Source organism: Takifugu flavidus, chromosome 13, assembly GCF_003711565.1.
Source record: "Takifugu flavidus isolate HTHZ2018 chromosome 13, ASM371156v2, whole genome shotgun sequence".
Taxonomy (NCBI): Eukaryota; Metazoa; Chordata; class Actinopteri; order Tetraodontiformes; family Tetraodontidae; genus Takifugu; species Takifugu flavidus.
Window position 1 is genome coordinate 11,907,470 of NC_079532.1, and position 72,089 is coordinate 11,979,558.

Here is a 72,089-nt window from a genome sequence, read left to right on the forward strand (position 1 = left end):
GCACGGACAATGTTTGTGCGTCCAGGCCTTCATGAGACGTGACTCTGTCTCCACTTTGTCTCCACTTTGTCTCCTCGTGCTTCAATTTCTCCCCCTCTGATCTCCGGCGCTGCAACAATGAGAATTAATTAACCCGCTGCTTTATTTTATCTCCGCTCTGGTGAGACTCTCCACCTGGAGGAGGGACGGGGCCCCCCGGTGCCACGCTGTCTGGTCCGGGTCACATGGTCCAAAAGGTAGAGAGAGAGAGAGAGAGAGTCGTGGACCCATGATACAGACTGTATCAAAGGGGGGGTTTGGACCCGACGCCCTTCGGGTGGGAAAGGATCTGGCTCTAGGATTCTAGCTGTTTACTTCAAAGACCAGAAAAAAACATGGGAAAAAAACCCATCTTTTTAATCATTTAAGTGATATTTCTGCAGATTTCGTCGCTAATTATCGATCGGCCCCTTTAAAATTCAGGATCTTGGGAAAGTTTCTAGTCTCAGAGAGTTCCTGGGTTAATTTTGGTGGAAACGGTAAATTAAAAAAGCAAAGTTCTCTCCCACAAACTCGTCTCTGAGGTCAGGTGTTTGTACACAAAGCAATAAAACTGGAAGACATCAGCTGTCACCCTCCCCCGGATCCGGTAATCCAGCAAACTGGAGCAAAGACAGAAGGGAGAAATCCAGGAAAAAAATATGATCGGCGAGATAAAGAAAGAGCCACGTTTGGACCCTCCGGGTCCGCATCACGCCACACTCTTATCTCAGCACGGAGCTTTTCCAAAGATTTATCAGGTGTGTGACCCCGGGGCTAGCGTTAGCCGCGGACACAACATAGCGGACGGACGGACGGACGGTCTCTGAACAGAGACACTTGAGTCCATTACGGCCCAGTTTTCCCCTCATTAACCTTTGGATCAGAGTTAATGTGTCCGAGGCCAGAGGCCATTGTCATCTCCCTCAATAGACACGCGATCCTTGATCAATACGCCGCCTCGCATTGTTTGGTTTTCCGGCCCGAGTTCCAGAGCGAGGTGTGAAAGCATCGTTCCAGGTCCCGGAGGAGACGCTCCTCCCGGTGTCCTCAAAGCGCTCCGTCCCACCCACCCGATTGTTCTCGGCATAATCATATAAAAAGATCCAGGAAGAGTCGGGGCTTTTTTTTAAATTTTTTTTTGTGTTTTTCCTCGGCTGAACAATGAACTTCCGCCGCAGGCTCCCACAACAGCCCAGCGGCTCACCTCCGCCCCCCATCCCGCCCTCGCTATCTCGTCTTCCTCATCTGGCCGGGGCGCGCTTCCACGGCCGCGTCCCATTGTCTGAGCGAAGGCAGCACGCGTGGGGGCCGCCGCCAGTCCAAACACGCTCTGGATCCGCGCCAGGAACCTCCACCACCGGCTCCGCTCTCGTAGAACCCCAAGGTGTTCGGCGCCCCCACGCGCTTCCAGGTGTCCCTCGCGGTGTGTCCCCCCCCGCCTCCCCCGTCAGGAAGGAGGGCCGGAGCGTGTTCTCCGGACGAAGCCCCACCGGGGGAGGAAGCGCTCCTCCGTATTGGCCTCTTTGTGGCTCGCTAATCGAGCTTTCCTGTCGGCGGCCGCGCGGTCCCAGCGCAGGGCGCTCTACGTGATACGGACCCACTCCGGCGCTCCAGGGGAAGTTCTGGCATCGGCAGATAACAGCACGGCGCCCTCGTCCAACACGCAGGGAGAGAAATGTCCGAAATTCCATTCTTTCCCAGTTGGGGAGCCGCTGGGGAAACCCGCCGTCATCTTTCAGGAACGGAATTTTACCCAAGACGTCGTCACGCCGTCCACCTCTGGACCGGGAGCTCCCGTTCCAGCACCTGGGTTTTGTTCTCCGTGGGGGGGTGGGGGTGGGGGGGGTCGCCGTCCACTGGTTGTGGCTCCGCCCATTTCATCACCTGGCGTCCCAGAATGCATTGCAAAGCGTAAAACTAAGTAAAAGACACGTTTGGAAAGAAGGTGACCAAAGAAATCATCGGTTAGCAAAAAGCTTCCTTCACGTGTGTGTGATGGGACACACACACACACAACACACACACACACACAACACACACACACACAACACACACACACACACACGAGCGCACGCGTTCCGCATTTTTCAAATTAAAAAAAGACCAAAGCCCGAAATTAATTATCCATCTAAAGGAAATGTAGTGGAAAACATAATTTATGGAACAATTACGAAAATGGCACGCTTAAGTGAAAACCTCACAATAATTTCATTAATATTTCATTGGATTACGCTTTTAATTCGCCGCCGCCCGGATTGGACGCCGGGTGGGTTCGAACGTCTCGCGCTGCTTTCAGGGAGATTGGAGTTCTGAAAGGTCGTCGTGGCGACGGTAAATTTGGGGGGGTAAATGTTGGGTGGGTGATTAAATCGTTTACCGGGCGAGACCTTGACTCCTGGTGCTCAGATATGTTATACGATGAAGCAAATTATTAGCATATTTTCAGGGTTTGATGCTCCCGCTTCCCTAGCGTTAGCATGCTAAAGCTACTTTTGTTTCACTGTTAATGGGAACAACGCTGTCACTAAAGGTTCACTATATCTTTTCCCACCAGTTTTATTAGATATCGAAGTTCTTTTATGATGATAAAATCGGAATAAGATCAATGGAACGACTATAGAGTCAGTTTAGCATGTTTATTAGCATCATTCATCCTTTATTAATTACATGGGAAACTTACGAGTTGTTACCTTTTACTGTACCAGGTAGCTAAAAAAAAGCTTCTAGCTAACATTTAGCGTGCTAAACATTGTCAGTTAATTCAATCTTGCATGATATGAATGATGCCAAATGAAAATAAATGGGAGTAATTTACATATTGTTTATACAAAGGAATTGATATGACAGCATTTAAAAGGGAAAGTTACTGTCTGTAGCAGGAAGCTACCGTGTCATTGGTGAATATTGCTTAGCAACATCCTGTGAAGTCTTGTCCTCATCATTGTCTGTGTCCCAAAACGCATCGTTCTTTGGGGACGACGCTAGCACATCTGACACCGACGTGAGCTAAACAAAGTTTTTTTGTTAGCTTGTTCGTTGGAACTTTAGCACGTGTCGATTTCCTTTAGCTCTCAGTGAAAAGATAAATAAAGTGAGTCGCTGGCAGCACTCTGATAAATGTAGAGTGAAGAATGGAGAGCTCTTCCTGCTTTCTGGTAGATTTAGCCGGTGACATATTAACCGCGGCCTATAAGGCAAACACTCTCGATGGAGTCCCTGAAGTATCAAAGCGATTACAGAATAAGAGCCCTGGTCCGCAACTGGAAACAAACCCACTGACACGCTGATAAAATCCCTGCCCCGTGTTTATGTGCCATCTTGCAACGAAATCAGAAAAGGTAATCATGTATGGAAGCCGGGGTTAAGAAGCAATGTAACAGTCTATTAAGTTTAATATAGATGTGTAGAATAAGCATATGCAGGCAGACATTAGCATAAATCTTGGTTACACACCAGCGGCGCTGCGCGCTGGCGTCGGCTAACGACGGACGCTCTGAATGAGCCGTGCCAGCTTGCCAATTACCCACTTAAGGTCTCAATTAGCTGCTATAACAGTGAGGTGGAGATCCCTTCCAGAATCTTATTCACATTTTTCTGATGACTAAAAGGCAGTTTTGAATTGTTTTGACTTTTTGTAATTTACATAATTAAGGCTAGAGTTAAGAAGCTAGTTCAGCCTAGCTTCTGTTGGCTCTGATTAGCTTCCACTGACACCAGCGTTCACACCGTTGCTTGAATGAGCCACTCAGCAGTCAACGGATGATGTTGTGCACGTTTATTAACCCCCAAATTGCTTCTTTTTAGGCGTGTTTGTGACGTTTTAATGACGACCGCGTCACATTTGCTGGCTCGTTTGGTCCATCAGCAGAGTTTAACACAAAGTAAATGTGAATATTTCTTCAAAATATCTAAAGATTCTGCATTAATTCACTACAGAATTGTGAAAATCATGAGAAAAATCTTCATTTCTTTAGTAAAATCAGCGGCTAGTTTTTAAAATAATCCGTAAATGGAAGTATTTTACTATATAACTCATTATTTCCACAGGTTGTGCTCAGAATAATCAGATATCAGATTGTGTCCAGACTCAATGTGGATTCACTCAGATTTTAACGGATTTTTTGCTTCGGAATGAACCGAACAAGAAATTCTTACTTTTGGATTCACGCTCAGATGGTTTTTACCCAAAAAAGTCCTGCTAGAACCCTTTTGTGGGCCAATAACAGCAACAATCAACAGCAGACTGTAATAAACTGAACCAATACTGAGTCGTCGGGGGCTAATTGGATCGGTGTTTAGCGAGACCCGTAGATGCTACCAAGATTAGCGCCGTGCATAAAATTGTCTTTTCCTTGTGCTGGCGGCGGCTTTTCCCGCCTCCCCCGTCTGCCCGGGCCATCGTAGGAGTCGTGTGAGCGTACCTCCGTCCCTGCATGGGAGGAGGAAGAAATGATCTGGTATTAAATTTCAATAACACGTTTTCCCAGGTCCTCCAGAGTACAAGCAATCAAGGGTTAAATTGGATCTGTAACGTATGCTCTGTGACCCACAAATCGCTAACCCATCAAACAGACTCATTACGAGCCAGCAAGCAGATGAGTGTTTGTGAGCGGCGCCTCTGAGCGCCGGGGATCGCGCGTATTACCGCTAACACGGCCGAGGTATTTAAATTTTGATTTTTTCGTAATGGGTTTTGACATGTTTCATTTCCTCTGGGGGAAGTGCTCGAGACCTCCGAAAGTAAATGTTGCTAAAAAGTCATCAAGGCAGAATATTAAAATGCCATCAAATAAGGATTTCGCTAATGCGATGGGGCTGGGGCTTCAGGTACGCGGCGCCGGGGTCAGGAGGGCTTGGTTCTGGGAGAAACACTATTTGTTCCCCTTGGCTGCCTTCTTTCCCTCTTAAATAAATTATTAAACTACTTCACCCCCCCTCCCCCTTCCTCCTCAGCACATCCGACTCTTGTGCAGCCAAGTTTAAAAACGAAAGGCCGGCCGGAGGAAGAGCCGCCGGGGAGCTACGACAACACGCCGTTGGCTGGATGGGGGTTAGCTACGTCTGGATGGGGGTTAGCTACGTCTGGAGGGGCGTTAGCTACGTTTGGAGGGGCGTTAGCTACGTCTGGATGGGGGTTAGCTACGTCTGGAGGGGCGTTAGCTACGTTTGGATGGGCGTTAGCTACGTCTGGATGGGCGTTAGCTACGTTTGCTAGCCTCCAGAGTTCGACCGCACGCTTGAAATCAACACTAAAAATACCGTGTTTGGGAGCCGCAATCTCACTGTAAATCGTTGACGATCCGATTCCGTCTATCGGAAAAGGGCCGATCAATGAGCGCTAGCTTCAGCGCGTAAATCTGTCTGACCCTCCTCGCCCGGGTGTGAGCCGCAGCGCCGCTGATGGTTTATGTATTCAGCGGCTCCTCCTTCTGAGGCCATTACCAGGCTGACAACCCACCAGCTGTCACTAATTGCCCGCTAATGGGGTTTGGTGGTCTGACGGTTCGTCTGCGCCAGGCGCTCCGGCGCGACACCGGGGGTCCTTCTGGCTCGGCGAAATCAAAGCGGACACGTTTTTATAAAAGCTTGTCAAGGTCTCCCACAATAACCCCAGATTAATGCGGGAATATCTGCCCCCACCCCTTTACGTGATCAATCACAGATTACGGAACTGCTACCTGATGCTAGCTCCTTTTTTTTTTGGTTTAAAAGAAGCTGATTGCTTTGTTGGGGGGGGGGGGGGCATTATCATGCATGATATTTTCTAGTGCCTGTCATTGAAATCTTCGCCGGAGACAAGAGGGGCTTGTGTCTGCCCCCCCCACCCCCACCCCGCGCGTCAGCCGGCCCGCTAATAGATGTGAGAAGGTCATCTGGCATTAGCGGCAGAAGCACGTTAGCATTTGCGGCGAGCGCCTCTCGCCGGGGCCGCGCGCACGTTGGAAGGCGCTCGGACAAGCGGCCCCTTTCACGGTGATGAATGGCTTTTTTCAAGCGTTCTGCTCCCTAGTTATGAGAAGGGTGACCTGGTCATCGGGCGACTTTATGAAGCTATAAAAAATGTATGTCAGTCTGCGGCCTCTAATGCCATCCCTAAATGGGGGGGCGGGGGGGGGGGGGGTGGCTGGGATGGTAAAAAGGCCATTTACCCTCCCTCTAAATAGCTCCCTAACTGCCCTTCTCCACTTATCTGACAATGTCCTTGTCGTCGGGACCATTTTTTACTCTTCCACACTTTGGATCAAGGGGAGGCGAGCCGGCGTTTCCACGGCGACGCAGCGGATTTTTTAGATTTACCGACTAGAGGCTGTTTGGACCCAACGTGGCCCGTGCGAACGGTCGTATTTACACATGGAAACGCGGCGTAACGCCACGCGGGGGCTTCAGCGTCGCTCTTTGAGGCCAGAGTAGCGACCCACCCCCCCCCCCCCCCCACACACACACACACACACACACATGTGACATGGACGCCATTAATCACACGTGTCGCCGTTTTAATAAATATGCAAATTTTGATCAGCTAAATGGTGTTACAGCCTTTGTGGCGTTAATAAATAATGAGCGCCTTTGTTTGACGGCGGCGGTATTTATGCACAAACTGTTCGAGCTAGCAAACAATAACGGCGAGAGGGCGCGTCGGATTCGGTTTTATCGTACGTCGCGCGACTGTTTGTGTGGTTAAACGGCAAAAAGTACCCCCCCCCCACAGGTGCAATCAGGTTGTTGCGTCATATTTCTACAGTAGCCTGGAGTGAACAAACAAGGGTTGTGTCTTTCTTTCTAGCTAACGTGGGACATTTTGGAAGGAGCGCTCAGGTGCTCGATTGTTCCAGCATTTTATAAACATAAAATGGGGGGGGGGGGGTAGTTTATCTGGACATTCAGACCCGCCCACCCAGACCCGGGGAGCAGATCAGTCTCTTGATCCCTCGATGCTAACCGCCTGTCGCATCCTCGCCCTCCTGCATCTCCATGTTGGTGCCTTCTGGCTCATTTTGGACCCGTTTTTTTTTACCTGTTCAGGGGATTTGATCCATTCCAGAACGGAGACCCGATTCCGCCTTGGGATCGACCGATCCTCAGTCCGACTAAAAGATCGTACGAGATATTTTGACCGTAAGTTCTGCGCGAGCGAACAGGTTTAGCCTCTGTATCGGCGGTTTGTTGCATCTGGCTAAAGTCTTCTGCGGGTTCCAGACCCGTCCAGGGGGATCTGATCCTATAAACCCGATTACTCGCCTTTTTGATCAAAATAATAATAATAAACAAAAACCTCGTTGGGCTCCGTTATCCTGAGAATTCCCAGATGGAGCGACTCTAAAGGAATTTTTCCATTATTAGCGCAGAGACGCAGAAGTGAGACGTTAGGCGTGTGTGTGTGTGTGTGTGTGTGTGTGTGTGTGGGGGGGGGGGGGGTGAACTGCTTGACTCTGTCTCTCGGTGAGCCATCAATCATGGGCCTCCCCGCAGTTCCTCTGATCTGAGAACAGCTGTAATCGCCCGGCGTTGTTGCCCGGGTAGATTGTTTGCCAAACGATTAGCATAACCGTCGGCCCAAATCAGAGAAACGAGCCGTCGGCCCCGGACAGATGCGGTTCCTCTGCATTATTGATACGGTCGTCCCGGAGAGGGGGGGGGGTTCTAAAATAGAGGTCTATTTACAAAGGGAGATTGGTTCTGTGGCTGAGAGTGAGCGAGGGGGGACGGGAACCTGCAGGAAGTGGGATTTAACCGAGTTCTGGGGGGGTGTGGGGGGGGGGTTCCGGGCTGGGTCGCCCCCCTGGGTTTACGTCCTGTGAAAACAAGTGTTGCCCATGCAGATTGGCCTCCGCGCACGCGGCCGACCTTTGACCTCCGCCCAGGCTCGCTACCTGCAATTCAGGAGGGCGGCCGAGAAGGGAGGGGCCGCGGGGAGGTGACGGGCAGCACATTAAATGTTTCCATTACGGCGGGCGGCGCTGCCTCGCCGAGAGGTCGTGAACCCGAGCCACCGCGGCATGTTTATTTAGGAGCCCCCCCCCCCCACACACACACACCCCAGCCCAGTTTCTGCAGAATAAAGAAAAACATGAAAACGTTGATCCCGAGGAGAACGGCTGCACTCGCTCACGCCGGCACAGGTTTGCAAAGCCCCCGTTTCCTTTTAGTGCTGCAGGTATTTGGGGGGGGCGGGGGGTGGCGTTAGTGTCCAGACTGACAGAAGCATCCCTGGACCGTCTGCCAGCCCCCCCTTTAGAGGAAACATGTGGCCCTCGTTGGCAAAGGCCAATATTTGGCAGCATCCTGAGGAAGCCATTACAAGCTCAGGCATATGGAACAACCCCCCCCCCAAAAAAAGGCCCATGATGGATGTGCAGAAGTTCTCACTGGGCTGAGTCACACCGCCAGAGTCCGGAGTGACCCGTCTGCTCAGTAACCCCCCCCCCATAGCATCAATATGAACGCAGAGAAAAACCGTGTTAGCATGGCTGATTATTGTGGCTAAAACGGGGGGTGGGGGGGTGGGGGGGGTACTGACATCAGCTAAACCTGCTCTGATTTACACCCCCCCCCTTTTTTCCCATCTTAATCCAACTATTATATCACTATTCAGCCTCTCCGTCTCTTTAAAACAGATCATTTAATCCTGTGGAATTAGCTTACAGGCTAACTGTTTAGCATAAGCGCCATCAAAGCCACAAAGGAAGGGTTCTAAAGACTAAAAGGTGTCCTGAAATCATGTTTTCTTGTCCTGACACAGACCTCGCCCCCCCCGACTGACACACACGATCAATTATTTACTGACTTAAATCAGCTGAGGAAGGAAATCGGAAGCCTCAGGTGGAGCCTGAAGGTTCAGTCTTCTCCCGGTTCTCCAGGTGTCCCTGCGCACCCTGGACGCTCCTGAGATGATACAGCAGCAGCCAGTAAAGAAACCTGGAACAGATTGGACTCCACTCCGCGGTTTTCCTTCTGCCTCTAATTGACATCGGTGGGCAGAAAACGGCTAAAGTGAAAATCGATGGCGATTTCATTTATTGCCGATTCAGCGCGTCTCAGAAACCAGGTGATTTAATCCGGAATCGCGCGCATTAGCCGCCGCTTCCTCACATTTCCATCGGTCGGAACCGGACGAATCTCTCGCTATCGATCCCTCCCCGATTAGCTTTCCCAACGGTTTCCCCCCCCCCCCCCCCCGGAAACACTCCGGTATTCCCATCATCATAATTATTTACTTTCCTTTTCTTACTGGAACAAATCCGGAGTTTTACGGGCTGGAAAAAATAAAAAACTAGCTAAGTGAAACAGGGCCTGCAGGTTTAAAAAGAAGAAGAGAAGAAGAAGAAGTTCTCTGTGGTCCAGGGTCAGTGACCTCCTCTGTAGCCGTCTCTCTTCCACCTCAGGGCACCTGCTAATGTCAGGCCTCTTTTAGACTCCCCAAACCGCCGCTCGCCATTGGTTCTTTCCTGCCGTGCTAAGTGATCCCGTGACCCCGCCGCTCTGACGCGCCGCTTCCCTTTTTTTTTTTCTTCCTAAGCTGAAGTCAAATGCCACAGCGTTGCCTCCGGATCAAAGCTTCCCGAGTCGAACTCTACTTAGGCTCCCGTTGAAATAAAAGCTCCGAGATCGTTGCTACGCTAACGTGCGGCGCTCGCACTTCCAAAGAAGCCGCAGAGGGTCAATTTAGTCCCTTTAATTGTTTCACAACCCAGCCCGGTTGACTCGTTTTGGACAGATACGAGTATCCGTCAACCTTTAACCGCGCTAATGCTAACTCTGACGACGGCTTTGAAAGCACGACAGCGTTGTTTAGAAGTTAGCGGAGAGAGATGGAGGACAGATATTGTGCTGGGTTCCTTCCATTCTATCACCTAACCCTGGCTGTGTCCACTTCCTTTTCCTGTTCCCGACATTGCTGCGCAGCCCCTCCCCCCCCCACCCCATCCCGACAGGATGCAACGTCTGGCCTCTCAGCAGATAATGTGACGCACACGTGTGCTAGCGGAAGACGGGGCCATGAGCCACAAAGGTCCGCTCTGGGTCCCAGAATATGATAACATCAGGAAGCGCAGAGAGGAAGAGGTGTCAGCAGGAAGTTGGCTGCCTCACGACGGCCTTTGGAGAAAAATCGCACTTGTCTTCGCGAGGGGCAGCAGGATGCTAACGTTGCGTTAGCCGCCAGGCCTAGTCGCTAGTAGACAGCAGGCCCCTAGTGGACCTGCTGTCTGTCTCGGCAGTAGAGATTTGTGGACATTGGGAAGCTAACGGGCAGAAAATTCCGGGCTAACGTGGCTAACTGATGATCGTTGCTGTGAACGTACCCTCTTACGCGTTGTTTTTAGCGTCACAATGCCGTTAAACCCGTCTCCAAGGAAACACAGGAGTGACCCGGGGCAGGGATGACGAGCTGGACCGAGAGGAGGAGGAAGGCAAATCCCGGTATTCCGGGACGTTTAAAGTGTTCACGCAAACAGCGACAAAAACAGGGAAAGTCCAGCTGGTTTTTAAAAGCCTCTCCTCCCGCAGATTTACGAGGCGCGCTAACGCTATCGCTGTCCTGATCTGGCGTTCTTTCCCCCGCCGCTCATCCGAGGCCTTAAACTCATCAGGTCCTCTCAGGCCTGTCATCAATCCTCAAGTACAAAGAGAACCGCGGGGGGATGGGGGGAGTTTTCCTCTTCCTTCTGTCAGCTCCCACAGCCGGATGAATGATAAATAAACCGGCTTTCTTCATCGGAACTCCTCAAACACGTGGCGTGCTCTGAATCCGACGCCGCTCTGGCCGCCGAGGACTTTGTCAGCTCGCGCGGCAACGTTTCCACTTCAAAAGGCCGTTTGTCATCCGGCGGCGGCGGTTTATCACCACATCGGACAGTTAGAGTGCAGATCCAGCACGCTGACCTTAAGTTTCGCATCAAACCCGGAGCAGGGCTCCAGTTTATGGAGGAAAACGCTGAACGTCCGTGTATTTATGACCGTAACGCCGTTGTTTTTAGTTTGGGGAACAAGACGGCCTCTACTGTGGACGGACCCATCAAAAAAAACCTGGAAATTTGAGTTTTGCTCCGGTTTAAGAGACTTTTATAATGTTAAAACTATTGATTGCTGATTAGCTGGAGAGGCTGACGGAGCTAGGTTAGCATTTGCTCTTAGGATGCTAGTTAGCGCTGGCTAAAACCAGCTAGCATTCACGTGACGTTTTCCCGGGAAATGTACGTTTTGTTGACGGATAGCTGAGTTTTCCTCGTCACCGAAGCCGTGATCACAGATGTTAGCCGGGTTTAGCAGCCGAGGCGTTCGTGGACGCTCCGTTTTTCCCAATTTTCTCTTCTCCAACAGGGCGGAGCCCCGCGTCCGTGGCTGAAGCCCAGTTTTATTTAGCGTGGGGGGGCTGCCTCCGTCACCTCCCGCCCTCTGCCGCGTCTCACGTCCTCTGGGATTCAGCTCACCTCTCCGACGCCGCCGTCATTGTCCTGATATTCCTGTCAGCCGAAGCCCGGAGGGCACCGGAGCAGCAGGACCGTCCTCAGATCCTCGTCTCGGGGTGTTTCATTATGAGCGTGTCTGACTTACTGTTTCAGGCTGGGGGGGGGGGGGCTGTGTGGAGGTAGAGAGCTGTAAAAGTCATGAGTGGTAACCTTGTCCACCCGCGGTCACGGGTCACTTGGCAAGTGTGCGCTGAAATTCGCCTCACTAGGAAAACCCTTCCTGGGGGGGGCGGGGGGAAGGGGGGGCGGGGGGTTGAGACAAAGCAGACAGGCAGGGAGCTGCACACACTGTCCCCGTGTCCCCCGACCAGATTAAATACGGTTTTAATCCAGCATTTGTCCTAAAATAATTGCAGTTTTCTTGGTATTTTTCTTAATAACACGAAGGCAGCGCGAGTTCCCGCCTCCGCCGCCACTGTTTCGCCACCAGCGTGACCCCTCAAGGTCGCGGCTCTGTGGACCAAACCGGTCTGACATCAGCAATCTCCGGGCAGTAAAAGCCCAGTCGGTGCCGCTCCGCACCCTGCGGCGACCCAGCGGGCCCGGTGGCCCCGCCCCCATCCCTCTTCCGTGTGTAGACGTTCGGGACCCTCGAACGTCTACATACCCCCCCAGATTGACCTTAAGGGGCTTTTAAGATGCAGCGACCCTGATTCTGTCAACATGCTGAGTGATGACGCAGCCGCAGGTTTGACTCATCATGACGCTCCGCTCCCACGTGCGCTCCCACGTGCGCTCCTCCCGCAGCCCAGAACCACTCGACCCCAAATACTTTCTAATGTAGCTAAAGGAGCTCAAGCTAGGTGCACCCGCACCGGGCGCTAAACCACCCACAGAGCCGCCGTGCACGTGGATCTCTCGTGCACAGCGACGCAGAAACGCGCACGTGCTCCACGGTCAGAGTAAAATAACAGCGATATTCCGACATTTAAGTTGTTGTTGCTGCTCCGATGTGGCCCGACAGCAGTAACTCTGCAGCGCCTGACGTGTCCTTGAAATTCCAGGCTTGACCTTGACCCCCCCCCCCGACTCCCTCCAGGCGTCCTGTATCGCAGCAACGTGCACGTCATGATCCATGTTAAGGGCTTGATGTAAGATCTTCAGCAATAGCTGTTGGATTTACTCTCGTTTCCTTCCCTAATTGAGTCACAGGTGAAAGTAAAGCGGAACAAAAGCCCTTTTTTCGGGAGGTTACCATAGCAACGCCGACCCAGACCGGCCGGCCCCCCCTTCAGGAGCTGCTCATCTGAGCCCGGTCTGGTTAAACCCCCACCACACCGCTGCATCCCGACGCTACGTCACGGCGGTTCGGAGGGAACGCTCCATCTTTAGGGATCTTTTCCCAATCGGACCTTCAGGAGAACGACTCCGGGTTTCTCCGTTATGGGCTGGAATAAGCAGAGCAGCCATTATGTTACATTAACCTCGTCACCATTAAATCTAATCCTTCCAACCCCCCCGGCGTCGCCGTCTAATGTAAGTGGAGGAAGAATCCCGCTCAGTTCCCGTCCCACACCGGCACACTTAAAGACTTCTCCCCCTCTGACGTCTTCCTGAGATATTGCGATCCCGCTGGCAGGAAGCGTGATTAACCGCCGCCGCCCCGGACGCGTTAGCGAGCCATCGGCTCCCCCTTCCCCTGCGGACGATCCGTAGGTGTTAGTTATTCCTTTATGTTGTGCGCCGCTCTGGCCCATTAACACGTGACACCCGGGAGATCGGCGGGTAAATGATCGAGCGGCGTGACAGTTATGGGTCTCCGGCTGCGGATGACGGGCGGCTTTAAAGCTGCCGTAAATTATCGGGAAAGTAAAAGCAAAGGCGGGCGGCGGCGTGGAGCGGGCGCCATTAACATTCCCTCTATTAGGGCGCACGCACGCTGCACTTTTCATACCTTTTGGCGTGCGTGCGGGCCGCAGATGCTATTTTTTTTTTCCGAAGAGGGGGGAGGTTAAAAGGCCTAATTTTATCGGAGGAGCTCTTTTGGTGCGTGCCCTGCTCACCCTTTGACCCCCAGGCGTACACCTGGTCCTGGGTCAGGTTACAGCCAGGCTCCAGCACTCACAGGTCAGGACCTCCTGCTTCACAGAGCCCTAACCCCCCCGCGCGGCTACATATTCGCCTGGAGCGACTTGAGCCTCGATCCCAAGACCTCATGCTTTAAAAATGTAGCTTTGCTGCCTGTTTTTCCGTCTTTTTCTGCCTCCCTCTGCTCAGGCCCGATTAGCCGCGCGTTAGCCTGCTAATCAGCATCGTCCCGTCTCTCTGGTCCTGTCTGGACTTTCATTCCTGACAATCACAACGGGCCCAGAAAGTGGGAAGTTCTGGTGCCGCCTGAGCAGAATCAAAGAGCCTCTGAGCTGGAACATCACGTCAGGAGGAACTCCGACCCTCTGGTCCTCTGACCTCAGGGTTCAGGCTAATTAATGATCCTCTCAGGCAATGTGGTGATGAGCACACCAGGGGGAGCAGTTATACTGCTGTCTGACTGGGGAGGGCTCCCAGTTCTGGTCCAAGATGATTTCACAGGCGCTAGAGGAGCTTTTTACATAAATAGGCAGTTTTGACTCCTTCTTTCTTATAGTCGGGATCTTCCAGCTCCCAGGATCCAGTGTGAAAAGCGGAGGTCCGTGTTTCTGGAGGATTTTCCCACTTCTCCCACTTTCCCCTAATCTGGCTCCTTCGCCGTCCACCTGAATATTTCTGGAATATTTCAGGAATGTTTCTGCTTTAAACGAATCCTCCAGGTAGCTGAAGCTGTCGTACCTTTGGTTTTAAACACACACCCATGGTTGAATGCTTTCCTGGTCCTGGCTCCTGTGGGGGGGGGGGGGGGGGGGGCTCATTCTTCAGCGCCTGGTAAATGGCTCTATTACCACACTTCTCTAAGTTGGTTATTGCTCCATATAACTGACGTACGGCACAGCCTCCATTTTGGTGCCGGACAGTTATGGGCCTGCGGTGATCATGTGAGGAATCTCTCCGCCGCCCTTGGTTTTATAGGGTGTGTGTCTCCCCACCTCTGATAAATACACCTATTTGAGCAAAGTATCTGACAACACTCCGGCCGCCGCCGCTTCATCCTCCTCCTTTTATTGAGCCGTATAAAAAAGAGGGAGAGAAAGAGGGAGAGAGGTGTTTGAGGACGGTTGAAGGCTTTTTTTTTTTTTTTGCTTTGAGAGTTGTTATCAGTGAAAAGATTTAAATCAGAATCGCTGAAAGGCTTTCCACACGGATCTCCTGACACTCTCTGGGTCCGTCTGCCCGCCCCTGACCTCCTGTCCTCGCTCCCCTGTCGCCGCCCTCGCTCTCAGCGCCATCCTTGTGCTCTCGGCCTTCCTCTTCCTGCTGGAATTAGCCGCGAAAGGACTGTTTATTAAGTTTCCACGCTCTTAATTTTCAATTTCGCTGTACCTCTCGGTGCTCCCTGGCTCCGTGTCAGGTGTGTAAAACTCCTCCAAACTTTTTTCCAACTTCATTCTCTCCTTTTTCAACTATATTCGTAAACCATTTGTTGCATTATGCTAACGCGGCTAAAGGGTCTGATAGGTCGAACACACTCTGTGTTTAATCAGGCTTAATTATTGACTGCTTATTTGTGTTTGGAGACCAGTTGTTCTTCAGGATGGACCGACAAACCAAACACGAGGTACCAACTCTGCTTGTTTATGATTTTTGGAGCATCTCCAGCATTTCTTTTTTTTTTTTTTGCATCGCAATTTGTCTTCCCAGGACTTCCAGCTGCTTGGAAAATGTTAATTCTGCTGAAGAGAAGGTCCTTCCCATGAAGACGCTACAGACACGCGTGAAACTGCTGCTGTTATTCACCATCGTAGCGATAATAAACCTGTAAGCTGGGCGCCGCAATTAGCATTCATCAACAGCAGATGTTCGGTCACGTTAGCACTGTCGTTAGCACGCCTGCGAGCTAGAACCAGGGTTTATTTATATCTCGCTGCACTTTCATGCAAACTTATGAGGATTTTTTAATATTTTGAGTGACATCCAATAAGCAGCAGCAGGAGTCTGGAAGCGAGAACGCACCAGTAGGGGGCGCAGTTTATCACCACAGTTTATTACCGCGTCACGCCAGCATTTTATGGGGAACCCGTTAAAATTTCGGTTTGTCTGCGTTTGCGGACGCTCGTCCAAACCTTTTCGGAGCTTTATGAAGTTGCCTGGAGGTTGATTTTGCCCCCACTTCTATTTATTTTTCACGTACCAACAAAGTAAATAAATACATGACAAAGCTTGTGAGCCTGTCTGAAAAGAAGGGGGCGTCGCCAGGAGCCATTTACACTTCTGATTTAGAGCTTTTTATTCCCAATTGTTAAATACTAATCATCGGCCCCATTTTGAGCTGGGCCCCCACCGGAGGCCCGTTCAGGATCTCCACTGGGGCATTAGCGTGTGCCTGCCCGGCTTCTTTCTTCTTCTCTCAACCACACAGGCTCAAGTTCACGGGACAGTCAACAGCCCATGAAAAACCAAGGCAGCCTCTCCTCTGCCTGCTAAGTCCTCGGCTAATTAGCAAAACGGTGTCGCTTCTATCCTTTCTAAGCATTCTCTCCCCCAAGGGAGGGTTGGGGGGGGGGAGCAAAGGAGAAAGGGGAATGGGCTAAAAAGATGAGGGCCGAGCCTGAGTGAGCAGGAGCCAGGAGGAGGAATGAGGAGGAAGGAGGAGAGGAAGGAGGAGGAGAGGAAGGAGGAGGAGGAAGGAGGAGAGGAAGGAGGAGGAGGAAGGAAGGAGGAAGGAGGAAGGAGGAAGGAAGGAGGAGGAGGAGAAGGAGGAAGGAGGAAGAGGAGGAGGAGATGGAAGGAGGAGGAGGAAGGAGGAAGGAGGAATAGGAAGGAGGAAGGAGGAGGAAGGGGAAGGAGGAGGAAGGAGGAAGGAGGAGGAGGAAGGAGGAGGAGGAGGAAGGAGGAGGAAGGAGGAGGAGGAAGGAGGAGGAGGAGGAGGAGGAAGAGGAAAGAGGAAGGAGGAAGGAGGAAGGAGGAAGGAGCTCAGATGGGCTGAAAGCCTTCAGTTAATTTGCGGCTTTTGTTTCTTCTGCTCATCTTTTGTGTTTGTCAGTTTGACCGTGTAACATCATACATCTGGTCTGGGGGGGGGCGGGGGTTCTATCTCAGGGACACCCCCCCTTCCCCCCCCCCCCCCCCCCTTCCCCCCAATGCAGGCTAAAATGAGAGCATTTGTGTGACATAGACTCACTCCGGGTAGAGTCCGCCTGGGTCAACGCCAGAACCACAGAAGGTTCTGAGCTCTAGTTAACTGAGATTATTTCTGTTACTGTTTCCATTGACTGTTTTGGTTGTTTTGACTTTGCTGGATACATCCAGTAATTATCTATCAACTGAAATGAGGACATAGAGCAACAAAAGGGTCGTTAATTAGTGACAACTCTGGATTAGACCCAATTTTAAAATACCAGATAGAAATCTTGATCTTTTTCTCCTTGTTTCTCTTCCCGTGGACCTCCGGCTACATTTATGAGCGCGGCCATTTTTCCCCCCTACCTATTCTATTTGTTAAAGAATTCCCAACAACCTGTGTTGGGAACGACTGGAAACAGATGAGCATTCATCAAGACGCTGGAAGCCCAGCAGAGGTGACGTCAAGCCTGGAGCTGCCCCGTCCCAGCATGCTCAGTCTGGCTAAAAAAAGCACAAGACAGGGGGAAGAAAAACGGGCAAAATAAGCAGAAGTGAGAGCAGAAATGCCCAGGAGGGCGGCGCTGTTCAGCGTTGCTCAGATTACAGGTTCCTCCTCCAGCGAGGGGCTCTGAGGGTGGGCGGAGCTACCTTCAGGGCCGGTGATCGGGTCTTTGCGTGGAAGCTCGTAAAGAACCTGTAAAATTAGGACTCGTGTTCCCTCCTGTGGAGGCGGGTCGTCGACGTAGGTGGAACCGTTGGTTCCTCGGGGCTCAGCTTCCTCTCGCACGAACGCGAAAACGCGCTAGCAAGACATTCGAAACGGGCGAATCATCGTCGAAAGGGGCAGAATCAGAGAATCAACCTGGTTTTCCTGCCCCTCCCCCAGCCTTCCTTTCCTCTCTAATAGCTAAACTAAGATTGAAAACTCCGCCATCCCATCAGCGCTTCCCTAAACCCGAAACCTGGTGAACAATAGTGAGCTGAAACTTCACGCTTCTGTCTATAAGTCAGAACATGAGGGTCAAGAAACGACGCCCGATAAATCAAGATGAAATCTAATAAGAGAACACCGAAAAAAAAAGGGGCCTTTGAAAAATGGCGCCTGTATTTACACGGCACACGTGCGACGTAGACACAAACGAGGACGCGTGCACGTGCGAGGACGGGGGGGGGGAGTACCCTCGGTCCGACACGGAGACCCAGCGAAAGAAGGAACCCCAAACGCACGGCCGGGTTATAAATTAGGAGCTGTCGGCGTTACAATGTGTATTAATCGTCACACCTCTTTTTAATGAGTTTGGCATTGGCAGCTGAGAGGAAATACACGTCGTCACGGCGCCGCTCGCACACACCCGGATGAAAGAGGCCCTAATAAATCTTGTGAGGACGGGCCGCGCCATAAATATGTATCGCATAAGGCATCTGTTTTACATTCTGCATATAAATCAGCTGTAGTGCTGAATAGCAATGAATCAGATTCCCGACGCTTGATTTGATAACAAATCGACTCAGCGCCGGCGGGGGGGGGGGGGGGGGGGGTTTAGAGCCCTCGACAAAGGTGCGGAGTGGCGGGCTCGCTTAAAACCGGCTTTTGGAGGTGAGGTAATTAAACTATTTTAATCACGATTTATCTGCAACGGTTGTAAAATGGTCAGCGAAGGGGTCATCGGCGGGGGAGGGGAGCCCGAAACAGACCGCGCTAGCATGCTAGCTAACTCAGAAACATGCCCAAACGTCCAAATGACCTCATGATGGGAATCGTTGGGGTGACATCTGGCTGGGAAATCGTGCACCGACGGAGCAGATGTTCGCACAACCAGCAGCGGTACTTCCTGAGAGGCGTCACATGCTTCACCACGACCAGGAAGTTGCCAGGTTCAGGTCCCCGTTTGACACGGGTCGGCGATGCGCTTTCTCCGAAGACGCCAGGAGGAACGTTAAAGGCGACAAAAACAAACAACAAAACTCGGAAAACACGGGAAGCCGGCGGGAGCCGCGGGAGCCTGCGTTTATCCCACGTTGTTAAGAACCAGCAGATGGTTTTCACCGAAATCCCACAATCGTTTCTTGCTCCAGGGGTTGGAAAACAAACGGGATAAACGAGCCGCCTTGATTTTCCGGCACGGACACCTGTGAGACGCAGGTATTTAAAAGAAGCAGAAGCTCTCTGAGTGGATTTAGAAGATCTCCAACATTAGCCAACAGGGACACACATTAGACGTTTGTTTTTAAGGGGGGGTTGGAGTGACAAACAGAAGGACGGAGCAGGAATTTCACAGCGACCGGATGCACCTGCGCACCCTCAGCAAGTGCGGCGTGTTGCGCGGCGGGGGCGTTTGGGGATGATTAATTGCTCTGTCTCGTCAGTGCTTCGCCCAAAGCAGCGGGATCCGCTGCATATGTAAATACAGGCCGCCTCAGCACAGCAATGGAGAGCGGGATTAGCAGGGAGGGGCGTCGGGACGGGACCGTCACACCGGAAAATCAATTGTCACCTCAGAAATCTACTGCTTCTTCTGCTCCAAACACACATTATCAGAGTTCTCACGATGGCCAAACCAAAGAAACCGGCATATTTTACTTAGCTACAGCTTAGCTATAGCTCCATTAGCGCATGCTAACCTAGCGTTGTGGACGTAAAGATAAAGACAGTTTCTCAACTTTAGCGGGAATTTCCCCACCTGTTCTAGCTAGCTGACTGAATAGTGGAGGGTCATAAGAATTCATCCAGAAAAGGCGCTCTTCTGTCCCCCCATCTCGATTTGATCACCTAGCATCAAGGCTAACAGCTGTCCTCCACAGCGACGTGTCTCTGCATATGTTTCAGGGCATCATCAGTCGGAGGAGGTTGTTTTGTGGTTTCCTTTTGCACAAAGGCCAGTGTGTTGTGGTGATTAGCGCTACTGCTAACAGAAGCTAAGTTCGCCGCCCAAATCGAATGGACGTCTCATTGTTCGTCCAATAAATGTCTCACTGTAGGAGACGACGGACAATCTGAACGTGATGTCACAGAAATTTACCCTAATTCTGACATCTTGGATAATTAAACGTAAAATATGAGACAAGTAAGGAGGAAGAAACCTCCAGGATAAAATGGACGATATTAGAAACACACACATAGATTTTGTGTGAATCATAAAATCTCTATTTTTTAACCGTGTCTGTTCATCTGCGCCCTATTTACGGCGTTTCCCAGGAAACAGGCGGGTGTTTGGGGGGCGGGGGGGGGGGGGGGCGCTTTTGTGTTTTGAGCTGCACGGGAGGAGAAAATCTTCTGTAACCCCGAGCAGGGGAATTTAGGCAATTGAGGAAATTCCTATTTTTCTGAGAGCCGCAAGCGTTACACGGCAAAGAAAGGTTGTATATTTAGTTAGCATGGACAGGGTGGTTGAAACAAACGATTATTGCCCAAAGAGCGTCGCTCACATTCAGCCGCGGACAAAAGCTGGAAATGAAATAACTTCCTTTCCAAGGGAAAACACGGCGGCTCTTGACAGAATAATAGCGGCGGAGTCGATGGAGAAGGACGCGCGGCGTTAGCTCTGAAACACAGGAAACGATTGTGCCGAACGGACACACTCCTGCGGCCAGCGCCGCCTCCGTGCACACACGCAGTCGTTCTCAGGCTAATTTGGAAGGATCCCAGTTTGGGATTGATTCATCAGGAAAGTGAGAGTGGTTAAATCCCGTCTGTTGGGGTGTTTTTCCGCCTGTTTTAACTGGGAAAACCTCCCTCCTGCCCGGTGTTTTTCTTCCCTGGATGAGGAGGCCACGAGGGCCCAGCCTGGCCTCTGCCACGGGGACGTCGGAATTCCGACGTAAAGGTCGGAATATGGCGAAACTCTGCGCGGAACTTCGCTGCTTCTCATGTTACTGTGGGAAGTTGGATGGAAACACGGACGCAGACAATGTTATCGCGCTTTGTGGAGGGCCTCGACGCCTGGGGGTCAAAGGTCGCGCCGTTTGTTACAGCCTGTTTTGTTTTAGTGTAAACAGCCCGTTCTGAGCGCTCCTCGCTCATTCTTTCCCACTTGGCATGGAATTCTACCAGCGCCGACTGGATTCGTCCCCCACGGTGCTGCTTGACCCGCGCAGGTTATCGTGGCTCCGTACCTGGCTTCCCCTCCTTTAATTGTCTTTTAATCTCTTCGCTTTCAATGGTGAGAAAGTGGAACCCGTCCTGACCCGGGTTTGACCCCCGCTGTCGCCGTTCCTCCTACAAATAAGGGCAGTTGAGGCGGTTTAGAATGTTGCTGCTCAGACAGGTGACCCCGGGCACAGGCTAACCCTGCTAACCTGGTACCCCCCTCCCTCCTCCAGGCTAACCCCGCTACCATGGTACAGCCCTCCCTCCTCCAGGGTAACCCCGCTACCATGGTACGGCCCTCCTCCTCCAGGCTAACCCCGCTACCATGGTACAGCCCTCCCTCCTCCAGGCTAACCCCGCTAACATGGTACGGCCCTCCCTCCTCCAGGCTAAGCCCGCTACCATGGTACGGCCCTCCCTCCTCCAGGCTAACCCCGCTACCCTGGTACGGCCCTCCCACCTCCAGGCTAACCCTGCTACCCTGGTACGGCCCTCCCTCCTCCAGGCTAACCCCGCTACCCTGGTACGGCCCTCCGTCCTCCAGGCTAACCCTGCTACCCTGGTACGGCCCTCCCTCCTCCAGGCTAACCCTGCTACCCTGGTATGGCCCTCCCTCCTCCAGGCTAACCTGCTACCCTGGTACGGCCCTCGTCCTCCAGGCTAACCTGCTACCCTGGTACCCCCCTCCCTCCTCCAGGCTAACCCCGCTACCCTGGTACGGCCCTCCGTCCTCCAGGCTAACCCCGCTACCCTGGTACGGCCCTCAGTCCTCCAGGCTAACCCCGCTACCCTGGTACCCCCCTCCCTCCTCCAGGCTAACCCTGCTACCCTGGTACCCCCCTCCCTCCTCCAGGCTAACCCTGCCGCCATGTTCTGTCCCGCCCAGAGGCGCTTTTAGATTCCAGGTTTGGAATAACTGAATTCCATGTCTGATGCAGGGAATCCTTCACCACGAGCGCCGACGGCTCGGAATGAGAGGTCAGGCTGGCCCAGACCAATGAGCCGTGCTCCCATTGAGCCAGAGATCTTTCACATTAAGAGCCTGTCAGACCCGGAACAAACTCCATCAGAGTCTGGAGCGGTCCTGAGCCGTGGGTCTGACCCGCTCCCGTCCACCATGTTTATGATTAAAGTCGTGCTAATTCTGAGGGGAGGTTTAAAGCTTGAGGATGACCAGAGCCGCCGTGGCTAAACGGACCTTCAGTACTTCCAGATTTCTTCAGTATCTGTCTTACATGCTGCCAGTTGAACCCTTCAAAATAAAAGCACGCAGGTCTGAGGACACAAACGCAAGTAGTAAATATCAAAGTTGGGTTTATTTGAAAGAATGACTGAAAACAAGGCAACAATTGTGATGGAGGAGTCACTTCCTCCAATATTGATCCACGGGGGACCGTTGAGGAGGCTTCTGGACAGAAATCCGCTGGATTAAACGAGGTCGAGCTTCATTTCGGTGGGTTCTCTGGTCTTGATGTCATATGTGAACCAGGGAGACGGAGGTGGTCAAAAGTCTGTGACATTGACATGAGCACTTGTAACGAACCTGAACATGGAGCTACGACCTGAACATGAAGCTATTATATGAATATGAAGCTATTATTGCCTCGTGTTTCTGTTTTTGCTCTGAGCTACAGATTAAACTCTGTTCTCCAAAACATCTCCAGGGCTCATAATTACGGACCTTTGGCTCTGACATCACCACGCGGAGCTGATGTTCTACTTCCAGTCAGCCTGTCTGTTCCTCTTCACCCCAGGGTGCTCGCACAGGGACCGCCGTGGCCCCCCCACGTTAGCGGAATGGACGCCGTTCCCTTTAATTTTCATTTCCGAACAGGCGGATATTTGAGTTAATGAAGTACGGCGACCTCGTCTGACGTGGTCCAGCCTGAGGGGGTGTTGTTAGCCACTTAGTGACTATTAGCAGCCATAGCAACCAAAATAGCTAAGCTAGTCATTAGCTATTCATGATTTAGAGCACATCTATCTATCTATCTATCTATCTATCTATCTATCTATCTATCTATCTATCTATTATCTATCTATCTATCTATCTATATATCTATCTATCTATCTATCTATATCTATCTATCTATCTCTCTATCTATCTATCTATCAACACAGCACAAATGTGGGTGCTGTTATCATGATTTTTCTTTATCTGTACTTACCCTTCCTTGCCCCCCACCTCCCTTCCTTGCCCCCCACCTCCCTTCCTTGCCCCCCACCAGGGCAAATCCCGGCGCCTTCACCGCTGCTTTTATTAAATTCTCCTCAATAAAAAGCTCAGCCAGGATTTATGAGGCGCTCAGCGCAGACGTTTAGTATTTCCCTCCGTTATTAACTGAAAATCAATAGATAGCAAAGAAAATGGAAGTCATACAAGTGTTGTCGCCTTTATATGATGTCGGCTGTCGGGCTGGATTCATGGTGGGGGGGGGGAATTGGTGTGTGTGTGTGTGGGGGGGGTCCGCGAGGTGGGTTTCTGCTTACATTGCAGGACCTAAAGTGGAAGTTCTTCATTAGGAGACGCCGGCGGTCGGATACGTCTCCAGGCATCAGTCTGGGTGAAAAAGGGTGCTGATGTCCCCTGATAGAGACGTCTGCCCCCCCCACCCCCACCCTCCCCCCCACCATTGGCTGGATTTATGATTATTTTGTTCTGAAGACCTTTTTCAGCACCATCACGAGCCCGCACCCTCGGAATATAAACCGGGATAGCTTTGTGCTTAACCTTGTTCCCGCTCTCATACACGTCGTTCGTTATTCCCTCGTATAATTCACCCCCCCCATCAGGAGGGGGAAGATCCTGCTTCCCACCAGGACTCCCTGGTAGGGCGCCGGGCCCGGCGGAGCTTTGGGACGGGACCAGGAACGGCGGCGTCCCACCCAGAAGTGACTTTGCCCACATTTTCCGTCTTTTCCTCTGCAAAAAGGCCAGAATAATGCGGAATAACGCGGTAATGTAATCACTCCTCAGTCCTCCGACAGGAATGTAAATATTCCATCACCAGGAAGTGCGAGACCAGGAGTAATTACTTAAGGCTTTCTGTCACATCTCCCAACTCTCTTTTTTTTTATAATCCAAAAGCTTTTTAACATTAGCACTCTCTTTCTGACAAATTAAATGAAATTTCATTACTCCGGCCGCCCTAATGGCATGAAACTATCAGCTGCTGTGTGCCAGGTCTCTCCTTGCTCTCCGCCCTCTCCTCGCTCCCCGCCTCGCCGCGTTAATCGAATCCTCGGCCTTCCAGTCAAACTGAGTGGCGCATCGATCCACAGGTCTGCGTTCGTCCTCCGTCTTCTGTCCGTCCAACGCTCCCTTTACCTCCATCTCCATATGTAAAACACCCGGCTCCTCCGGATGCGCCGCGTGACGCTACGTAGCTACGTAGCATAACGCTGGTAGCACGTTAGCATATCATCTAAGGAGCTAACGCTCATAAAAGGTTCCCACAGACTCGGTTTAACCAGCCATTACGGGCGATATTTAACACCTTCGCTGGGTTTTGTGGGGGGTTAAGCTGCTTGGCCTCTGAACTCTCGGGGGTAAGGTCTTGGAAAAGTGCCCCCCCCCACCACCAGAGGCCCTTAAGGGACTTTCAATCCAATTGCTGCCTTCGAGTGGATGCAGATCTCAAGGTTACACCTGAGTGTTCAAGGGCAGGTCCAAGTGTAATCGGCACTTAGATCATAGATTAATCTTATTTGCTATCTATTAGGCTTGATTCTTGCCCCCCCCCCCACCCCCCCAAAGCCAGGATTACTGTGATAGTTTAAGATAATGGATTCCTATGGAGGAGGAGGTCAAGAAGCGTTCTTGTTTCAGAACCTGCAGATAATATGATTAATCTAAAAGCCTCTTTCAATATAGGTCCCACCTTCAAAAACCTAATTGGCAAAAAGGTACAAAACCAACCTGGAATGTTTGCTCTTTTATTAATTACAATTTTATCGTCTGGCCATGCCGAGGGGATGGAAAATAGAATCTGTGTCGACTTAATTCTCCGCTTTATTTATTTTTTCTTTTCTTCATGATGCCCAAATGGCGTTGAATAAATCTGATTTGGGTAATCTCCAACCTTTAGATCTACAGTTCGCGGACGAATGCCGCGGCGTATCGACGCTGATGAGGCCGTTCCCTATAACATCATTGACATTTCTTTAATGGCGGGGAGACATTTCCGCCCCCCCCTCCCTTTTAACATGAACGCTGATTATTTACCAAAATGTACAATTAACATTTAAAAAAAAGGCGCCCCCGACGTTAGCGTCCGCGCTCATCAATTACACGATGAAAAAAAAGGTTACGTCTATGTCGCTAAATACGATCTCATTAACTTCTTTTGCTTCAAAAGCCCCCCCCCCATCCACCCACCCCCGGCGCGGAGTTCTGATAACAGATAACAGATAAACTGATAAAATATATCCAAATGTGGCGGCTTTTCCCCGATAACCTCTGAAGACACGTCGCTTATCTTGTCCAGTCATCGGCGGCTGAATATTTATCACAAAGCACAGCCCCTCTGCGTGCACGTGCACGTGCACGTCTGGACACGTGTCAGAGGTCCGAATAATCACGCTTCACGCCTGGGATGGCGTCCCTTTTAAAAACAGTCAATAGAGAATATGTATCGGGCCCGTTTCCCTGGTGTTTTTGTATCCATCAATAGCGTATCGATAGCTCTTAGCCTAGCTCTCGTTAGCGTAGCCGTGACTTTAAGCAGAAGCTGGGTCACTTTGCATCTTAAAGACGCTGAAATCAGCGGCGCCGGCCGCTGACGTGACATTTCATCAGCTGCGGGAAAAAGCTGTCATCTCCGCGCCCCGATAGGAAACGCTAAAGACTTCATTTAAACCCGAAAAAAAGGGGGGAGGGGGGGCGCCGCGCCGCTTGACAGCGTCCATTTAGGGGCGTAAAATAGGAAATCAATTACCTGAAGAAGAAAAAGGCTGTCTGCTTGTAGTGTGTTCTTATGAAATAGGGACACAACCTTTGGAAAGATAGATTGGGGCTGGTTCCCATCCTCACCTGATACTGTCACGCCGCGCTCATTAGCCGCCGCCCGTCACCCCTCGGCGTCACAAACAGCCCCGCGTTGTTTCCTCCATTTATCATCGTCACAGATGTCAGGACCATCAGAATTACTCACACCTCCACCTCCTCCGGCTCCCGTCGCCACGGCGAATATCGTCCCGACGCTTCCAGCGCCGCTGCTCGTTTATCCGCGATCCGATTTTGACGCGTACCCTTTGGTTTTAGGGGGTTAGCAGCGCCGTGGCTAAGGGTGTTAGCTCGTGACGTGGAGGTTAAGCATTCGGATCCAGGCGGTTCCTCCGGCCTGTCTGTGTGTCGGGAGCTTCCATATTGGATCAGCTGCTCCTCCCGATGGTGTGAGGCTGTGACCACCCGTCCGGGGTAAATCCCACCTCTCACCTGGGGTATTTGTCTACGACTGGGGGCTGGGTGTTTGCATCCGTCCACGTCCCAGCAGGCTGTTTCTGGCAGCTACGCGGGGACATAAACCTCGTTAGCCGGCTTGTTTGGCGAAGGTCAGACGAGTGACCCGTTGGTTTCACCACTAAACACCGATGACTGCGGGTTATTGTGCTACGTTATCTCTTATTGGTCAGTTATGAAACCGTGAATAAAGCCAATTATAGGAGAGATTTCATTGATCCGGGGGCAGTAACGGGGGCGAGACGTTGCCGTAGCCGCTGTGAGGGCTAGATTAGCATCTCAGGCGCACTAACCTGCCGCACTTGTGTCCTCTTTCCAGTTTTTCCTCCCAGATCCGGTCAATTTTGTCCATGTTTGTCCCCACTGAGCGTCCCCATCCCCCCCTCCCCATGCCGGGCTTATATTTTGTGCAGCATAATCATTGCATCATAATGAAGTCGAATATGCTAATGACTCTAATTGGACTCCTAATAGGGACTGTTTCCCCAGCTTTAAGCTTTCGGGGGGTTTGTGTAATCAGCGCAGACAGTCGTCAGGGGAATGGAGAGGCAACTAGCAATGTCAGGCGAGGGCCCGGGCGGTTCCGGCTGACACTACCCCAATCTTCCAGGACCCATTAAATGGCAGTTTCAACACATTACCAACCATAACATCCTTGAATATCACTGATTTTATTTGCAGTATCAAACATTTCATTTCACGCACCATTAATGGAAAAGTGCTGAGGTTCTAATGCTGCCAAACATTTAGCAACTACCTGGACTTAGAGAACCAATTAACTCCAGCGCGCACATGGCCAATTAAACACACAAATAGGTGAGTCCAGCGTTGGTTACTGCCCTGCTAATTTACTTTAGAATAAACCAAGTCGTGAATGACCAGTGAAAGAAAGAGGAGTGATTGGGAAGTACAGACATAAGCTAACCCGCCACCGTAAAGCTAATATCTTCCTATCGATTTCATTAGAAACCCGAGCGCGTCTGCACATGGATGCTGACCTCTAACGGGCGATGGGGGGGAGGGGGTAGCTTGTGTTTCTGTCGGTGAAATATGTCACATAACGTCTGGATAATCAACAACTTTTCATTTTCACGGTTGTATATTTGTCAAAGGAACCGGGACCTTAATTACGTGCAGGATTCGGCTAGCTAACCAGCCGTGTCACCAATTTCCTGTCACACCTGTGTCCACTGAAATCTCCCTCCTTCACACCGGGGGTGCTGTAATTCACCTTTGTAAGTCATTAATGTGTTTGATTTAAATAGTAAAAACACCTGAAACTGGCAATAATTAGCATTTGCTACCACACAGTGATGATTAAAAGCAACACAACACCCGACACAAAGAAGATGGAGCTTGTTTTTAATGCTGCTCTAATTGTGGATCATGTTTAGCATTTAGATGTACAGTCATGTTAGCATTTAGATGTACAGTCATGTTAGCATTTAGATGTATAGTCATGTTAGCATTTAGATGTACAGTCATGTTAGCATTTAGATGTACAGTCATGCTAGCATTTAGATGTACAGTAATGCCACGTTCAGGTCACCCATGATGCCGCTGACACACGCCCGCCAATGCTAACGTTATTAACTGGGAACCCAGCCGAGCCCAGATGGTCCCCCTCCCTGGGAGGTCTGTGATGTCAACTGTTACACATATTTTCCAGCAAAGTTCTTTTGTGTTTGTGTGTTGCGATGTGAAAAGTCCAAAACTTTGTAAAGGAAACTGGCGTGACAGCCAGCAAGCAAGAGCGGCGCTAGCATCGGATGAGGCTAACAAAAATGTTCATATATATGACAATATTAGCATCACAAGCTAATATTTATCAATCAGACACTATATTCCTTTTGTCTGACGCACAATTACAACTAATCCTTAGTTTCCAAGTGTGTTTTTTTTCGTTTTTTGTGTGTTTTTCCTCCGGTTTTCTCCGTCTGAACGGTCTAAATTGCCCCTCAGGGCGAACGTGTGAGCAAATGGTGCGTTTCCTGGTTTATCTTGATCATCTTCGATTCATGCGCCTGTGGTTTTAAACGACCGTGTCTCGGTTGCTTCTTTATATTCGCGCCTCCTGAACTCGGTCCGGCTCGGGAGCTTCTGCTGGCGTCTCCAGGTTACCCGCGAGAAATAAAAGAAGCCGGCAGAAGGCAGGATACAAATGGCAGCGCCTTGACCCCCCCTGACCTGTGCACGCTCTCAGCCTCCTAAAGCTAATAGCATCCTCTCCTCTCTATAAGGAACCCACATTTCCGGGTGACGTTCAGAGTCAACATTAGAAATGATGTCTATTGTCAGGTAGTTTAATAAAGAGACGGGACGTTCTGTATTACTGGGCCGGGCTCATATGGATGTTCTGCATCATCATCCTGGAGGGGGGGGCGGCCTGATGGGAACCAGCACAGCCAGACGTCTGGGCCGCTCCTCGGCCCGTCCCGCGTGTGCCGTTTAATCTCAGCACGCGGACCGAATCTCCCTTTCACATCGCGATGACCTTTCCCTCCTAATGAGATGACCGAGAAACAAATAAACCTCCCCCCACCCCCCCCACGTTGGCCTGACGCTGTTGTCAGTGACCTCTGACCTTCATTTTCTAAGCAAACAAACATTCATAGGTGGCACCTTCGTTCCTGTGATGTGGATCACTGGAATAAGATCCGGGGTGGGGGTGGGGGGGCGGGGGGGTTGATGGAGTTGGGGGGGGGGGGCAATGATAATACACACCAAAACCAGAAGTGACTGACTCCACGTTAGCCGTGCTGTTGGGGTCTTAGCGCGTCTGTTAGCTTTAGCTATCACAGACCTTTGCAGCAAATCATGTGTTGTCGGAAAAATCTATTCCAGCTACAGAACCCCCCCCCCCCCCCCAAAAAAAAACAAACAAACCCAAACAAACAAATAAAAGAGGATCATTTACTCAGTTACAGAACACGTTCGGAATGACTAAACAACACATAACAGATGCCGAAGCCGCCTTTTTTTGCTAGCCGCCTAATTCCTGCTAAATCTGTGAGAACGAAACAACCCAAAAAAACCCCCTGAAAAGTCGACCCGGAATCCTCGGCGGTGCGATATTTCCCACCTTTAAACGCCGCTCCGTCCTTTAAAAATCGGAACGCCCAGCTCGCTGACGCTAATTCTGCCTCCTCAACATCGCACAACATCCTCATTTACCGGCGGCAGCTCCCGGAGGTAAACGGCGAGCCGTCATCCCGCCGCCGTCTTTATCAGCACGTTAATCTAATCCCGTCAAAGTCCCGCCGCCGTCCGACTCCGGGTGCGGCGGACCGTCCCCTCATCGACGCCACCTTTAGCTTCACAATAGAAGCTCATTTGTTAGAATCTTTCACAGGTCAGGGGCCATTTAAAGGTGAGGGGGGGGCTCCAACCATCGGGAAAATAGAGCCGTCCGCTGACTCGGAGGGGACGAATTACAGGGGCGGCCATTTTACGGTCCGCAGGCGCAGCGACCATAAATACCTGTGTTCTATTTTTCAGTGGGATCCGGGCAGCTTTTCCCGTTTAACAGGTATCGAATAGACGGATTCTGGCGACGTGACGCATAACGAACAGCAAATTGTTTTATCTCTTAAGTCTTTATTTGGTCAGCCAGGAAAACATATGAGGTAAAATGGCCCCGGCTAAATGGAGCGGATAATAGATCCGTCACCGGGGCGGGAGGCCGGGGCGACGGCGGGAATGTGATTAATGAAAATAATAAAATTCCTCTTTTTTTCCCTGTCCCGTTAACGCTTTATTATGCTCCACCACGTGGTCAGCACTCTTTAGGCTCCGCCCACTTTTCCAAAGCTCCATTTTGGCTGTGCGGGGCCTCCTCAGCACGGGGGGGGACGTTTCCTGAATCATCAGTTTTCATCAGAGTAATTATCCCAAATGACGCATGTAGAAACTGGAAATCCATTTTTAGGAATAAACGGGCTGCATCACTGTTTTTTCATGGTTACCCCCCCTTCTCATTTAGACTTTGATGTCTTTACTTTGGAACCTGCACCACATACTCACGGATACACTCATGCCATCGTGTTTATTATGGAAATTCAAGCTTCCCGTCTGCTCCCAAAGTTTAAACCAGTGATTTCACCATGTAAAAGACTTCCTGGAAAAGCCTTAAAAATGGGTAAGAGGTGAAATTCAGGCAATTTTTCTGCAAATTATTTCCATATAAATATAAAAACAGGGAGGGGGGGGAGCAGATGCACGCCACATGCCCCGGGAAGACCTCGCAGGAAAAATATGCACCAATCTAAACAATAAAGCGGCAACGTGTGACGGCCTTTTTCCCCCCACAAACACCGTCCATGGAAGAATCTCCGTCTCATCTGTTTATTATCAACAACCCCAGCAACACGAATCTGATAATCACAGACTCAGCAAACAGGATGTGGGTTATTATTTCAGTCTGATCCCGCAAACGGGGGTGCTGCGGCGTTCCCGGAGCCTTCAGGAACGCTCGCTTTTGTTCCGCGGCGTTTTGTGCATCCTTGAAAAGAAACGGATCGATAATTCAATGTCGGAGTTTGTGGACTCCCCCACATCCGAAAGAATCAAATCTTTGGTTTAGAGCCGCTTATTCCCAGGCAGAAGTCGTTCGGAGCCGCTTCTGAGCCGGGTCAGGTGGCGTCCGGTTCTGCTGTGACTGGATCTGGGCGCACCTCCTCTTCCTGGAACCGTGTCCTGTCATGGAATCTTTTACTGGGAATCAATCTCGCGCCATTCCGGCTTGTTTTCCTAACTTCTTCCGAACTGTCACCGCGATTAAAAACCGCGACTCATCATCACTCAGGCCGAGGTCGCGACCTTTTAGAAGGAAGCCTCGCTGAAGGTTGTGTGTTCGTGCCCACAGTGCTTCGGTCCAACTATTTCAGCCATTCCAGGGAGCTGCTTCCTCCTTCTCCGGCTCCTTATCGCGATACTTCAAAGATAACAGCTCCAAAATGACGCTTCCCTTCGCTTTGAGAAGTCAGAGACGCCCTTGCCGCTCCGTTCCGCCGCTCGCCAGCAGAGCCGCTCGCCGTAACGCGCCTTCTACCTTTTTGACCACAGCAGAAAAAAGAAAATCAATGACTTTTAATTCTGCCGTATTGATACGCCCAGATAATGCAGCAATTGGGCTGTTCTGCTGCCAGCGGTGATGAGGAGAGGTAGATGAAGAGTAATTGGGCCCTGACCCCCCGCGCGCCTCGGCCAGCGCATCACGGGAGCTCTCCCGACGCGGGCGGGACGGCGCCGTGCGAGGCCCCGGCCGTGGCAAGGTGATGAATTACCGTTCTTAACTAGCATTGATCGCTCGCCGTTCCTCCACTTTCTGTGACGACTGTTCCGTCACTCTGAACGGCTCCTAATGGCACGTTAGAGAAAAGAAAGCGCAGAGTTTCCCGGCTATCGATTCAACTCGCTTGTTGCTTAATAAAGACAAACTGACGCGCGGTAAACTTTGGTGGCCGGCGAGCGAACGGGGACGTGACTCCGGCACCGCGGGAATATCGCAGTTTTTAAGGTGGATTTGGGTTAGAGATGATGGGCCATCGAAATCAGGGGTGACAGGGAATTAACAAAATGCGATAACCTTACGCAGAAAAAAATAGTCCCCATTGGCTCCATTATTTTGTTATTGGATATTCAGGAGTTTTAACTCACTGAGTCCTTTATTTATGCTGATCTTGCAAATTAGAGCATCAAGAGAGCATCTGAGGACCCGTTAGAGACCAAATTAGTGACATAAAAACTTAGATTAAAGCATCAGCAGTGAAGTTTTATACAATATGCCCACAATTCATTATAAATAGGAAGACAATTCCAAGAAAAAGAATTGCAGTAAAATCAAACCTCAGATGGGAACCGTCTATTTTATGAGCTGCTTCCTACTGAATAGTTCTGGAAAGTACCTTTTAGTCATGGTGCTGGAATGTTTCCATGAAGTTTTAAAACCATCACTAGTTACAGTCACGTTCCCACGTTAGCTGCAGTTAAACCCCTTTTTTTTTTAAACCCTTTTTTATGATGGGCTCCACGGTTTTTTTTGGGAAAGCAAACCGTCCCGCGTGTGTTGTGTTGGAGCGGGCGAAGGAAATCAGCTTTGACGCCGCTGTCAGCGTGTGACCCACTGTTTATAGGACTGACCCGGTCCATCAAGCACATGTCAGCGGGGACAAATCAGAAAAACAAAAGAACGGGAGCCTCATTTAAACGGGGCCGATATCAGAATGGTGGCAGGTTGAGGAGCTCTTTAAGATGCCGCTGGAAAGATTCCCATTGTCTCCGAAGCCGATGTCAAAATGCCACGAGAGGTGTTCCCCCTGCCAGTTGAGTCTGCCTCCGGGGTCGGGGCTTTTGCCCCGGGCCTGGGCTGCGGGCCACGCTGAATCTGAAGTGGGCCTGGCGCTGGTGTCAGCTGCTCGTCATGTGAAGCTACAGCGCTGCGTTAGCGCGGCGGGGTTAAACTGATTAGGATGCGCTTGTGTTCACAGGGTCACAGCCGCAAGAACAAAAGTCATATTAAAGGATCTATATTTTTCCCCTGGCTGCCTTAATGTCACATCCTCCCTCAGCTCCAGATCCCAGACCAGTGCCCCCCCCCCCCACACCCCACCATTCACTTTAGCCTTTTCTCTCCTTTCTTTGAGGTTATCCTAAATCCACCCTCCTCCCCTGCCTGTCAATACATGAACTCCTCTTAATTCTTGCCTTTCTGGCGCGCCCCCAAACTTCTGCTCCGTCTTGAAGTTCCCTCCTCGCTCGCAGCCACACTCATCCCTGGGAAATGTGGATCTTTTCCTGACAAGTTCCTCGAGAAGCGAAGCCTCTGGAGAGCGTCAGCGCGGCTCTGCCAAAAAAAAAAAAAAAGAAATGTGTGGGAATGGTCTACATGGGAAAGAGAAGGGGCTTCTAATTGTTTTTCTTTCCTCTTTTTTTTCTTCTGGAATTAGTTAGTGGGGGGGGGAAAACCCGGGATTGTTCCTTTATTTGTTTTACAGTGGACACAGTTGTGCAGCTGTGGGTGGCGGCGGCGGCGGCTAATAGGAGACTCAAAAGAGTTCTATTCCAGCTCCAGTGTTTTCAAATGCAACACAAATGATGCATTTTAATTACGCCGGGTATCATATAAATCAAGCTGCTCGCAGGCCCGACTGTTCCTCCTGTGTTTATCCACTCAATAACCTGCCCGGATCAACAGCTGGAATAACAACGGCTCTATTTTGGTGTTCATTTAGCGTTTGGCTCGGGATGTTGTTTCCCAACTGGAGGCACTTGAAAGTTCAGGTCTGCGGCTCAGATGTGTATTTTTAAGGCAACAAGCTCTGTTTTACCCTCTAAAAGTCCTTAAATAGGCAACAGACCTTTCATTAAGAGGAGCGTAGCACATATTTGGATCAAATCTGTCGCAGCTCTTCTCTCTATTACACTTAAATTCCTCCCACAAAGACAACGTAGAGCTGCTAATCATTGTAATCAAGTACTTGATGCAAACAGGCACTTGCTGCGGTGCCGATTTGGTTCCATTTATTAGCTAATATGAAGGAAAGATTTTGAATCGCGTGTGAGTGCAGAACAACAGGATCTAAATCAACCAAATCCTGAATCAACTAGTCGACTTTTAGCTGAAATCAAGCCGCGGTTTAAATCACAGCATCGATCCACCAGCCCCAAAAACCACCAAACTTATGTGTAACGACTGAAACATATTTCATTTTATGCTATCAAACACTTAAATACGGATGTGTGTGTGTGTGTGTGTGGGGGGGCTTTAGAAATAAACAGAACAAAGGGTGTGTTTCTTTAAAGGTCCGCAGACGTAGGTTTCAATCCCAGTTTTAAATGCAGGAACTTTATTTCCCCGCTGCTGAAGTGCTCCAGTGTGCTGTCACACCGTGTCAGTTGCCATCTTTGTTTGGTGATGGACATAAAAAGGCTCCCTTTGTTCGCACTCAATAAGCCTCCATTCTCAAAGCAGATAAGCATAACAAAGTCAAAGTAGGGGGCCGTCAAACATCCAGAACCAGGAGTGTCGGAGCGGCGCTCCGTCCACGTCGGCCGGGCTCACAGAGGGACGAGCTGAATGAGTCGTAGCTCCTCAGACAGCCGCTCACAATTACCCTTTTGCCTTTTTCTGTTATTTCCAGGTGAAATAATCACGCCGACAGTCGACGCCGCTAATAACAGAAGCCTTAATTAATTGGACTGACGTGAAATTGTAATTGCTTTATTGTTTTGACACTTGTTGACTGCTTTTTTTTTTTTTTTTGGTATTCCATCAGGGTTATTTGTGTTTCAATAAATTGTGAGCAAATCAGGGAGAAGGCATTTCGCTAATTCGCTAAGTCGCTTCATTGTCTTCGCATTGCAGCAGAACTTGATTGGTTTCCCTGCTGCCGCATCGCTACGGGGGGCCGAACAGCGGCTAATTAATATAAACAGATCGTCGGGATTCCACAAATCAAACTGTGGACTCGGAGGAAGCCGCTACGTTCGAGTCGCGGATGTGGACGCTGCTGGCGGCGGAGGTCCGGACCAGAGCCTGGGATTAGGAACCGCCGCTCCACAGGAAGCAGGCCGGCACGTTTGTTTAGCTGGATGTGAGTTCGAGTGGCAGGAGGGGGTGTTGCCCGCCCGCACGCAACACAATGGGCCATACTTTCTGGACAAGACTATTAGGCAATAATGACGCGGCTCAGGTCCAGGCCCTTCGCCGTCCCAGGCTGCAGATTAAGATATGCCCCCGGTTAGAATCAAATACCACCCCTGCGCGGGGGCCGCACTCAGCGTACGGTTCTGAAGTGCTTTTTAGCTTCTTTTCCCCTCCATTTAGGAGCAAATAACCTCCTGTTATTGTTATTTTAATTGCACAGTCGATGGCAAATCAGGCTATTGTTTCAAATAAATTTCCACTTTGTTATTTTAGATTAACCTTTGACCTCCACCTTACAGTAACCAACAGCGTCCCTCGACGTTTGACTAAATGGGGGGAGAGGGAAACATATTGGAGGGTGGGGGGGGGAGAAAAACAGAGAAAAACAAAGAAACCCAGGAGTATCCTGTTGCAGGAAATAACGAGTCTCATTTTCTCTGTAACCGATTCCAGGAAAGCAGCAACATGAGAGAAAGAAGTCAAGCAGAGGGATTTAGAGCGCCCGAAAAGATGGATTCCCAAATTCTAATTGGGGAACAGTTGATTTAATTGGTGTCCGTTTGGCCGACAAAGGAACGCGGGAGCAGGAATGCCTCTGGGGCCGGTGTCAACGTGAAGTGGCTCCGCTCAACGCTCGGGGACGGATCGCTTCCAACGACCGACCGTGGGAGCTGGCGGGACAGATTGAGGCGCGTGCACGTGAGCGCATTCAGCGAGGTGCTTTTCAACAGAGAGGCATCTTTATTTAGAGAAGGAGGCCATTTTAGACACAAAACCCAACTCCCACTCTGGGCAGTGGCGTGTAACCGGACCCTGACCCGCGAGACTTGTAACAGCAGACTCGAAAAATGTTTTATTAGATCGCAGACAAAGCGAGCGGGCTCACGCACGTCCGAGCGCACGCAACCGATGAATGGAAACATCTGGGCGGCTTCTTCATGCGAACGTCCCGGAAAGAATAGCGCTGATGGTGAATAACCGCACGCCTGCAGACGCTCGGATGTCTCCTGTAAACGCGCGCTCTGTTAGCGAAGCGGGCTAATAGCGCCGCCTCTTTGTCTGGCGCCGTGCGCACGAGCGCAAAGCGTAGCCGTTGTGCGGAGCTGAGGGGGAACCCAGGTGTTGGAGTGTTTTTACTGCCTCTGCGGAGAGGAAGGGCGGGAGAGCGAGGGCAGATGACCTGGAGGGGGTTCAGAGGCAGGGGCCGCGCTTGGGAGAAGTCCCTCAGGGGGATCCAGCCACTGCTTATCTCTTCCTACACTTTTACTTCTTTTTTATCCTCTTCCACAGCACTGCTTTCATTTCCCTTTCCTCTCGGTTTAGGAGGACGAGTTCTCCGGCATTATTTCCTACCAACGCCAGCCATTGTATTATCTGCTGACAGGCATTTCTAAGAGTGGAAATGCCCCCCCCCCCCCCCCCCTGTTCTCTCCCCACTGCAACCCGGTTGGATTATAAATCTCAGTGTTGATCTCTGCATGTGTGTACGTGCACGCGTGTGTTTCTTTTTTTTTTAAACACCGAACGTATTCCGGCCAATAGGAGGCATTAAAACACACATAAAACCTGCGCAGACATAATCTGATGACATTAATGGACCCTTTTTCTTGTACTGAGATGGAAAGGTGGGCCGCGGCGGCTCTTTCCCCGACGCTGTGGGTTTTAATCCTCCCACTGTATATGACAGGCCTGCCCTCACCTTGCCCGCCACTTAAAGGAGCAATCTCTCAGAAAGTCCCTTTAAAGCCCGTGTGAACGTGCGTCCGCGCAGAGGAGAGTGCGGTGTGCTGATGGAGAACGGGCCCGTTCTTGATGTAAATGAAGAGATGCATATCAGCGTTAATCCATTGCTTTGTAGTCACAGCCATACCCAAAGTCTGTCTAATTTCCCTCACACTCCCTTTAGCAGCCGGGAGTGTATCGATCGGCGGTAATTGAAGTGTACTTGATAATCCGTGAGGCAACGGGGGAAAGGGAGACCCTCAGCTCTCACGTCGATGCACAGAGAATGGGGCTGTGGGGTTGTGTGTGGCGTGAGGAGGGCGGGGGGGCTCTCTAATGTATGGGCGGGTAAGGCAACACCCCCCCTCGCGGCTTCTTCTCAGCTGATTAAACTCATTGAGAGCCAGACAAGTGGAACAAATAGATATAAAGGTTTGCCTGGCAGCTTACAGCCATTCAGATTTCTTCATTGAAAGCGGCGCTCAGCACATCCACGCAGCCGCCCGAGTCGGGCTTTATGCAACCGGGGCGCCCGGTTCTGACACGGGCTATACATTACGCACCAAAGTTAGCTCAGACTTTAAAGATTGTTTTCCCTGAGCGCCGCTGAAGGTGCAGCACAACAGCAACAGTCTGGCAGCGGCGGGTATTGTTAGCGGTGTTGGCTAGCAACGCGTCGTCCATCACGGCGGTACTTTGTTCCCCGACTTGATTTGGATTGTCATTTGGAAAAGGCGGTCCAAACATCTCACCGCGTTACAGACTTCTCCTTCTCTAGAAGTTAACAACAAGCCCGATTCAGTTTATTTCTATTTCCGATCGATGGAATTTTTAAAGGTTTGGACCCGGCGTCCCCTCCGCTCTCATTTATGTTGTAGTCTGTTATTTGGGAATTTTGGAATCATGATTAAATCTGGAATAACAGCCTCTGCCAACAGCAACTCATCACATTCGAACTTGGAATGAGTAATGTTGAATATGTTCAGTCAATTCATTAGCAAACGTTGACAACAAAAACAGGGACGCAGGATTAATTACATGTTCCTTGATGTAATAAAGACCAGAGGAGATTAAGGGTCATTCACAAAATCAGTGACGGCTGCGTTCTGCTAATGATGCTAAAGTAACATTTACATTGTTGTAAAAAATGTGATTGAATCTCATTTAAAAAAAAAAGTAATAAGAAAATAAAAGTTGCTTCTGATTTTATCACTGCTAGACATGATAATTACTCTAATTTAAGCATGGAAGGACACGTGAGCGGAACAGAAAATTCATTTTTGAACAGGGTGTTAGTGTAATTGAATTACAAGTCTAAGTAGTTTGATATGATGGCGGCGGCGATACGACGGCCCTCTTCCTGCTCTGATTTATTCGTCACCATCGCTGATACAAACACGTTGTAAAATGACCAAACAAAGCAGAAAAAGTCGTTTTTTTCCTCTTCTTGTCGTGACGCTGGGCGTGAACGTTTGAGCGCTCTTTTCCCGACTTCCACTCAAGGCTTAAATCTCCCCTCGATGCAGACAGAGAGGAAGACGTCGCAGCTTCTCCCCCTGCGGAAAATAAGAAATAACCATAACTCCTTCCCCTGCCAGGCCGCCCCGCCTGACCCCTGCTTTAAGTGGGTAGCGGGTAATTGCTGAGGCAGTGTTCCCCATCAGCCTACAAGTCCATGTGTACCTTATGTGTCATCTCTATTTATTATATTCTGCACGCTCCCTCGGCCTCGGTAATCAATTTCACAAGGATACAGGGCTGATATCAGCCGCCGCGCACATTATGAGGCGAGCCCTCCTCTTATCAAGTGCAGAATTGCCGGCTAGAGGTCATGAACAGATAAACAGGGATGTAACACAACTCCCCCACTCACCTGCCCCCCAGTGAACACAAAGGTGGGAAGGTGATGTTGTGAGGAGGGAAGGGGAAGGTGTGGGGGGGGGGCGCGGAGAACAAAACACCCAGCAAAGGGTGAGGTTGCGACCCTTGTGAGGTGCCTCTTGTTATACCCAACCTTCAGAATTTCATCATCGGTGCTTCGGACCCGCTTTATAATTCGGGAAGCTCGTCCTCCTTGAGTCAGCGTATACGTGTGTGTGTGTGTGTGTGTGTGTGTGTGTGTGTGCGGGGGCTGGTGGGGTTGTGGAGGGGGGTGTTTGGGATCTCCAGGCATCCTCTTTCTGATTATCTTCAAGCGCTCTTTGCAGACCTTTATAGACCAACCACGACTCCATCAATCATCCGCGCTGTCTCTTTCCTCCTCGGACTGCCCCCATGTGCCCCCCCACCCCACACCCCCGCCCCCCCCGCCCCCACCACCACCCACGCCGAGCTAATATCACCTTAAGCCGCGTCTGCAGAGGCGCGAAGCGAAACTTGGAGGATGTCCCTGACACTTAAGGATGCGTCGGTCGCGGCCGAGCACAAATATTCCGGATGCACCTCCTAACGATCCCGCCTTTTCCCGGAGCTCTCGAGGAGCGTTGACGGCTTGAGGAGGCGCTCGTCCAGATCGTCGACGGTCACCGGATCACTCGTGCCGAACCAGAAATGTCATGCGGTTGCATCAGCCTTAGTAAACATTAATTATGAGTCCCCCCCTGTTTACTCATCCCGACACCCCACACTGGCAGCTGTGCATATTTGCCATCAGGATTGGATCTCCATGTCTATATTTTGGCGATGTGCTTATGGTGTTGACCTTACATACTTGAGCAGAGGCGTTATTAATCGCCGAGCAGGCCGGGGCCTTCAGACAAACAAATAAATAAGCTGGATGCTAGAGAGAAGATTCTTGTTGGGCTGCGATCACCTGCCTTTTGTTGCAGACATGTGTCTGACTCCCTCACCCTGCCCCCGTCACTCAGCTGACCTTGTGCAGGCCAAAGGCTTGATGAGTGTTTTTTTAGCCCAACCACCCCCCCCCCCCCAACATCCGCTCCGTCATTAAAGCCTCTGCCCGTGGCTTTAGGACCCAACCATATGGTGCAGCTAGCGGAGTGTTGCGAGGAAAGGCCTGGGCTTTGGCTATAATCTGATGAATCTTTCTTAGAAAAGAGGTTTGCTGGGATGACATCACAACCAATCATCTGGAAAACAATCCGTGTGTGTGTGTGTGTGTGTGTGTGTGTCTCCTGCATATATCGCCGGTCATGTTTGCATGTGGCTTTAAAGTGACCGTGAGTGAAGGGAATAGCACACTTTTGCTTGAATGAAAAAAAATCTAATCGCCTGACTCTTTTTTTTGGTAGATTTAATAGTGTTTTTATGACTCTACAACTTCCCATTCAGGCAGATAAACATATGCTGCGATGTCAAACGCCTCCAAAGAACACATGACATAGTTTAAGAGGCCTGGTACCTTGTTCAAGATGAAAGGTTGCCCTTGGAGTCCTCGCAGGCATGTCCAACAGCAGCTCCAACAATAGTTGCCAGTTTCCCAGTTAAGACATGACCAGTTGTCTGGCAACACGCTTAGTATGCAGCGAGCGGAGCGTATCGCACACCAAGATGGAAGAGATTTTCTCTCCTCGCGCCGTCCAAAAGAAGCTATCAATTCCCTGACATAAGAGTGAATGGATATGGTTGATGTCGAGGCGATGCTATCGCACGGCGAACCCGGGGCGGCGCGGGGGGGAGGCAGACGGGGGAGGAGGGGGGGAGGTGGGGTTCACGCTGGTACGGCGAGGTAAATGAAAACGGCGAGCCCCGATGAGTTATCACAGGTCAAGAACGAGCGGGCGAGTTTGTTATATAATGTTGCTGAACCGGTTTCGGGTCGGCCGCGTTGTGACATCACCGGGCCAACAGATGTGCTTATTCAGGGGAAACAAAAGCCTTTTTAAACACGGTAAATCTGGCGTTTTTGTAGGTCGGCGTGCTGCTATCAGAGCGGCGCTTTCAATATCATCACTGTTTGTGGCCACTTGCTGACCCCAACAAAATCGCTAGCTCATCCCCCCCCCCCGAGAAAACCTGCCTGGGCGCGACGTCAGAGGGCGCAAAATAATCCTCCAATCATTCAAAATGTGTGTAATTAATCCAGATTCCTGCGCGCCCGAACATCAGGCTGTAAAAATATCGCCGCTCTCTCTTGTGCTGCCTCGGAACGGCGCTGCTAATGATTTCGTGCGTTCTAACTTTCAACCGCCTCTCTCAGAGTTCACAGAGTCCAACCGCACACAAAAAAAAACACACTCACATTTAGTCTAATAGGCCTCGAGGCCTCTTGACTTTCTCATTTAGCTCTTTTGTGTATGTCGGAGCAAGGGGCAGAAAGGGGAATGTGGGGCCTTTAAGCAGTAATTTCGCCGGAGTGAAGTGCGTTGCAGATGGGAATTATTAATTTGTATCTGCTTTGCCTCAGTTTTACCACTTATTGAAGAGGGGAAAAGTGTCATTCTGTTCAATTTTGGTGTTTCTGAAGTCTGCGGTCTCCAGCACAGCCTGGTCCGGGGTCGCGAGTGTTAAATGTCAAGCCTTGTACTGAGCTGTCAGAGAACAGAATAGGCTCGGGATGATTGATGACCGCGGAGTCTGAAACCAAAACCTCCCAATTGCAAATGCTACCTTGCGTCAGTCTTCTTACCCCCTGCTCCGATAGCTGCTTACCACCGGGGGCAGCTCCGGCGCGCTGTGCGGCGTCGAGACGCAGGAACGAGTCGTTTGAATTGATGTGTGCAATTCCCTGGACAAAGTTCCCGGGCGTTTAATCCCACATAAGAAAAGTGAACTTTCTGGCTTTCATTTGGCCGCTTTTTGCTGTTTCAACTTTGGCTGCGACACTTTTGGTGGCGGGGAATCCAGGGGACTCAAACAAATTAGACAATAAGGGTATAACTTGGAGTTCTGGCCCGCGCTGACAAGATTATTAATGGCTCAGGCGAGACTGTACTTAGCCCCATGCATATTCAGGAGAAGCATGCAGATGGTCTCCGAGCTGTGAAAAGTTCTGCTCTATCCATTATCTGTCATTTACTCTGCAGCTAAACATTTACATCTTTATCTGCCTAAACAGACGGTCAAAAACAGTCAGCAGGCCCCCAACAAATCACAATAATAGGACATAATGACACGTTTACATCTATTTAATCCAAAAATCTTCAGGAAATCTTTCAAAAATTGAGAGTATATGATTTTAAAAAGCTTCTCTTGTGTCCACTCGATGGGCTACTCCTGGTCATATTTCCATACCCGTTGTCCTGTGACAGGTGGGACAAGGTGCACTTTGGCTGGAGCTATCTGTGTGAACACAGAGGACGATCAGAGGCTGTCACCCTGCTACAATGGCTGCTTGTGTACGCCTGGACATGCTACATGCTACCTGCTACCTGCTCAGCGGCTGGTTAATCAGAGGCCCTCTCTATCGTCTTCATCAGAATTGCCTGGGGTTTCAGAGAATGCATAAGAAAAACAGAAACGCGTGCACATTCCTTTATCTACCGTTCCCCCACTGTCACTCACTCGACCCCCTCCGCGTCCCTCTGCCTCCGAGATGCTATCGCGTTTCAAAGCTCTGTCTATTTAGCCGATCCAGCGACGCTCTTTTATAAGCTCCGGCGCAATAATTGCAAATCAGTCGAGCTTTATTTCTTTTTTTCGAGGGCAAAAACAAGCACAGAGAGGCGGCGTCGATCACGGAGTGCCGATTGTCGTCGAGCTTCCCACGTATGCGGGTCCCCCATTAGCGTTATTTCACTCACCTGAAAGCGGCAGCAAAGTGGCTGTGAAATCAGGGCGGCTCAACACCTGCCGACCTGACCCGCGGTGACAAGCCACGCTCCCCCTGCCCGCATGAATAACACAGCCAAACATTAAGCTAAATACCAGGGCCACGCTCTGCTAGCTTTTATGCGGTTGCAATAATTAGCGTTTTGCTTCACCGGTGTGATCAAACCATCCTGAAACAATACTTGTGCCAGAAAGTAACAACAAAGTGACGCGGGATCTCATTCGCTTTAGCTTCTGTTAGCGTCGCCGCAGCGCTGCAGGTCTCTGACGTATCACACACAGTGTTTTCTGTCATGGGTTTAAGTGCTTTTGGCAGCGGGACCGTTTGAATTACGCACAACATACATAATTAACTCCTACGACATGACGCAGCTTTGTAATGTACAGCCAACAGCTGATTTGCTTCAGATTAGTTTGCATTTTTAGTCTCATTCAGCTGTCTCACACTTTAGGTGTGACTCTCTCGGGTTTAATTTCTACTTTAATTTGAAAGTGAGGGAGAAAGGTAGGCAGGAAATGGGGGAGAAAGGGGGTTGTGACATGCGTTAAAGGTCAGCCAAGAGGATCAAGGCGATGACAGCATGCAGAACGCCGTGTTTCTGGCGGGGTGGTGGTGGGGGGGCTATTACGACATCTCTTCCAAAGCTGCGTCTTAAAGACGTGATGCATAACTTCTGTGGATTTCTGACGGTGACATTCAAGTGAATTGAAAGGTTTCAGTGTCACGTTATAAACTTTATGTTTTTGGCTTTGCAGCTAATGCAATTTGACTTGCGGCTCCTCCAGCGGCCATATTTCACGTCCTGACATTTAAAAGGAGGGGGGGGGGGGATTGAAAGTCGTTAAGCGGCAGAGGATGCGGGCGGACGTCTGCAACTGTTTGTTTACCATAGCGCTCATCGCCGTCAGCCTTCCTGACATTCTTCTACCTTATCATGGCTGCTCTGAAGTCTCCAAACTGCTGCCGGGGGAGAAGGAGACGCGTGTGGGGTCTTCTTCCAGGGTGCCGCCTCGCGCTCTCTCCGGGACCGAGTCCAAAAGAGCCAGGCTTGTGCTTTTGAGGAGTCGGGGGGTCAGCAGAGATTAACCTCCGCGATCCGCCGGCGCTGGGAGAACCGTGGTGCTGCAGAGGGCAGTGCAGGCCGGAACAGGTACAGCCCCCGCCTTCTTATCTCTGGGCCCCACTGCCGACAAAACTCCCTCGGCCAGAGTGCTGAGAGCGGTGTAAAAGAGTGTTTACAGCTCGTGGAGGTCAAGGACTTGAAGACAGATAAGTATTCGCAATAACGTCACTGTCAAGGGCTGATAGAGCCGGTTCGGTTGGGAAAATAATCATAAAAAAAACAAGCCTTTGATTTAATGATAAAATGATTTAACACGTCAGGGTGAGACCACAGGATTCGTGAATCACGCCATGTCAGCACCGGTGCATAGTGTCAAAGATAAAGTTTTAAACCGACACGCGCGCGGAGGTGCCACCAGCCGGCCACGCCGTAATGGCCTCCTCGTCTCCGTCGCTTTAACGTATATAAATATAGATTCAAAGGCATATGTGAGCCAGCTGGCCGCGGTGATAATCTCCAGACCTTGAAGTATTCTTTGAAACGCGTCGGGCATCTATTAGACATGCCCGAGTAAATAGGTGACAGAAACACAGCGGAGGTGGAACCGGCGACCGCAAGGGCGGCTGGGAGGTCGTTGGTGTCAGGGATGGGGGGGTGGGGGGCGGTCACGCTCCCCTCTGGTCCGGCTCGTGCACGGACCGACGTGGACGGCTCTGTATCTGTGCAGAACAACCTTCGTGACAGGTGGTCGGCCATTTTAGCGTAGCTGCGTCACCGATAAAGGAAAAGATCAGAGGGGGGACACGTCCTCCCATCGCTGGACTCGAATGTGAGGACGCCTGTGGGGACGGGGGACGTATCACCGGTCCTCCAGAGGCTCTGGCTGACTGACCTCCAGTCTTGCCCAAACCTGCCTAAACATACCATCTTCACATTGTTCCAGGGGTTAGCAATGTGAAGCAGCTCTACCCCCCCCCCCCCCACCCCAGCTGTACCCCCCCCCACACACACACACACGTACAAACACATAAAAACACTGTTCCTGTCACTCCCCCTCCGCTCTATTAAGATGCCTTTTTGGACTCCTGAGAGCAATTATAGTCAAGTCAAACATCATTAAGGCTTGTTCAATGGAAACGGTGTTGATAAACACACACACACACACACACACACACACAAATTACAACAGTTGTGTTAAAGTACAGGTATCATTCCCGGCTGCTCTGTGTTCGGCTGCAGTACAGGAAGAATCCACATTAAATGTGGCAGCACCCGTCTCCGTGGCGGCGCAGTCGCCCGGCCACCGCGCTTTAATCTGTTAAAGTGCGTCCTCGCCACATTCCCTGACATTGAGAAGCTGAAACCAGCTTTGAGCTGACATCATGTTTAGAGATCAGACTCACATTGATATGGACGCATTCACACACCCTTGTTTTATTTACGGCCCAGCTCCGACAGAAAGCCGGATTATTCCCGGGCTTCCGCCAGGTGCGTGCTAAGGATGCTACGTTAGCAGCAGGAGCTTGAACAACTGTGAGAGATTTCGCGAACGCGTGATCGCTCTGATCCGTGCACGCCGCTATTAAAACAGAGGGATATCAGGTTGTGTTATAAACCCATCATTTGCATCTCTTAATGTTTGAAGAGAGAATTTCATAAATACTCCGTCACCATAATCCCAATATCAGCGTGAGATCAAAGCAGCTCAGAACAGGCTTTGATTTGTTCATTTTGAAACCCCTCACTATTCCTTTGATATCATACTAACCCCTTTTAATTCACAACTTTTCATCTCACCTCAAAAACACGCTGCTCTCGGGACATAATGTAGCTGTACAAACAGGAAAACCGAGTATTATCCGAACCGTTTAGCCATGAACATGAATCCAACAAGTATTTGCTGATAGACTGACAAATAAGCGCTTATTTAAAATGAAGAACAAGCCGCGGAGCTCCAGCGAGGAGACTTTTGTGCCTGTTTGATGGATCTGTCCCGAGCTGCTTCCACAAGTAGCAGGAAATAAAACCGGAATGTGTGGGAGGAATTAAACAGCAAAGCAGGGGAACAATCCCAGCTGTTGTGGCCTGCGTGCATGTTCGGCAACATTTCTCAGATACTTGCAGAGGTGCGCGTGATTCTGAGGACATAGTTTGGCTCTGTGGTCACCAGGCTGGGGGCTCAAAGAGACCTCAGAAACAGGATTCATCCCAGTTGAGTCCGTTTGAATGTAAAACGACTCTAATAACTGCTCCTCGGTGGTTAAAAAAATGGAAATAAAATGGAAAACTGCCCGCAGCTCCTCTTTATTTTAGGCCTATTGTAAAGTCTTTGTTTTGCTGAATTAAAAACGGAGCCGGCGGTGACGTGATTAGCCTTAGCAATGCTGCACCGGGGGGGTAGAAAGTGGCAGTAGCTGGTACTTCAAAGTGTCAGCGTCATTGTGCCAATGACTAGTTTATGATGCTGATGTCAAGCATCACACTCAATGAGGCCTTTGTCCCAGGCTGAGACCAGGGCAGTGGGAAAACTGCCCACTCTCAAAGCCGGCAGTCCCATCCATCTTTCCGTGAGGCCTCGCCGCCTCCTTCGCGCCGCGGCTCTTGTGTATTAAAGATCTCACGGGTTAATGCGCTGGAAAATTGGCTTGCATTTTTATTGGTGGAGGCCAGCTAAATGAAAGAAAAACAACTCGCGGAGGGTAGAGGAGGGCCAGAAAGCTATCCGGAGGAGGGACGCTGATGTGCAGACCCTCAAGACTTGCACTTCCTGCGAAGAGGAGCTTGTGTCCGACGTGTCAGAGATGACATTGTTCCGGGCCCCAGTGAAGCTGTGTCCATTTATCATCGTCAGTGTAGCCACCGCTGTTGTATTGACCCGCTCTTTGTGCCGTAAAGGCACATTAGAAGTAAATCCGAAGGTAAGTCTGGTAATGATTAAAGAGGTAAGAAGAATATTTCACCATCACCCGGTTTCACCTCTACAATAAATGTAACATTACTCAGAATCCTTTTTTTCCCCCCTCTCATGTTGTACCTTTGAAACCTACAGAAACGCGAGGTAGCCCAGCTGCTCCGTTCGATACCGCGGTTACCTCTATTGACACGTGCCGACAGCTCATGTCACCGGCCGCATCTCATTCGTTTTGATGAGGGAGCGCGAGTCAAACCGCAGTGTGGAACCCATCGGAGCAATCAATGGGCACAGAGTGACCGGCCCACTGGGCACATTCACGGGTGTGGGAGGCTAATTAGGAGGTACTTCCCAGGCTGGGAGAGACGAGCCGGCGGAACAGCTGCTGGTCAGCACTGGACTCCTGTCCGTGGGTCAAATAGGTGGCAGCTCGTCACAGACAGTGACACCGCTATAGGTCTAGAGAGGCCAATTTACTTAATGGCTAGCCCCGAGGCTGGGGACTCCCACTATTTCTTTACTTGGACACTTGTAGATGACAGTGCAGGAGCCAAAACGATCCACTTCATCACAGCTGGTCTCGCAGGAGAGCCGTGAGCCGTTTTACCGAGGACTCTTTTTTTTTTTTTTCGCGCCTATAAAAGTGAATTTAATGAAGTTCAGAGTTGAAAGTCGTGATGTAAGTTATTCCAAATGGTGGTGCGCCGAGATCTAATGACCGTTGTTGGGTCTCATGCCCGGGTCAGCAGATAATTACACCTATGAGGTCCCAGATGAACTTTGGAGGAAAAGTTTTTGACCTCAGCATGAGAGGTGGGAAAAAAAGAGGAGAAAACACAGAACCAGTAAATGGAAACGAGGTTCAATCAAATGTCTTTGTAATGAGCACTAAATTGCAGTGATTAGTCTACCGCGTTTGTATTAGATACGATTTTTATTTACTTTTCGGAGCAAACAAAAGTGGACGATTTGCTTAATTTGCTAAAGGCTTATTTTCTGAACACGTGTGTAATATTTCCACATTTCCCTTCATTTCCTGTTTGCTGCAGTTGCCTTTGGAATCTCCTTTGTCGACTTCCTTTAAAGAAAAAAGGACAGGAAAACAACCCTTGTCTGCTCGGTAACAAATAAGGTGTTTACGTTGTCAAAGAGGTATTTTTTTACACGCCCCCTGTTGGATATCAGAGGGCAGTGCAGCCGCCGCCAGCAATTAACGTGTGTATTAACCGACTGAAAGTCTATATTTTCAGTCTCGTTACAGACGTTAAATTAGGAGTTGTTACCACCATTAGCAACAAACATTAGCTCGAAAGCTAACCGAGGCTATCGTATCAATTCCAGCAGCCTTCTTCCCTCTTTTTATTTCTCACAATGGTGACCCTTCAGGGTCAAAATGCTTTAGTCCCAGATGTTACAGTAACACAGGCAGGAAATCGTGACCAAACGTCACCTTTGACCTGTCAGCTGATCCACCGTCACCTCTTTTGAAACAGATTCTCAACTTCTATAAATTACCAGATTTTCCCACCGTGTCTCCCCGTGCACTTTGTCTGGCTCCAGCTATTTTCTTCCTCAGACCCTGCGGTCGACTAATAGTGATTGCACAGTTGCTGAAAATCTGTCCCCTTGGGTTCACAGAGGTCAAAGGGCTCACACCAGGGTCACAGCCTGTCTTTATGTCTCTTCCCACCAAAGGCTTTGTGATGAATAGAGAGCCCCAGGAAACAAAAGCTTTCAGCAAAGACAAGCAACTTTGTTCAATACATCAGCACCTCCACTCACTGCCGCCCGCCCTGGTGAAAACACACTTTCTAACTGAGATCATATGAGGCTGGGGGCGGAGCCAAACCCACAAGGGCAATTAAAGCAAGCGGAGATGAGACATGACTCGAGAAGGAACAACAAACGGGGCTTTGCAGAGGGATTATTTTACAGTATGTCATTAAAACTTCATTTGTTCTTCCAGACATTCACTCGTTATTTCTTTTATGCAGCGCTATCATCCACCACTCCGGCTATATTTACCTCCCGCTTCAGCGCTAGTCTTTATTTTGATGAGATTTGCCGCCATCTGAGCGCGTTCTGTCCCCGTCTTAGTTGCCCCTTCTCCGTTTGGCCCCTGTAAACCTGTATCAGCCAACTAATAATCAGGCCGGCCTGTAATCTGCGGCCTTTGTTCTCATCTTATAATGTGTTGCAGATTCTTGAGGTTGTGACTGGCAGGGAGATTTTCTGCAAATGGCATCTGGTTAAAGGTCAGATTCAGGGGCGCAGTGGGTGAAAGGTTGAATAACTCCAAGGAAGTCAGTGGCCACAGCAACACGTTTTAGACCCCAACCGCTTCTTTTAATCTGACTTTTCCTTCTGGTTTTACAGCACAACCTGTTGCATTGAATTAAAATGCGCTCAACAAATTAGAGGAAGCCGAGTGGGGTGTTTTTTGTTCCGTCTTTTACAACCGTCTGGTCGGTATATGGGCTGTCCTCGCTTTGATTTACTGCTTAACCCCGCTTTAAATCCTCGGCTGAGAAAAAGTGCAAAAGGGAGATCACAGTCCCGAGTTCAAATTGCAGGTGCGTAAAATGGAACATGCACTTTTCCTCTAAATTAGGCATCGGGGGCACGGAGAGAGAGAGAGAGACAGAGAGAGAGAGAGAGAGGGGTGGGGAAATTAGCGAAATAACTGGTTGATTCTAACCAGATGATTACTCCAGTTGGACACCAGAGAGTTTTCATTAGGTCTCTAATTTACAAGCCTCCATCTGCATTCCAGCTCATGGTGCAACTGCCCCAGGACTTAAAGACCTCCTTTAACCTTTGCCCTCAGCAGAGAAGAAGTTGTTACAGCCACGCTCTTTGAAATTTACAAATGATATGAAAAGTGTCAGAGGGAGGCACATTTAAACATTAGCCTCATGCTGCACCGATGTTCTCGCCATTCCTCAGATTTAGATTTGACAGAAAAGTTGATCTTGCAACTTAACTGACGCATGAGTGGTTACTAGTTTGTTGATGTGTTCCGGTCACTAGTCACCAGGCAGGAACACACACTGCCCAGGTCATCGGTCTATTGCTGGACACACACCATCTAACACACACTGAGGGGCAGGTTAGGTTCTCCATTGAAGTAAAGGTGCATGTTTTGGAGGCTAAACCACATAATGCACACCCAGATCGGGAAATGGAACCAGCAACCCTCTTGCTAAGAGGCAACTGAGCGCTGCTTCTCTTGGATCTGTCGCCCAAGTTAATCCTGTCGCTTTTGCTTAATCTGGGTTCCAAATAAAGCCCCATTTAAATCAGCTAAAACACGATGATACCCCGCCATCAGCCTTCCGTTTGTGCTGTCAAAATAACGTTTCCTGGATCTTTAAAGCCCCCTCCACAGCGTTGCCCCCCCCACGCCACTCCATCCAAGGACACCCGATCTGATCCTTCCTCTTGAACCGTGCGTCGGGCACTCTCCACCTCGATGGCATCCTTCAGCCTCTATTCATGAGATTCCTCCACTTCAAACTTTGGTTTATTAAGTAAACTTGGGCGCGCTAACTCCAGCGTGGGGGGGTTGGGGATGGGGGGTGGGGGTTGACACAGATTCTCCTGGTGTAGAGGCCTCATTAAGCTTTATGTATCTGGCTCTGGAAAACAATCTCAGCTTCTGTCAAAGCTAACCCGCCGCTGCGGGGGCAATCTGGTTTGGCACACCAGATTACAAATGTTTACACCAGAGCGCCGGATTAAGATGGAATTGTCTCCATCCTGATAGTTTAATTTAGATTGTCGGGCTTTTCGAATTCATCACAGGCGAATTTCTAAACGCCGCCGCGGCCTCGCTGGCACGTCGCTGCGTGTTTGTAAACAGTGGACGGAGGCGGACCATGTGCCTCCGCTAATGATGCTGCAGGAAGGGAGGGAACTCTATGGGAGGCCCCATGCTCATGCTTAACTCGCGCTTAGCTGCCAGGTCATGTGTGATTAAGAGGTTTGTGTTACCTGGAGCCCTGCTGAGCAACTTTCCCCCTGAGGGGAGTTTGTCCCCTCCAACTAATCTGAAGGGGCCACAAATGGATAAAGTGCCGTTTACCAGTTGTTTTATTGCCGTGGCGGCTGGAGGAGCTCTCCCAGGTTTCTTTTTAAAAAAAAATGAGTAGCCCAGCAGCTTAGTCGGAGGCTGTTTACAAGACGCAATCGACGTTAGGGCTGAGTTATTAGAGTTAAATCTCCATGTAAAGGACGACAGACACATGTTCAGGAAGAAAGATGTGATCAGTTTAAGGGAAAAAAAGTGCCAGGATGTTGGAGGAATAATCCACAAAACATCGTGTCTCCATTCTTATTGACAACACCAAATAAATGGTTTCCAAATTGTCCCTGAAATTGTGTCCAGCGGTGATTACACCGGGCGTCACGCTGGGTTTGTGTTCAACCGAGCGGGGATTGAGATGGGCGGGAGGCGGGTGGGGGGGGCAGAAGAGGGTCTGGAGGTACCTTGGACAAAGAAGACGCGCATCACAGAGAGGCCAGCGACGGCGCGACCGCGCTCCCATCCTTGTTGGCGAGGTGATGAATGAGAGGACGGGAGGCACCGGTTCCCCTCAGAGGTGCTGGGGTGGTGTGGCACCACTGGGGGCTCCGGTCCCACAACCCTCAGGAACATGCACAAGCTTAGAACGTTTCATGATTAGAGGGGGACAGAAATCCTCGACGTAGCCGCTCAGACTGAAGACGCGGGAGACGTCGGACGAGGTCGGAGGTGACTTGATCGGAGCAAAAAGACAAAAGACACTTTCTCCCCTAAAATTCTTGCCCGGTTCAAATCGCTTCTGGTTGTGGTTCAGAGGAGACAAGTGATGCTGTCAACACACTGAGCAGTTACAGAGAGAGAGAAACACACACACACACACACAGGTCAAGAGACAGAGAGAAAGGGAGGGAGAGCCCGGGGAGCCTCAGACAGGACAAGGCCACGAGTTCCGCCAGCTGCACTCTGTCTTTGAGGAGAGGATGCAGAGATCCACATTGAGGTTGGCAAACGCTGGCTCATAAACTTTCCCCTGTCTCTCCCTTTGATTTTCCTTGGACATCTGCCTGGCCCTCCCATCAGGAATGTGCAGCAGCTGTTTGCTGCGAGTGTCCTCGCCGTGTGAACTCGAGCTCGCGCACGGGTCCTGGCTTAATGAATTGAGCTGATCCAAACCGGGTCGCCTGGGACACCGGGCCCTGGTGCATACCTCTTCTCTGGGGATGACGGAGAAAGAGGCTGGGAAACGTATATGATGGAGGTTAACCGTCTGCCCCGTACTGTAATTGGCTTAGATCGTCTAGCAACCAGATTTACGGGGGCAGAACCCGCAACCTCGCCGCGGCGCAGAGGTTCCGCCCCACGTTCGCCGCGACCGCGCAAGCTAATGCATGTGAGAATGTGCAAATCAGGCGCCAAAGTGCAGGAGCAGTGGGCTCCAATAAAGTCGTAAACGGCGCTGATGGAATCTTCCGCAGCTGTTTAATGAGCACGCTACTATCAAATTGAAGCTGGATCGATATTTAATCAATTGAGCATCATACGGGACGGCGCCGTTGTGTTGTATGTTCTTGTGAAGGGATTCCATGAAATTGCCTGGGGCTGTAAATGATACTTATGCACCCATCCTCCTCCTGCTGCAGTTTGAAGAAGTAATGAAATTCTCTCTCTCTTTCAAACGCACACAAAGAGGAATTCCTTTTTTTTAAGGAAAAGAAAGGCCCAGACTTTACTCCCAATGCTCATCCAGACTTTAGACAAAGGGATTACAGATAATGTGGACGGTCTTAATGGAAGGAGCGCTGGCAAACACGCCGGAGCTGACGGACGGGGGGAAGAATCTGACGCTGCTTGTTTGTTTGAACGGGGAGATTAAGGAGTGAGAGAGAAGGCGGAATTTGGGGGACTTGAACGCCGCTGAGGAAGCGCCGCCGCCGTGGTCCTCGCGCGATCGCCGAGCTCCTTCATTGTCATGAAAACTCCCTCTGGACAACGTGGCCTAAGCTCGCAATTTGTCGTTTTCAGGGAAACGCAGAGGCTGAATGCTGATAAGCCTCCCATGTTCGTTATTTCCCTTCCTGCCCATCCCGGTACCAACGGCCACGCGGCGGCGGTGGCGGTGGTGGCGAGGGGAGCTCCACGAGCCATGATGAGTTGTTTAAAATCTAATCAGAAACTAACAAGTCCCTGGTTATTTGTTTCTGCCTCAGTACTTGAGAGTTCCCAGATGTTGTGGAAGGCAGGGAGTCGATTGTTTATACAGCAGCGAATCTCCCCCAAACACACACGTTCTATCAGCCGTCGTGGCTATCTATCAAGGGAGGCACAAGTTACAGTTTTTCTGAAGTCAGGCAGGCACAAAAGCCCTTCAGCAGCAAATTACAACTCCCACCCCACCTGCTGAAGCCAGCGTGCTGGCGGCGCAGTCTTCAGACGGTAACCTGCCTCCGATCGATCGGTTGTTGTTGCAGCTGTGCTCTGGGTTGATGGTTTATTTAAGCGGCTCCACATGCTTGTTGAGGGAAAGGCAGCTGAATACATAAAACAGCCTCTCAGAACCACTTTGTGGTCCGGCTAAGAGTAAATGGAATAATAAAAACCAAATGGGTTCATCTCGTGTTGGAGGCCCGTAAATCCAGGAAGTTGCTTCTTACCTTTATGATCCGGCCCATGTAGCATGTTAGCTTTGGTGCCATCGTTGACACTGTTAATGTCATGTCGGACTGAACCTTGTACGGGTTTAGCGGGGAGTTCGACGCGTTTTCCATGTTGCTCGTTGCCAAGGTAACGCTCACGCATTTACTCCTTTGTTTTTGACCGTTTCCTTACAGACCAGCGCAATCAGCTGCTCGTCCTCTTCGCTCCGTCCTCCGTTCAGCCGGCGAGGCTTCAAGGTCGTGCCCGGGCTCCCTTCAACGAGGTCACTGACATCCTCTCTCCTCTCACACTGTTTCCTTCCCTTCAGACAGGGGGGAGGATGTATCTCGCACTTCCTGCTGCCATACACAGACAGGAAATGAGTAATTTACTGTACAGGGCAAACATCTCGACTTTTTCAAAGTTACGAGCAGCACTGGATCCAGGTTCCTCGCTTGGCTTTACGCTGAATTCAGCAAAAATGTGGACGGAGGCATATTTTTATGATCAGATTTAATTTGAGTGGTTAACTCGCTTTGGAATGATTTCAGTCAGCAGGAGCGCAGTCCAACTCTTACTGTAAACACGGCGATATGAAACCCAACAGCTGCTCTTCTTATCGAGCTGTCAAATACCGTAAACGATTGATGACGTCCTGTTCCTGCGCAGCCACCGCCTTCTGTCTCCCTACACCTCGGCCCGCTTTCTCAGGCTCGGCCCAGATGACTTTCAGTTCAACGCTCTTTTGTCCAGTTTGACGTGTGTACGAAGTGAAACTAAAAAATCCCACGAATCCTGTCGGGGAGTCTGTGACAGCAAATAAGCAACAGCGCGGTTGGACCTCTTGCTAACTGAGCGCAGACGGAGGAGGACGCGGGGGTGAAAACGGACAAAAGAGAGGCCGAACCTTTCGCTGTCAGAAGTCAAAGCACTCTAGTTGACTTTTGCAGCCTGGGGAAACAATACAGGTGATCCTGGGAAGAAAACAGCCCTGCTGAAATGGCGGATATTTCTGGAATCTCCCGAGGGTCCAGTCCTGCCCTAGAAAGGGCTGAGGACTGAAAAATGTTGTCGGAGCGGTGCTGTTTATGCAGAGCGCAGCCCCGTTGTTAGGGGGACATGGAGGATCCAGAAAACAGTTTGGCCCTCTTTTACTCTGAGCACGACCTGGAAAACTGTAACCCAGATTCTCCCGCCCAAATAAAACATTTCATGGGTGCAGCCGCGGTGACACCCCTCCCTTCAAATGGCGAATCACGCCCGCGACTCTTCTCCTTTTAACGCGTGTTTGTGAAGGTACCCCCAGAAATGATAAATTGCTGAGCGGCCTGTTTAAAAATGTCCGCAAAAAAAAAACAAACCTGAGTTATGAGGTCGTTAGCTGTTATACAACATGTGGAAACTATCTCAACAAAACTTCAAACCGGCTCCTTTGCGGCTTCACAGAGGAGGCGCTCCACAGACGGCCGCATATCCAAACAGAGCAGCATTTCCTGTTCGGAGCTTTGAAGGCATCGCCATCCTGTTGCTCTCAGATGCCTTTGGAATCACTTGTTTTACTCTTGATGATCACTTACAAGTTATATATTTAAACCGAATAACACACTTAGCATCAGGTCCTTTGGTATCAGGGTCACTTTGGTACCAAAGGTGCTCCAGGCATCTGTTCTTAGTTCTGACCCTTGATCCAACCCGAGACATCGCTTGTAGAATCGATGCATTTTATTCCCATGACATTATTTTTTACCTGAATGTCTTTCACTTTGACAGGCTCAATATTTACCTTTGCTATTTCTTGCACACCGGCCATCTGCCATCGGGGCGGGGGGGGGGGGCAAAGCTTGGTGACACTGTGGTGACACCAACAGTGTAGAATAAGTATAAATAAAATACATAATATAACTTTTTTATAGAATAAGTCCGCAGTTGAGCAGCTGAACAATCTGTGTTTTTAGTTCCGACAGATCCCCCCCCCCCCCCCCCCTTCCCCTCCCCCAGAGATTTACGGCCCATAAAGTCCAAAATGAGGCTCAGTGGGATCTTTCCTCCTGAATATGGTTCTTACTGGGTTAGGTCTTCACTAGAGGGACTGTTTTACAGTTTTTAGTCGTCCATTCTTGAGTGGTAAAAATGACATCAAGCACTTTTTTAACGTCTAAATCAATGTTACTAAGTCAAAGTGGCTTTTATTTTGAAATTCAAAGGGAATTTGGCAGCTCAAAACCTTGACTTTTATTTTGACAGATATATGGTCAGTGTTGCCTGACTGTAAAGCCGCTATTGTTGACCGTAGAATAGAGTCAACCCGAGCACATCTGTACATTCTTACATGCTATAGTGGTATATTCAGGAAGATTTTAATTGGACAGCATATCCCAAACATTAATATAGAATCGTTTAGAAAATTTATTGGATTGCTAAAACATGGAATAAAACCTTTAACACATTTCTTCTTTTTCCTGAAATCAGCAAAAAATACCTCAAAAGTGGATCTGCTGGGATTCAACCAGACTTGTAGGGTTAAATGACCTGTTTAATGGGTGCGACTGTAGTCTGTGCGTGGGACAGGTCAAAGGTCGGGTTGGCTGTGCAGGACTCTGGCTCCTACTTCCTGGAATCTTCTTGAACAGGAACGTCAACCATGTGACGGCTCTCGCTCTCATAAACAAAGACTGGCGCTGTTGGGCCATGTTACATTCCTGCTAATTCATCCAAGAAGCTAGCCGAGCAGTGGTTAAGCCGTGGTTAGCAGCGGTGGTCAAAAACAACAACACGGATGTTGTTGCACTATCATTATAGCTCGTCAGGGGTCGATGTGGTTGTCGTAAAGACTCGGTGTGTAATTTTCTCCAGCAGAGACCGCAGAGTACTTCCATCTCCTACCAACAGTCAACAGGTTTTCCTTCCAACCACGACTAAAGACGTGTTCCTAAACCAACAGTCACAGCTGCTGGAGGACTGTTTGTTGTTGTCATCTGGCTGATGGAACACCAGGATGGAAGAACGTCAGAAGACCTGGAATCGGTAGCGAGCCCATGCAAGCGAGGACTAATTATTTTGTCAGACATGATCCAAGATGTGTCTGTGGGATGACGGGTCACAATTCCTCCGTCGTTTCCAAGACGTACCTGGATTTGTGTACGTGGGTGCGACCTCTGCTGACCCCCAAATATGTTAGCCAGACGTTTTGTCCGTGCTGTGAGTTTTGCGTTTAGGAATTCTGGACGAGGGGACTCCAACCCCCCTCCCCCCAGCACCAACTTCAGCTCTGACACCGGTGGGAACCCATCAACCACCGGTACGTCTCATTAACATTTGAACAACTCGCTGTTTTGAAATTCATCTGCAACAAGTTGCTTCTGCGGGACCCAACCGACATGTTTGAGCTGTTTTCCCAGAGAGGCCATCAGCCATAATTTCCCTGTCCTCTCCAGGCACTCCTGTCAGGACTCACCTTTGATTAAATCCCTCTGGCCCAGGCGACCAGTGGCATCGATTGGCTATTCTCCTTGTTGCATCGACTCGCAGGGCCTTGAGAGACTTTTTGAAGGCTGTTGATCCTCGATATATACGTGTAACACATTTGTTTTAATTAAGTGTTCACACGGCATGGAAATTGGATCCTTGACTAAATGACTGGAACCAGCAGTAATAAGACTAATTGCGGCTACTGTTGCAGCCAGAATCCCTCAAAGATCAATATTTAGCAGCTGGGTTATTGAATACTAAACAGTCAGCGATCAGATAACAGATTTTTTTTCCCCCCTTTTTTTTTTCATATCCAAAATTCTTTGATCGGTTCATGCTTGATTCAGCAGCAGGACTCAGAAGAAGAGCGTAGCAAACGTCTTTAATACAGCCTTGGTCTGACACCCCTGCCTTATTGCTGGCCCTCTCTGTTCAAGCCAGAGCTTTAAACGACAAAACCGAATGAAAGAAAACACTCAAAGGATTAGAACAATTTAGAAAGCAGACCCCCTTCTATCCCATTGTGCCTCCACCATGCTGCGGCTATTTCTCCGGGCCCAGCATGGGCTCCACTTTGTGGCTTTTAATAACCTACCCGTTCAAGCTTCTACCCCCTGAGACACATTTTTCCCTACTTTATTTGTGCCGCTCTGCCTCTACCTACCAGCAGCTGCAACAAGGAGCGAGCAGCGGAGGCATTGGCAGCAAATTTCTTCCAGTTGCTCAACACGCTAATACTCCCCCTTTTCTTTGCAGCTCAAGCATTATATTGCCGTTTCATGGACTGGGAGGTGTTGTGTTGCAGTGGAATCAATAGCTGAGGGGATCCCAGCCCAACGATTAGCTTGTCAGTCAGGCCTCTGTGGTTGAAAGGAGGGGAGGCAGCGTAAATCCCAGAATACCAGGGGCCACCAGCATGGAAAAGCTGGAATGCTGGGAGCCGCCAATCGTGCGGCACCACCTGTTGTAAGAGGCAACATGTGCTGAGTGTATTAACCTCTCTGCTACTGTGGTTTAACCACCGACCGCTACCACCGGTCCACCCGGCGCAGAGGACTTTTACCAGGCGAGCCGTGCTTCTAATCTAATGTTATCTTATCAAATTTCCTTGGGCTGCTTTCAAACCGCGGGCTCCTGTTTGGAGGAAGTGAAACCCAAGTCCGTATCACAACTCTGTCCATATTCAGCAAACATTGACCTCTGTCAGGAAATCTTCAGGGATTATTGGGAAAGTGGAAGATCTTTATAATAGCTTGTCCTAATTTATTTATATAGATGTGGTGGAGAACCACACAATTAGAGTTTCAACAGGGAACTCCTTCCCACTGGTTTTGGAAGTTACTGTCAGCAACAAATGAAAAGCATGTTAAACATTAGCCACAAACACCTTTGCAATTATTTTGCCTCGTTTTTGGATACACCTCTGTGGGTTGTTTTTTTTTTTCATTTTGCAGGCTCGTTCAAGTCACGTCATCACGTACCAAATGCCGCTTCAACGTCATTGCTTTTCAACAAATCCGTTTCAGTTGTTCGGGCCAAGTTCGACCTGTTTGGTTGCTCAGCCCAGCGGAAAGCCGCTGTGAGGCCGTGTGAGCCATTGGAATTAATGGGTTTAAGAGTGCAGAGGTGCTGCCGTCATATTGGCTCCTAATGCTCCTGAACCTTTCAACGCCAAGTCTTCGCCCCCCACCCCCGTCTCTAGCATGCCCAGGAAGTTTAAGCACCGATCGAACTGGGACCGTGTCCCTCCTCCGGGCGCCACAGTACTCCTCTCTGACCTGCGAGGGGACGTGATAAATTATCAGCATGTCATGGGCTCGGGATAAGACGGAGTTGTGGCTTCCCAGTGACAGCAGGCATTGTTTTAATTTCCTTAAAAGGCTGGGACAGAACAATTGTAAACCCTTCGTATTTGTTACCGTCGTATTTGGAGAGGATTCAGACAATGTAAATCTTTGACCTTTTTAGAGTAATTTGGCCGTCGGCCCAGGGTCGCCTCACAGCTCACAATCAATGCAAAGCAATGTGATATTAAGAGAAGGCAGCATTACTGGCCATGATGTGCTTTTGGCTCTCAGTCCCCATGCTTGCTGGTGACCTTTTCCTCCAACTCGGTTTGAGGACCCTGACAATCATTTATTTAGCCATTATGCTAGCTCAAACTGAGCCACAATAATAAGGACGGCTGTGTAGCTATCACTCTTAGAGAGCTGTATTAGCATTTTTGCACTGATGTGCCCTATAAATATCTATGTAGTTTTACGGTACATATATCGTATAATTAATCTTATATATATCATAATAAATTTGTGCTGTCTGCTGTGTGTTTTCAGAAATAGTGAAAGCATTCCAATGATTTCACCATCCATCCTGGTCATGTGGAATGATTTCATAGTGGTTCTGAAGATTTGTAACATTGTAAATGGCATACTTTTAACACGGAAACTGCTGCGGGCTCTTCTGGGTCCAAACGTCTGAGGTCTACCCTTGAACAAATCCCTGCGGAAAAGCTTAAATCTGACAGACTGTAGCCGAAACTTTAAACTGATACCGTTGAAAGTGTCATTTTCCCCCTCCATCCTGTACTTTGCCTGACTATAATGTCCAGAAAGCTGAAACAAAGACGCCACTTCTTCCAGTAAGTAATGGTGGACCGGTAACGAGCCTCCCACCGGGGGGGCGTGCTCTCATGTGGAGGTTGTTGCACACCCAATGCCCCTGTTGTCAGAGCAGGGTTAGCGAAAGGCGGCTTAAGTTCACCGCTCGGAGAGAACTGTCAACCAGGGGTCACACTCGGAGGGATCCGGGGCATCAGGCAGCAGCATCAGAGGAGGAGTCAAGGGCAGTCATGGGCTGTTTGTCTTGAAAGTGGATGGAAGCAGGGGTAAGGGTCACTGCTGAAGGACTGAGACCCCATTAGCAGAGTTACACAAAGAGTTACACACTTCCTCTTGCTTAGCCTCGAGTTTAAACAGCAATTTATGAGCTGGTTACGATGGTATGGGGAAAAAAATCTAGATTTTTTTTTCAGGCACAAAGAGAAATGGCTGATATATTGGAAAGTTATATGAAGAAGTGGGGTCGTTTGACCCTGAAGAGTGGTGACAGTAGGCAGCAATAACGAGCCTGTTTTTCTCTGAAAGCACTTGAGACGTGTTGGCAGACGTTCCATGGACGAACCAGATCAAAGAAAGAGTATAGGTGAGGGCAGCTTTCATTGTTACAACTGTTCCCATGATAGCAAACATCTCGCATCCCATTGACTTTGTACTTAGCATGTTTCAATTAGCAGAACACTTGAAACACATTGAAAGCCGTCGCAGGATCTCTTCGCATTGCCAACAAACACAAAACTGGCTCCAAAACAGGTCAACCAAACTGCTTCAGTTACTCACTCATCACAAAGAGAGATTAGTTAGTGTGATGTCCAAAATATTATCACTATTAACACAAATATACCGGGTGGACAAGAGTGATCACAAGGTTAGAAGATGTCACTTGGAGCGCTGCGACCCTTTTCAAAGGCTCGTTTAATTATTTTTTATTTTCTGTTTTGTGCACGTGAGTTTGAGCCGTAAGTATATGTGTGTCTGAGCGGCAGACAGCGGGGGATAAAGTGAGGGAACGTCTTTGTGAAGAATTGGACAAGGCCAACAAAGTCCCTCAAGAGTCCTTACCAGAGGATCTGGGAGAATGTTCCAGTTTCTGAGGAGAAAGACCCTTCAGGAGTGAAAACACACTGGCGTTAAGTTATTAGCTCCACTTTAAGCCGTGTATGTGAAACACGCTCGCACAAGAGCTGGTGAGAATCCCTTAACTCACATTACTCCACCCCCCAGCTTTGTCTCTTTTTCAGAATCAGACTTAGGAGGGTTATTCTCGCCATGTGGATAGGTCCTCGGGCCCAATTATCTGGCTACAATGCTCAATTAGCCATAATCCCTCTTTTGAGGCGATAGTGAGAGGGTTTGTGTGGTTTTACCTGCAAAATAAAAACACTTTAAGTTAGCTCCATTAAGGAATTTTAAGATTGGCCTTAAAAAATTACCATTGGGGAGCGTCGTTCCACAGAAACTCTGCTTATGGCCAAGTGGTTAGAAGAGAACACTTTCCCCCTGGCCTCTGTAGACTCTCTGTTGGACAGAGAGGTTAGCTTTAGGGTTAGGGTTAGGGTTGAATGCGGTGATGCGATGATGATCAAGGTCGTTTGGTCGCCAGGTACTGAAATAAAAAGAGCATTAACCTTGTTTGCAAAGTACACGAGTAACGCGGCGCGGGGCTGTGAATTTATTGTCGTTAAACAGTAGGAGGCTGCATCCTCTTGGCCGCCTGCCTGAAGCTCACATAAGCTGGGCAGCTTTGCGCACGCCCACATGCGCGGGAGCAAAGTCGGTGCGATGGCTACATCTGGGGCGCCCCTCTGCCTTAGCCGGCTAATGACAAACATTTTCACTTTGCTTTGGCTCGCGTCTCGACAAATGAGGCCGGGCTCTCTCGGAAAGTAGATTTAGGAGCGCGAGGTGCCAGGCGTGGAGCAGAACGTCTGCCTCTTTATGATGTGGTAACTAAGGGCACCGAATGGGATAAGGTGAATGCTAAGTAAGCCTTGACATGAAAACGTGAAACTCTGGCACCCTAAATGTCACTCAGCCGCTTCTTATGAGGTTAGCGCTCGCCTACGCTGGATTTATACGTGCCAAAATGTGCACGTGATAAAACTTCCTCGCAATGTGAAATTAAACAGTCCCTGATCTTGATTTTTACGGCGTATTTTATGAGTGGGCACTTGGCCCTCGCTGGGCTTTTGTGTTCCAAAGAGTTTGAACGCATGAATGTGGGAAAAAAAAAAAAATCCACCGATGGGTTCAGGTTTCTGGTCAGGACCTCCACATCTGCCCCCTCCGACAAAGGAAAAATGGAGAATTTTTATCAAACCCTCCATGCAGCTGAATGACATGGGGTATAACAGCAGCCAAAGGCGGAGTATCCTTGATCCCTGGCTCTGCTGCTCAGTAACAATGCCAGGATCCGTGCCAAAATTGATACCAATTATTACCCCTAAGCCGTGTCACGGGTTTTTACCAATCTAGGTATCCGAGCTGTCTCTGTTATTCTTAGAGGAGTGGCTCTCAGTTAACCTCGAATCAAGGGCTGTAATTTGTGGTTGATGGCACACTTTGAGATGTGTCTGATCCCTGCGCCTGAGGCAGCGAGGCGCGGGCCTTGATTAGAGACAGCACCATGTGGGAACTACTGCGCTAACCGCAACGCGGAGCAAATGTCAGCCGCATGCATGTCATGTGTCTCCCGCTAAGATATATTGGGGTTAGAGCTGCAGCGGGAGACCGCAGGATCTTTGTAGGGTTAGCGCCGAAGGTACGCCGGCTGAGGTAAATCCGCTTTCCCTTTCACGGTTTAAGAGTTGTTTTTCTTGTCAGATTTGAGGAAAATAATGAAGTCTTCTTTCCTAAAAACTGACAGTTTTTTGTTTTTTTTGTAATTCTTTTGCACTTATTTTATTATCAGCACTCCCCTCTTGCACACTCTCAACAGCTTTGAACCACTTTGTTTTGGCCAGACTGTCCTCAACCGCCCCCCCACCCCCCCAAGCCTATCCCCTCCACTCTGGGGATGGATGCTGAATGGCTGAAAAAGAAAGAGAGAATAAAACACCGCCACACCTTTCAGCGCCTGTGCTCTTGAGGAATTTGAGGAGGCAACAAAAGCCCAACATCTCGGAGCCTCGTTTCGCCCAAGTAGTCGTGCATATAGTGAACAACTATTTACCCAGTGGCTGAACCGCAGAGCTGCCTATGGATTCATTAGCCTCTCTGGAGCCTCCCATCTCTTCCACCCCCCCATAACGGCCTCAAACACCTCGCTCTCGCTCATTCATTCTTTCTTTCTTTGCTGTCTTTAAGAGGGTTTTTAAGCCCGGCCAGTGTTTGTAATTAGCTCCCAAATGCTGGAATGGAACATGTTGAGGTGGGTGTTAATGGGCTGGCCAGGCCCTTACTCGCACAGCAGGCTGAGAGCAGAAACAGAAACCAGTCTTTGTTCCCTGGATAGAGAGAAGACAAAACGTGGGCTTTAAAAGTGTGTAGAAGGACCTCTGGAAAATATTAACTGGCATTCATATTTTCAAAGAACACTTGGACTGAAGCACCAGGCTGTTAGAACGACTGTCACCTCTCCGTGTTCTCAGCTGGAAACTCTGGCAACTGTTGCTGCCTGCGCACAGTTTAGCACTGGAAGGTTGTCCCCGTAGCTCAGAAGCTGTGGTGTGCAGTATTTATCTTCTTATGTGCAGACATCAAGATGAAAGCGGTGCAGACGGGACCAAAGAACAATGTTCTACAGTCACATTCAAAGGAGAAAATTGGATATGTGAACGCTCGGTCCTTCGGGTCAAAGTTCAAATGCACTGGGAAAGCGGTGGGCGTTATTTCTAAAGCTTTCAAGGTCTCCTCCCCGACATTTTTTTTTTTCTTCTGGCATCTTCACATTAAGGCGCGCAGCTCCTGGAGCAATTCTTTACTGTGTCAAAGTTCTTGTTCTCCGCTCCGGCCTGGAAGCATAGTGAAACAGCTTGTTTTCATTTCAGTAGGGGAAAGGCAGGACTCTGTTTCAAGTCCCCTGCCCCTCCAGATGTGCCTTGATCAAGGGAAGTTGACTATGCGCTTTGTGTTCTTTAGGACACTAATGTGATTATGTCACATATTTTCAGCTGATTCCCATTGCTGTTGGTCGTGGTGTGGGGTCCCGCTTTCAATAGACTCTATCAGGAGATGGGAGCTGCGAGGATTTTTCTTTCAGCAACGTCTGATTCCCAGCCAACCAGAGAACACTGAGGAGTGTGTGTGTGTGTGTGAGTGTGTGTGTAAGTGCACACATGCGCTTGTCTTTTGGTGCTCTTTTCACAGACAGGGATTATAAAGTTTGTGAAACTTTAGCTGTGTTCCAAAGAACTGTCCCCACTTATTAAAATTCCCACATTCGCTCTGGAACCAGGACCTGCACCAGCATTTGGCGTCTCTTTCCCCATCCTCCCGCCATTTACGCAAAGAAACACAATAATAAACAGCACGATGGAGGGGACGGATCAATGAAACCAGCCAGCCAACTTGGTGAACATGGAGACATGTTTGAGTTCCTAGAAGACGTCTGAGTTCAATCAAGCTAACGCCGGCTAACTGTGAACCCAACCGGATGTGAGCGTTGCCCCACGTCACACATCCTCATGCGGCTAAGCAGCAGACGTGAGGGCGTTCAGTCCAGCCGTACCTCATCTGACGTATCGGCGGCGGGCCGCGTGGCGTACTCTCACCCCTCCCAATAGATTAGAGGCCAGCTGGGAAGACAGCTATATCATCTGCGAGTCCAAATGGTGGACCCGTCTCTGCGTTAAGCTGCCAGGCTGGGTACAAACAGGATTACGCCTCCTGTTCATCAACTGTGGCTTCAGTTTGGTCCATGATGGCTGTCAGACTGTTCGGAACAACATCACGTTCCTCACGTTCCCCCGTCAAATCCCAAAATGAGTTTTTGGGGGCACACTTTTGGATGGAGACACAGAGGAGGACTTCTGGACGGGGGCCGGTCGTCTATGTATTTGTCAGTGAGCAGTGATCTGGATTTGCTCATCCACTCTGCTTGTTTTCATCACAGCAGATGTGAATGATGCCTTTTCTATTTCTGTTATTCATGCACATAAATAAGGCTCCCAGTAGGAAGGTACTGGGTTCGAATCCCCCTGGAGCTTTTTGTGTGGAGTTTCTATGTTCTCCCCCATAGCTACTTGGAATTGAACTTCGGTGTCAATTTGAGTGTGAATGGTTGTCCAACTGCTTGTTGAGGGTGTACCCCCCCCTCCCTAAACCCTACTACCCCCCCTTCCCTTGCCCTGAGGTAGCTGGGATAGGCCCCGCCCCTTGACTACTTTAAACGTTGGATATCTCAACTCAAAATGGAAATTCGATGAGATTCGTTCAGGTTTTCTTTCCGGAAATTTGGATCCAAAACGCGATTCCAGCTCAGTAGAGAAAGAAAACGCAGCGAATGTGATTAAAGTTGTGAGAACGACCCACAATTCACCCCGAGAGGTCGGATCAAGTAAAACACATCAAACTGCTTTACCACCCAAGATCAGATAAAAACAAGATAATTGACTAAATAAAGCGCTGGGTAAACATAAACAGATGAACGTTGTCACATTATTTACAAAAATGCTTGAGAGTTATTGAATATGTCTTATTCAATAAAAACAACAAATGGAATTATAATCAGCAGCTCTTTGAGAGGAACGCGTCAGTCAAACTTGTCAGTTAGTCTTTATAAAGCCCGACATTTTATTATTTATGAAAACAAGCTGGTGACACCGAGTCCAGGAAGTTAAGTAGTTACAGGAAGAAAATAGAATTTAAAAAAAGAAGAAAAGGACCGGCTGGCCCGATCTCCACTCAACCCTGACCTCCAGCCGAGGTCCTTCTTTCGAACCTGCGTCGGATTGCTTCAACCAAAACCGCCGACGTTATTGAGCGTGACTCCGCGGACACATTCTGGGAAAGATGCCTCCAAATTCCCGAAGAATCTGTCTGGTTATCAAAAAGTTTCCTTTTCCAAACGATTCCTAATCTCATTAAAGCGTATTTATAGCTGCGAACAGTCGAGCGTCCGTCTGTTTGTGGAAGTTTGGATCCTCATTTCATCTGACTGACAGGAGGGAACCGGAGAACATCGGGAAAATCCCGCAGAACATGCAAAAGATGATATTGTGTTAGTTGCCATGGGAACCGCCAGATGCAACCGTCTTTGAAATGTCGTCGTTTAGTTCAATTCCTCAGAATATTCACCTGTTGGGATTTTACCCTCTCCAATTACCCGTAGCAGAGTCGCATGCAGCGTGCACGGCCGGCGTGCACGGCCACGCTGTGGTTTTAACTGTCTGTAATCATTCCACAAAGGTTAAAGTCGGGGTTTGTTGTCTTGACACGACAAAACACGCAGCCGCTGAAGGATTTCTGCCGTTAGCGTCGCTGCCTGCTGGATAATCCTGCTGTCAACAGTTTGTTAAAGGCAAGAGCCACTTTCTGACTTCATCACTGTTTGCAGCAGATTAGCAGAGAGCAGTGGATCTCATATGGCCGGGTCAAAGGTCACCATTGAATGGCTTAAAGGATTAATGTTGTCCCGCACTCTCGCTAGCTCCAATATTCAATCAAACCCTCCTCAGAGGGACGCGCAGGTTCAGCGCAGTTTGTGGCGGCGCGTCTTATCTGTGTAACTTAACAAAACACATTTCACTGCGGAACTCTGGGAACGGACAACGTTGTTCTGCCAGACGGCCTGTTTAGGGATTTCCATCACCTCTCTCCGGCACTCGAACGCACCGCGGTGATGGCAAAGTGTCGCGGCGCTGCGTAAAGCTATCCGCGGCGCCTGAGTCATGATGTAGTAGTGTCCAAGAGCCCGGGGAGGATGGGTCAGAGGCTAAGTCCCCGCTTAAAGACACTGTCATGAGCCTTTTCTATCAACAGACAGGCCATTTCAGTACGTGTTGGATAAGATGTAATTTCCACATCTGCTTTATGGCTATTTCTGATCCCTGGGCTCTTGTCAGCAAACTCCTCGGGACAGATATCATCAGTAATAGGAGGAGGACTGGCAATACTTAGGGCCTTAAAAGGCCCTTCACTTCTCTCAGTCTTGTGGATGGCTTAAGGAGTTCGAGAGCGCGGGTCACACGTAAACGTTTCACAAACACTATCAAATAGCACGGCTTTAAGTGGCTTAGGACAGCTTCCTCAATGATTGTTGTTGTTACCCGCGCGTGTGAGAGAGAGACACAGAGAGACAGAGAGGGAGAGAGTTTGTGTTTGTATGGAAAGTATGTGTACTTGTACAATTGAGTACCAAAACACTGGTTCTGCTAGCAAAGTGAGGACATTTTAGCTCATCCTTAAGCTCTCAGAGATCTCTTTAAGGGAGTTACGGTGAGGCAGAGCTGTGATGTTCGTTAGTGTTAGTTTTGTCTATGAAAGACTTGGGAGTCTGTGTGTGTGTGTATTTGCACATTTTCTGCTAATTGGTTTTGCCGGTTGGTTTCCATTACAGCTGGTTTTGTTAGCATGGTAAACTGGGACCCTGTGCAAACCTGTAAATCTTTTTCCAGTAGAAAATAGGTAACAGTCGTGGTTTGGGCTGCGGTTTTGGATGGGCTGCCATGCTGTAAACACACCGTGTTTTGCTCTTCCAATTTAAACCCAGACCATAATCCCATCTGTAATCGTGCTGCCTTGATGATGAATGCTAATGTCATCACGCTAATAGGGGCCTGACCTGCTGCACCAGAGCGGCGGCGGTTCCCACATTTTATGGGGAATTTAAATGACAACTCAAAACGGGCAAGTGAAAATTATCCCGTTGCTGTTTCCATGGAAAACAGCAACCTCGCTTATAAAACTCAGAACTCCACGGTGACGTCCCAGCGCCGCTCATCTGTCACTTTTTGGATGTGAATGTTGCTGGCAACAGGAGACAGTTGCAACATTTGCATGCTCTCACCTTTATGCAAAAATTAGCAACCATTCAAAAAATGCTAAACGTGGTGACTTTTAACAGTAAACAGACCCCGGGAAAGAGAGCCGGTCTGTTTGGTGGTGGCTCCAGATGCACCTGTACTCAGTTTACCCCCCCTCCCCCCCAGCCAATCCCTCTATCAGACTGGAGGTCATGGAAACAGAGCCCAGCGAGCTTCATGGAAATGCTTAACAGTTGTTGTCATATTTCAGTCTTGACCATGTTGGCGTAATAATAAATAACAGAAGTTCAGAGGAATCTATTTTGCTGACTGTGTACTAACAGCGGTACTAAAAGGGTAATAAAGACGCCAAGAATAGGGACGTTTTTTACATATCACACGGTCAGCGGCAGGAACGGTGCGGTCATAAACGACAGAGAGCAAAACTGCTCATTAGAAAGACATTTGAGGGAAACACTGGTTCACCATTCAACCAAAGCGCCGTTGTAAAATGGAATTCCCTTTTTTTTCCCTGCCTCATTATGGTCAAACAGAATCTTGGCATGTGAAATGAGTTACGAACACGCTTTTGAGCGGAATACAAAACAGCATGAGCCTCTATCTGGCCAGGAGTGCTGTAGTAGTTATAATATAAAACATTAACTTGGCTCCTCCATCCCAGCACATGCTCGCGGCGCTGCCAAATGCCAGACTTGAGTTGAAATAATTGCCAAACAACTTGACAACATATGCGTCAATCCGATGTAATTTCAAGGTGTTTTTAGCATCGAGGGGCGATTTTCTTTGACTCCAGACTGATTTATGTGCTTTATAGTCTGCTGAACTCCTTTTGACCTGTTGGGGAAGATGGCACCTTTAATGAGCTGCTGCTGATTGTTTTACCCCCCTGATCTCTGATCCAGACAGGAAGAGTTCCTTCTTTTTCCCTGGATTAATAAGAAAATACAGCGCAGCCATTATTAATTAGCTTGCTGCGCTTATCAGTGTTGTGTTTTGTCATTTTTGTATCCAAAACAAACCATAACGTGACGATTTTCCATTAAACTTTTCATTAAGTGATGCGTTTCATATCAGCTCGTGTCCTCTCGAGGGTTAAACACTGTTTTTTGGAGTTTATAGAGTTTAAACTGTGTTGAATGTGCTTCCATAGTTGAGGTTTAATACCAAGCATTGTGGCTATTGTAGTTCATATTTGGGTCATTTTCCATTAAATAATGATGATAAAATGCAAACTTGTGTCTACTACATTGTGTCTGTCCTATATTCTTCTTTATTTTCCTTTCAAATTTGGCTGACTACGATCTGCATAAATACCTGTTTTATTTTAAAGGCCCCCACGACTGGCACATAATCTCAGGTCAACCTTCACCATGAGAGCATTATGGGTAGTGTAGTCATTGACGCCTGTCATGAGGGCGCTGAAAAGTTCATCTAAGAACTTCAAACAAAGTCGGGCTGCAATTCTCCTTGAACATTAGTGTTTGAGCTAAGCTACACAGCAGGTCCTCCCTCCGTCCTCCCTCGTGATGTGTTCCTCAGAAGATTGTTGCTGGAGCAAGATAAGACCAGGACCGAGGCTGGTGCATCTCCCTGAGTTACAATCTATCCCCTTTTTCACTGTGCGAGCTCTCTTTTATGAGATTTAAACTCACATTCTAACCTTCACTCCCACCAGAGAAGCGCAGAGATGTGACTCAGTGACCCCGGCCGCCAGCCTCACCGCTGGCCGGCTCCAGCTGTTTCCCTTTGCCAATTGAACTCCCCGCTTGTTTCATTCTCGGACCCTCCCCGGGCTCCGCGGAGCTGCTTGTGGGTGGACGGCAGTTAAGACAATGAATTGTTTTCTCTCAGTCACTCAATGCGCAGCACCCATATCCAGCTGTGTTTCCTCAAGCATGATCCACTCCGCTTGTTAAACACGGCCATTAGTTAGTCAACACTTCTCGGGCCGCCTGGTGAGGAATTAGTCATGAGAGTCTCTCCTTCACGCTGCCTCCCACACACGCGGAGCCTCCCACTCTCGGTTCTTCCCTGTTCATGGGAAAGTCCCAGTGCAGGAAAGTCACGCCGAGGGCGAGCGATCGTGGAGGGATGGCAAAAATCAGACGTTGTACGTTCAGAAGGGAGAATTAGCTCTGCACCTTTCCAAGCCGGCAGAAGGTGCCCTCAGCGTCTCTTCTTCGAACTTCGGAACGCTCTCGTGGCTCTTCGGGACCAAACTCCCACTGAAACATTTTTGGAAAACAAAATCTTGCTGTCGCGAACACGTGTGAAGGTAGCGTCTTTTCCTCTGACATTGAGATAGTCCAGGGGACCTGTAGACCAAACACCGCCCACCTAAAGAGCGCCGCGTGTAGGTGACGCCGAGCCGCCGAGTGCTTATTATCAAAATTACCTTCGCTTCGCCGTCTTCCCTGACCCCAGCTGAGTGCAGCCTTTGATAAAAGCCCCAAACCCACCAGGTTTGCCTCCATAATTGCCGCACAAAGGTTATTTGTTGATGAAGTGACCCGTAGCGGCTCAGAGGAAAGCCCCACCCCCACCCAAATATGTAAATGCGTGATGCATGCTGTATATTTTTATTAAGCACCAGTGACACCGGGTGCACCAGTGTTTCTCCTTGGAGTTTCATTTGAGGAATGCAAATGCTTCGGGCCCAGACGCACTGTGATTTATCTCCTTATTTATCTTTGCACATATCTGTCTGTGCCCTTGTGTCTGCCTGTTGCTCATTCCTCCCTTCTGGCACCCAGCGCCGCTCCTACGGGACCCAGGACTCCCCCACTCGCCCCCCACCGCCCCATATGCACACGTGTGCGCAGGCAGCCGGAGCGATCAGCTGGGCCGGCGCCCTCTCCCCAGCTTTAGGGCCCGCTAATCCAGTCTGTTCGCGAGCGTGCGCGCAGGTCCGCGCGCTCGGGGCATCAACAACCCGCACACGCTCTCTGCCGCCTCCAGAGCGCTGAGGTGGCGTGAGACCATAGAAAGTGACCTGATACCCACACTTGCTTTCTGTCAACAAAGATTACGCTCAGATGAGCGCGATGGGAGTCCCGCGCCGGCCCGGCCTGCTGCTTTCTGTCTCACGCAGACAAACAGAGAATGTAAAAAGCAGGCAGGAGCTTTGTTTTCCTTGTCAGAGGCAGGTATGAATAACAGCGGGGCCTGCCACAACACCCCCGAGCCGTGTTTCATATCTTCACAGCGTTGCCATAAAGTAAACACCAGTCGCGCAATCGCGCCTTGTTTCTCGCCGCTCGTCCTTCGCTTCCCCCCCGGCCGCCCTTCTCCTAAAGCGCCCCACATTCTGCCTGGCGTTACCCCTGCGCAGGCTTGTCTCCGGCCCTCCTGCTGGGAGGTCAGGTGTTATTTATCACAGCCGTCTGCGCGGGGAGTTGACATTCGTACAGGCGTTCGGCTGCACCGCCGTAATTGACTCTCCTTGTCTTTTCGAGGACACCGACAGCTATAACTATGTCAGCCCACCTCTCAGCTATATATTACCCGTCTCGCTGAGGAAGCCCGCCGGCAGGTGACCATTCGGCATCGACTCAACAGGGGGACAGGAGGCACGGCCGAAGTCTGGATCCATCTGGATCATGATGGTCCACCGTGCAGCCGCCTTTATGCGCAGAAAATTAAAGGAAATCAAGCCAACTCGTGTGATTCGGCCGACATTGGCGGGGCAAAGGCGGCGTGCACAGTTCCAGAGGTCATCAGGAGGTAAACACTTATTAATGGTTACCTGCTTGACGATCAGATAAACGGGTCACGGTAATGATTAAGCCAAGGTTGGCCGGGTTAGAGGCCATGTGTGCACAAAAGCACGTCGGATGAACGCAGGTTGGAGCCGGTGCCAAAGGAGAGAACGCGATTGTTGCAGGACGGCGATCTTTAACCCGCCGTGCCCGAGCGGAGGGAAAAGAAGCCACGCACGCCCCGGACGGCGGCGGGACGCCTCGGGAATTTCAATGTCTCGAGAGCGTAATGAAGGTGCAGAGGGAGCTGCTGACGGAGTGAAGGAGAGAGAGACAGAGAGAGAGAGAGAGACAGTGAGACAGAGAGAGAGGGGGGAGAGAGACAGTGAGAGACAGAGAGAGAGAGGGGGGAGAGAGACAGTGAGACAGAGAGAGAGAGAGAGGGGAGAGAGACAGTGAGACAGAGAGAGAGAGGGGGGAGAGAGACAGTGAGGCAGAGAGAGAGAGGGGGGAGAGAGACAGTGAGAGAGAGAGACAGTGAGACAGAGAGAGAGAGAGAGAGAGAGAGAGGGGAGAGAGACAGTGAGACAGAGAGAGAGAGGTAAATAAAAACGAAGCTGGCAAAAAAACCTGCCCAGTTTAAGTTCACAAGGTCATTTCCAGCTAAGGGATTAAGTAAACTAAACAAAAACTACACAAGCTGCAACTTATCAGGCTGCCTACATGCCGGGACTTTTTTTTTTTTTTATCTCCTCTCGTGTTTGTGAGTGTGACAGAGTCAAACATTAGAACAGACCTGCAGTACAGCTCAGAACCCACACATTCAGCCAGAGTGAAGGGTTTCTAACCCGGTAACTGATCACGTCTATGATCGCTCCTTTTGCCGGAACAGTGGTGTGAAAAGTGGATGGTGTGTTTGTTAAACGGCGGCGTGATCCGCCTCTCGTTGGAAGCGTTCGTCTCTTCTTCTAAAGCGCTTCAGAAGAGCTTCCACAGTCAGAACGTTTCAAGGCGCGATCACTCGGAGCCCACCAGGGCCTTCTGATCACGAATGCTAAAGCATTTAGCAGCTTTTTGTCTTTTTTTTAAAAGAATCCAGGGAAAGCAGCGTGGTGGTTTGACCTTTGGACCCTGCGACATGTTTATTTATGAAATTCTTTTGACCACTAGGAGATTTCTCCGAAAGCAGCGTTTTCCTTTTTTTTATTTTTTTTTTAAATGTTGTGAGAGTAAATAACACGAACAATGGTGATAAACGCAGCCTCGTTGAAGTGCAGTAAATGGCTGAAGCTGTGTTTGTGTGTGTGCTTTTAGAAGCTGTTAGCGGCGGAAAATGGACCGTTTTTAATCTCTGCTTTGTTGCACATTGCTCCAAACCCCTTAGTTTTCATTTTTAGAATTCTTCCCAGTGATCCCAGGTTGTTTTAAATTAAAATGTATAGTTTTGGGGTTTTTTCTCA

The 72,089-nt window shown here is 49.7% G+C and overlaps 1 long non-coding RNA gene across 1 annotated transcript; it reads right to left on the bottom strand.

The window, feature by feature from the left end:
- Positions 1-37,748: 37,748 nt before the first annotated feature.
- On the bottom strand, positions 37,749-54,225 carry LOC130536741 (uncharacterized). The gene is made up of 2 exons (XR_008953460.1): positions 52,941-54,225; positions 37,749-38,116 (listed from the first exon to the last, which is right to left on the bottom strand). It is a non-coding gene; the product is annotated as an uncharacterized LOC130536741 (long non-coding RNA).
- Positions 54,226-72,089: the final 17,864 nt, after the last annotated feature.